Raw genomic sequence first — 63,992 nt, forward strand, 5'->3', positions numbered from 1 at the left:
ACATTAGGAAAGGGGTAACCTTAATCAAGACATACTGAATTCATAAACTGCTTTATTAAATGGCATAATGAAAGAAAAACAAAACTGGCAAGAAAATGGCATTGTCATCAAACTTTTGCCACAAATTATATTCTAAAAATGTTACTACATGTTATGTGAAGTAGAAAGCTAAATCCCTTGCTTTGAAAAGATTCATCCTTTTAAATATGCATTAAAATGTTCCCCTGTCCCCATGAATATTGACAATCTATATCAACTGTGCAACAGAATGGACAAGGATTTTTTTTTCACACAGTGGAATTTTTTTCTTCCTAACTTTAAACCTAGAGGAAACCCTGCAGAATGGTGCAGAGTTCCACCTTCTCTGTGCAGATCAGTGCAGGCCGCTGAGGAAACTGTATCTCCGTGATCTATTGTTGCATGTATTGAGATTATTGGCCCACAATTAAGATAATAGCCTATAATAAAACCCATCGCCAGTAAAGCTAGAATAAGTTAACCAATGTATTACCTTTATTTTTATTTATTGTGCTTGTCAGTCGTAATACTTGAACTCAAGGCCCGGGCTCTCTCCCTGAACTTTTTTCTTCTTGCTCAGGGCTAGTGCTGAACCACTTTGAGCCACAGCACACTTCTGGTGTCCTGGTAATTATTTGGAGATAAGAGTCTCATGCACTTTCCTGCCTGGGCTGGCTTTGAACCATGATCAATTGTGATCCTCAGATCTTAGCCTCTTAAGTAGCTAAGATTACAGGTGTGAGCCGCTGGTGGCCAGATAATTTTTTTTATTGTGAAAATACTGTACAGAGGGGATACAATTACATGGGAAAGATAATGAGTTCATTTTTAATCAAGCATTGTAGCCTCCTCCTTTGTTTCCCCTTCCCATCCCTTCCCATCCTCCCCCGCCCTGCCTCTCCCACCCAATCCCCCCCCAACCCCCACCCCCGCACCAAAGTTGTAAAGTTCTTTTTTCGATATAACGACTTGTACTTCTCATTGTTGCAATGGGTCCACTTGTATCCCTATTTAAACGACTTGTCTTTCCCCTTCCCCTCCACAAATTATACCGACATCAAATACAGTGAAAGCAGGGGTTATACCGTGGGGAAGGGACATACAAAGCAACAAAGAAATAATCTTATAGATGTGTTAGAAACAATTGCATGAAAGAAAAAAAACATTTGAATACATATCTTAGGGTTCATTTCCCTAACATCAACTTACCTGACCTTTTCTGCTTGACTCAGACATATACTAGATATTGCAAATAAGGGAAACCATGGGACCTATGCTTCTTTGGGCCTGGCTTACTTCACTTAATATAATTTTTCCAAGTCTTTCCATTTCCTAACAAATGGGGCAATGTCATTCTTTCTGATGGAGGCATAGAATTCCATTGTGTTTTAAATTTAAATCAAATCTTAAACACCCAAGGGCCCTGTAATCAAACACTTAGCTGTGACATTGGGTGGCACTGCTATGTAAAAACTCCTAGATGTACTCAATTGTGGTTCAATAGATTCAACCTGTAGTTGTCCTGGCAGGGGCAGATCACATGGTTTCATGGGTTTTACACAGACTACAAGCTGTACATCCCCACTCCTGGTCCTCTCCATGGTCTCTTAGTCTATATCATTTTCCATGATATCCCTTATCTACATGTGACCATATATCTAAAAAGTTATGGCTTGAGGATGCTTTTCTATTATAAGGATGTCTAGATGGTTCCTGTGATCCTAACTACAGAGAAGGCTGAGATCTGAGAATCGAGGTTCAAAGCCAGCCAGGGCAAGAAAGTCTACATGACTCTTATTTCCAATTAACTAGCAAAAAGCCAGAAGTGGAGCCATGGTTCAAGTCATAGAGCACTTGCCTTAAGAAAAAAAGAGCTCAAGGACAGTCCCCAGGCCCTGATTTCAAGCACACACACACACACACACACACACACACACACACACACACACACACACACACACACACACACATACGACCTTGCACTGAAGACATTAGGAATTGTGCAGCACTGGACATCTGTAGATTTACAGGTGACATTAGGAAGGAACCAACAAACAAATACTATGTCACCTGGCACTCTAGCCACACTTCATCTTCCAGAGTCGCCCAACTCTTCCTACTTCTCCAACTGAATCACCAGTGGTGGTGGTGGTGGTGGTCTTTGAGAGTTCCTAATCATCCCAATATTCCAGAATACACTTTCACAGCATCTCCTCTTATATTTTGCTCTAACATAATCAAGCAAATGTGCTTAAATCTGAAATGTGCCAGCACAGCCTCCAGAGCCCAAGAGAGCAGACAGGGGCTGAAGCTAAGGCTACACAGCAGGATAGACAGGGTTGTATTGAGGGAAAGGAAAACAGAGCCATGAGCCAAGGTAGGGCACTTTCTTTACACAGCTCTAATGCTGAGAAAATAAGGAAAGGTGATTTCTCCCAGACGTTAGCAACCTAGCAGAACGTTGAAGCTTTTCTCCATAGGGGGTAAAACAGGCCTTCAGCTTAATGAGGAAAGATCATGAGCAGGGAAAGTGATTGAATCGTTCACTTCATAAAACAGTCTGGCAGCTCTTCCACTTCCTTGACCAGTATATAAGAAGCAAGCTAAGCCCCAGACACCCTATCCTCTAGGACTTTGCTTGTCTCTCCTGCCATGCGCTGTCTCCAGCTCCTGCTCAGGGCCGGCCCTGCTGCCCTGCTCCTCATCTTGTGCCTGCAGCTGGGGATCAGTGAGGCTCAGGAAAACACGTGAGTCAAGCTCTTCTCCTCTGCTGGGAAATACTCCAAGGCAGGCACCTCTCCTCACCTGGAAACCTCTGTCTCCCTTCCTGAACATTTTTAACTTCCCGGAACCCTGCTCCCACTTCTCAGGGGGCAAACAACAAGTCCCAACTCTCTTTTCTTAGAAAGTTCCACAAGCTCCTCTGACATATCCTCCAGAATCTAGAAGAATGAGGATCATTGTATACAGAAGTCTGTCCATAAGTGACTCAATGCCTCATTAAGAGTACTACTCCCTACAAGCCTGAGGGTTCCAGCGAGAGCTCTGTGTATCTTTGGTAGGACTCACTAAGGGCAAGAGGTCCTTGTGGTTGCCCCTTGGCCTGCAGCACAGCTAGCCAAACAAGCAGCTTGGATGGTCTTCCTGTCCTGAAGGTAGACTTGCGCACTAGGACCTCTTAATCACACACTGGGGCATAGGGTCACAGTCAGAAGGCACTGTGTTGAAAGAAGCATGTTTGAAAGAAGCAGGAAAACTGGAGATATTAAGTAAGAAAGAGAATTAGGGGTCTGAGTAGGAGCAGGAGTACCTAGAAGGTTTAGGGGGTTTTCTGTACAGCAGCAGCTCTTGAGGGCTGGTTTTCTGCCCTCCGGAAAGGAGGTACTCTATAAGGCAGGGTCCATGTTCTGTCCTAAGGGAGACTTCAGAGATTTGATGTGCTGGCGGTAACATAGGCAAGACTACACAGGCTCGGGTTCAGATCCAGAGGCCGCTCCCTGCTACTCCTGAAGGAAGCAAGTTGTTCAAATAATCAGAGCACAGCCTGTTCGGAGCTTTCTAGATTTTAGCAGTGAGTGCTGTCTTCCCAAATCCTCAGCAGACTTGGATGGTCAGTTATTCTAACCCCGCCCTAAACTTATTCACAAATGTAAGGGGGGGGGGATGGGGAGGAGGTGAAGACATTTAGGTCTTCATGACCTTGTCCTAGGCAGTGGGCATTCAAGCACTCTGCGTACAACATTGAATCTCCCTGAAACTTGGAGATGTTTGGCCCTAAAAAGTTGGGGCTGTGAAGCACTGTAGATGAAGAAATTGAATTCCTTTATTTTCCATCCAACACCAAAGGCCTTAACAAAGTTACTTTTAAAATGGAAAGTCACAGCCACACCCAGTAGACACTAAGTTGAAAATAAACTTTACAACTTGGGTAGGGGAGGAGTAAGGGGGGAAGGGGAAGTGGGAGAAGATGAGGGAGGGGCTAACACTGTTGGAAAAGGATGTACTCACTACTTTACTCATGTAACTGTAACCCCTCTGTACATCACTTCTACAATTTTTTTAAATGCATTTGACTGACAATAATAAAAAGGACAGTCATTCTCCTGGATGTGAATCTGACTTCATGACCACAGAGGAACACTCAACCATTCTTTTTACTTCTATTTCCTTTTCCCGGCCAATCATGCCATTTGTACAAATCTTCTACAAACCTAAATAGGATCGACCCAGTAAGCAAAGGAGGATGCTTTTCAAGGAAAGTATTTATAAACTCCTCCAGGGCACTGACATATGTAGTTGTTTAATGTGATTCTACAAACACGAGAAACTCACCTAAGGATAATTCCAATCCCATTCACCGCAAAAGCAGCTAACACTGTAGGGTGTTCTTAGAGAAAGAGGCAAAATTATACTTATTTTCCTTCTTATTTGATTTCAAAATTGATTTCTTTTGTCAATAAAAAGGGGGGAAGAAAAGATATTCAGTTTTACACAGTATCCTAGTTGCTTTTATCCAAAGCTGAATCCAAAGCACCCAACCCAACAAAATGGCCAACAAAATGATGATGAGCAGCTGGTCCAGGTGGTGCCCTCCTCTTCCCCGTGCAGTGGCTTCCTCCCGCAGCTCGTGGTGCCCGCTCCCCCCATGGGCTGCTCTCTGATCTCCCTTACCCTGCTCTCTCTTCACAGAACCAGTCGGAAAGCAATCATATTCAATTTGGAAAGGCCACAGTCAGCAAGACCAGGTGAAGAGGTGACTTTGGCACTTAGGCTCAAGACAGAACTGAGAGAATGCATGGTGGTAAGTGGGGATTTGCAGGGGGTCGGCCTCAGGACAAATCTGTCTACTTCACTCTGTATAGTATTTAGTTCATCTTGCATGCTAATACTATACAATAAGCCTAGCTTATAAAAATCAAAGCCAGGTACCAATGGCTTATGCCACTAATCTTAGTTTCTTCAGAGGCTAGGATTGGGAGGACCACAGTACCAGGCTAGCCCAGACAGAAAACTTTGAGAAAAATCTTATCATCAAAGAGCTGGACACAGTGACACACACCTGCTATCCCAGCTACATGGAAACTCTATCATAGTCAGGGTGCACCCAGGCTCAGTGGTAAGGGTGCTTGTCTACAAAGGATGAGGACCTAAGTCCAAACCCTAGTACTGCCCAAAATATAGAGGCTTTGTTATTCAAGCCTCCTCATTGCAGCTTGGGACTATTCTTATTTTACAGATTAAAAACAACAACAATAGCAACCTAGTCTAGAGAGATTTAAGAGTAAAAGGAAAGAATGGGACTCCCTAAAGTAAATCCAAGAGCTGGCAGAGCACTGGAGAAGTTTCTTCAAGGTCCTGGCACAACTGATTTGGGTTGGAGGGTTAAGATAGGTTTATCAGGAGAAACCACAGCAACTCTACCTGGCAGGTTGAGGCAGTGTGGTTGAAGAGGACATGCAGGGTGTAGCTGGTCTTTTCCAGTAGATGCTGAGCTGACTCTGTTTTCCTTTAGCTCTTCCCTGCTCTTTTGCTCAAAGTCTCATTGTAAGCCTCCTTGTTCCTCAAGGAGCTCATGTGCTGCTTCTCCTTTTCCCTATTCCGTTGTTCTCAGAGGGCAGTTCCGTGTCAGAATACAGCAGAGGTCCTTACACGATGCTGTACCAAAAATTCACTGCAATCTTGTCAGATGGCAATTCTGACTGAGAAGTCTAGGGCAGAGACAGAGGTTCTAGATTTATGATAGCTCTCCAGGTACATGAAAGGACATGATAAGGACCATACCTTGAGCAGCTTGGGGGCGGGACATTACCTCGCATTGTATTTCCCCACAGCAATGCATTTCTTAACACAAGAGAGCTTCAAAGACAGTGAATGGATAGGCAATGTGAAGATGACTACTCATTAAAATGCATTCCAGAGATAGCCCCACAGCTGTAAAAGGAAGATTCCTGGACCATTCCAGGTGCTTTGTCTGTTTACAGTCCAGCAATCTGAACTATGTATGCTGATTTGGGGTAGGAGAAAGGCTGATCCCTACTTCTTCAACTCTTTGTCTCCCCTGATGTACCCATGATGAGAACACCACACATCTGTGGTGTTGGTGGGCTGTGATGATGATAGATTCTCAGACTCCATTTCTATCTCTAAAATGGTAGGAGTGGGAGGGAGGCTGGTGCCCAGTTCTTCAATTCTGTGTCTTACCTCTTGCATCTATGATGAGATGCTGGTGGTTTGTGGTGGTTGTAAATACTGAAAGTCCCTTTTCATCCCTGAAAATGTGATAGGTAGAGTAAAGTAGTTTAAAATCAACAAAGTCACATGGTATTGTGTCATCAGTAAACTTTTTCTCTTAAGAACCATGCTAGGACAATAGAGTGATCTGCTTGAAACCTAGGCATGTGTGAATGAAAGAACCAGGAAAATTTTCAACTAAATAAACTCATTTAAACGGAAATTTTGTTGATTTTAGCTAAGATCCGTTTATACTTTTCAATTAAAATGAATATCTATGACAACACCTCTGTGTTTTTATTTTTTGAGTGTGTCAGTCCTGGGAGAAAACATTGTAACACCACATGGCAGGTTGAATCAGGTCCTGGAGGCTATCCCTGAACTCTTTTTTGCTCTTTTAGTGCTTGCTCTTCCACCTGAGCCATAGCTCCATTTCTAGCTTTTTAGTGGTTAAGTAGAAATAAGAGTCTCATGAACTTTCTTGTCCAAGTATCTTATAACAGCAATCCCCAGATCTCAGCTTCCTGAACAGCTAGGATTACAGCTGTGAATCACCAGTACCTAGCTCATTTTTAAATTTTTAAGGAATATTATTTGTTCATATAAGTTTAACGTTTGTTACACCTTACTTGACATTAATTAGAATGTTTTTACACATGAATTTTGATATTTATTTGACATTTATTTACTTCAGAATCAAAATGCAATAAGATTATACCAACAATTATGTGTTTCGAAATAAAGATTACATAACTCTTTAAGCTATAGAAAACTTTAGCTAAACCACAGGGTTGAACGTTTTTGTCTTAGACAATTTTAGAGGTCTCATAAAGTCTATGAAACAATGTTCTGAAATTGTTTGAAGTGCATATTATTAAATTAAAAACTACTCTGTTGATTAAAAATTCTGGTTCATCTAATCATCTAGTTACAAACATAATTTTTAAAGTAAACAACACAAGATTAGTCTTCTCCCAACAAGATACTCTCCAAAGTGTTCTGAGCAGCACTCCCATGGTGGATAACCTGGCTTTGATGCTTCAGGATGAGGGTTACCTGTGTAGTTACCAGGTAAGCTTCCAGGACAGGTGGGAAGCAGGCAGCCTTAACCATGCCCAAGCAATCACCCTGACAATGCCTATATGTTCAATGCTGTGTTAAGTACAGGTAGTATTTCAAAATACTTGAATTCATAAAGTGATAAAACCGTTTTGTTTCTACTTGTGATTTTAAAAAATCATATATATTCCTGATGCTACTGTGTTGCTTAATGAATTCCAGGACTAGAAAAATGTTGAATTGTAAATAAAGGTTGGTAAAATTAAGATACAATTTATTTCTATCTGAGTTCAAACTCTATCCACAGGACCCTTGGGGTTCACACTGAAATTGATATACTTTGGGTGATATACCAATGTATTTTAACTGAAATAAGATACATTCAAGGGAGAACTCAAATTTAACTTAACTAAGACAGATTCAAGGAGAACTCAAATAGTATAATTCCTTAGAAAGGTGAAGTCAAAGTTCAACAAAATAAACATGGGTATTTGAAAGGGTGGAGGTGAGACCAAGGGAAGAGGAATAAATGAATGAAGAAGAAAAGGGAGAGAATGCAGTCAAAAATTCAATGTATGTCCTACAAAACCAGGAAAGGGGAGAGAAGGGATGGGTTGAGAGAGATGGGTATGGATGTTGAAAGGGATTATATTGCTCAAAATGAATTGCATGCATAAACTGCCTTGTTAAATGGCAACAACTTTGTACAACCACTTAAATATAATTTTTTTAACTTGAAAAAAAGAAAAACCTTGAGCTCTTAAGTTGCAAAGCCCTCTGAGGTTAAAAATGAAAATAGGAACAACAAAAATTGGCCCTTGAATTTTTTTTTTGCTGACCTATTTCCCAGGCTTGGTGGGGGTTAATGGTTTCATCTCATAATGGAGGTGAGAAGGAGTGAGATTTAATCATTCAAGATCATATATCTACCTGGGTGCTGTCTCTGAGCTTTTGTGCTTAAGGCTAGCACTCTACCATTTGAGCCACAGCTCCACTTCCAGCTTTCTGGGTGGTTGATTGGAGGTAAGAGTCTCACAGACTTTTCCTGCCAGGTTGGGTGTGAACCAAGATCTTCAGCTCTGAGCCTCCTGAGTAGCTAGGATTACAGGCTTGAGCCACTGGTGTGGGAAAGTGAAGCATTTTAAACAAAGTAAATCCCTGCTCCTCCTGTGTTGACATCTAAGGCAGAAGTGAAAGTGTATGAAGATTTCAGTGGCATGGGGGGAGGGGGAGTAAAGTCACCACCAAATCTGGGTCACCGCGGTTTAACACTCAAATTAAGTTTGGCTTTATGTTCCTGGATTTCCCTCTCTTTAAAAACAAACTCTTGCTGGGCACTGGTGGCTCACACCTATAATCCTAGCTACTCAGGAGGCTGAGATCTGAGGATCATACTTTCAAGGCAGTCCGGGCAGGAAAGTCTGTGAGAACTTATCTCCAATGAACCACCAGAAAACTGGAAGTAGAGCTGTAGCTCAAAGTGGTAGAGCACTAGCCTTGAGTTAAAAGTTCAAGCCCCACAACCAATAAAAAATAAAATAAAATAAATGAAAAAATAAACTCGAGTATTTTTTTCCTCAGAAATACTGGTTTCGGCATTATTCATTTATAAGCCTACTTTAAGAAGCCTGATCTTAAAAAAGCTGTTTCAAATTCCTAAAGCCTCTTATCTCTGGTTTTATCTGCAAATTTTACTTCTAGAAAATTATTTGCTTAGTCTACAGATATGAACACTGTGAGATTCAGAATTAACTAAAATAAATTAAGAACTTTTGAAGTGTCTTTAAACATTCCCCAAATCATGGAAATGATGTCATCTTTGAATGTTTTAAGTTTTCACAATCTATCCATTTCTCTTTTTAACAAATTCCCTGCTAGTAATCTGCTAGTAGTAATTATTATTGCTAAATTAATTGGCCATTTTAGTAAGCTGATTGGTTTCTTATTCAGGAAGGTCTATTTGAGAGTGTGCTTGATTATACATGACCATCTTTATTTTCATAAAGGGAAAACAAAGACTTTCTTTGAAGGATTCTAACTAGCAGATATTTTGGACTTGCAAGCTAGAACATTGTTAATATAGTTCCAAAATCAGAAAAATAGAATCGTCTCTCATGCGGCTTAAAAATAATTCACATTCCAAAATTTTATTTCAGAATTTGTTTTCTGCCTGTACATATTTTTCTTTCTGGCTAATTTTAAACCATAGTCTTTTTGTTTGGTTGGTTGGTTTTGTTTGTTTATTGAGACAGGATCTCTCCCTGTAGCCCAAGATTGGCTTTGTATTCACAATCCTCCTGCTTCACCTTCCTGAGAGCTGAGATTACAGAGGCATGCTAGCATGCCTAACAGTCTTTAAATACAAGCCAAAGATGGTGCATGTATGACTGAAGCATTTCATTTTAAATGTATACAAGAGACTCAATGAGGAAAGCAAGATGGCAGTGCAGTTAGCTAGTCAAATACATACATTCTGGAATGCACCGGAAGGGTTATTGTTGTGGTCATAGCATTTTCTTTGTAGAATAAAAACTGTCTCTGAGTTGGGTAAGGCTTCCTAAGTCTTGATCAATATGTGAAACAGTATTTCAGGCAGCATCTCTGTAGCTGAACTGTATATCATCCATTATTCTTGAAAGCTTTGATGGACTTGCATTTCATCAAGGTCACGTAATGATTGCTTCAAAAAACAATAGTTTGCCTGGAAAGTGACCTCAGGTCAAAACAGTGTTGATCCATTTTGTTTATTTTCTTTCCGAATATCAATGTACTCTGATATGTACTGTAAGATGCCTTGTGAAATAGCTGAGCAGTAGGACTCGAGGTTTATTTTCAATATTTAGTGGACAAGCAGGCACAGGAAAGCACAATGCATCCTGGAAACTGAGTTTCTTAAGTCAGCTTTACTAAAGGTGGAACATGTCCGAAATGGACAGGTTTAAGACATATATTTGTTTTATTTTATTACCAACGTCCCTTCCACCCTTACTCTGCTATTGTCTGCAAGAGTCAATTACAGTCACTCATACTGAAGCTTGAATAAAGTGAACATGAGACAACAGCACCCAGCGTGATCCCCTCCCCTTGCTTATGACAGTCGTGCTTCCCTTGTGAAATGCACCCCCTGAGTGTGGGGAAACAGACCTCTCATTTTATGGGCCCTCCTAATTGGTACTGCAGCAAAAAGTAACTTGCTTTATAATAAAACCATGTAGAAGCGGATGCAACTAAGAAAGCCTGGCGTTGGCATGAGCTCGGAAGTGGTCGGGCAGTCACAGCACATGGCAAGGCCAATCCATGCAGACCATTTACTCAGGTAAAGGCTCCCCTGGTTGGCTGCACTAGGAAGAGTTCCATCTGACCTTTGTCCACGCTTGCATCTTCCTTTCCCCTCCTGGATCTCATACTCACACCTCCCAGGAAGAAGTTTGAGGATATGAGGCTGGCACTGACCATGCAGGAGTTTGTGCGATGACACCACAAGAGCGCATCTCTGTGTCTGTGGCTCACCTCCAGCCTATTCCTCTCTTGTCTTTCCCTTTCCCTTTTCATTTGTCAGACTAACACTGAGTCCTGTCTTTCCACCAGATTAAAGCTTACCTCCTGAGTGATATCTCCATTGAAGGCCCGTTCAACTATAAATATACCCGATGCCTCTGTGAAGAGAGTCCAATAACCTTTTATTGGGACTTTCCAGTCAACAGTAAGTGCAGTCCTTGTCCAAGCAAAGGACATTACACCAGGGAAGGGAAAACAAACAGGAACACAGCAGCAGAACCTCTTGATGAGAGGTTGGGCAGACAGGAGACCCATATGGACAGTACTGGGATTTTAAATTGGGGGAGGACAGTAATTACATGAGAAAGGCTAAGAAGTGAAAGAAATTTGTAAATGATTTAAGGAAACCAAACCCCAGTAGGCAGGCTCCTGGTTCCAGCAGAAAAGAGGAGATTCTTCAATGTCTGAGTGATAACCTCTGTCCTCAACTCTTCCAGGAACTGCAGTAATTACAGTTGTGGTTGATATTGTTAGAGAAAAAGACATCTGCACCGAAGATTTGGCAGTGGTGCCCATTTCAGCAAACCGATATTATAAAGTTTTTGCCTTGAATGTAGTAGCATAATGGAAGCCCTTTTGTGCCTCTCAAAGGCCATATGCTTTCCTCCAAGTAAGCATGGCTGATGTGCAGATGTGTACTATAAAATAAAATTCTTGCAAACTTCTCTGTGCTCTATTGTGCCTTTTCTCTGAAATCTACCCTCAAAATCTCCAGAGGATCTTAAATTTCTAGAATATAAATATTTCAAAGAAGCTTGATTTTGAGGATTTTATGGGTTCTCACTGGCCACTGGTGTAGAAGGAGAAAAGAAATGGAAGAGAAGAACTATGTTTAGAGAAAATGTGTTGACTCAAAATTTTGTGTGTGTGTGTGTGTGTGTGTGTGTGTGTGTGTGTGTGTGTGTGCATACATATGTACCAATCCTAAGGCTTGAACTCAGAGACCAGGCACTGTCCCCGAGATTTTTAGTTTAAGGATAATGCTCTATCACTTGAGCCACAACTCTATTCTGGCCAATTTCTTTGCTTTCTTTCTTTTCCTTACTTAATTTTTCCTTTCTTTCTTTCTTTCTTTCTTTCTTTCTTTCTTTCTTTCTTTCTTTCTTTCTTTCTTTCTTTCTTTAATAAAAGAAAGAAATAAAACTTTCTAAAATAAGTTTTTTTATTGTAAAAATACTGTACAGAGGAGGGGTTACAGTTACATGAGCAAGGTAATGAGTACTTTTCTTATCAAGCATTGTTGTCTCTCCCTTTGTTTTTCCCCTACCATCCCTTCCCTCCCATCTCCACAACTACACTCCCCTCGACCCTCCCACCTCCCTGCCCCCGCCTAAATTGTAAAGTTCGTTTTTCAACATATTGTCTTGTACATCTCATTGTTGCAATGGGTCCACCTGTAACCCTGTTTAAACAATTTGTTTTTCCCCTCCCTCCCCAAATTATAGCAACATCAAATACAGTGAAAATAATGGGTTTTAGCGTGGGGGAGGGACATATAAAGCAACAAAAAAATCACGTGGTACCTTATAAATACATTAGAAGCAATAGCAAGAAAGAAAAAACACTTGTGTCCTTATCTTGGGGTTCATTTCACTTAACATCATCTTATCTGACATTTTCTACTTGTCTCAGACATATACTAGTCATTGCAAATAAGGGAAACAAATCATGGGACCTATGTTTATTTGGGCCTGGCTTACTTCACTTAATATAATTTTTTCCAAGTCTTTCCATTTCCTAACAAATGGGGCAATGTCATTCTTTCTGATGGAGGCATAGAATTCCATTGTGTATATATACCATATTTTCTTGATCCATTCATCTACTGAGGGGCATCTGGATTGGTTCCATATCTTAGCTATGGTAAATAATGCTGCAATAAACATATTTGTGCTAGTAGCTTTAGTATATTCTTGTTTGTGATCATTTGGGTAAATGCCCAAAAGTGGGATTGCTGGGTCATAGGGGAGCTCTATGTGGAGTCTTTTGAGGAACCTCCATACTACTTTCCAAAGTGGTTGATTGCATGAAGCTGCAGAGCTTCTGCATGGCAAAGGACATAGCTAGCAAGATCAATAGAAAGCCCACAGATTGGGAGAAGATCTTCACTAGCCATACAATAGATAAGGGTCTCATAACTAAAATATACTTGGAACTCAAAAAATTAAATCTCCCAACAACAAATCCTCAAAGAAACAACTGCCCAATAAATAAGAGAAACTTTTCTGAAGAGGAAATAAGAATGACCAATAGACACATGGAGAAATGTTCAATCTCTCTAGCCATAAAAGAAATGCAAATAAAAACAACATTGAGATGCCGGGCGCTGGTGGCTCACGCCTGTAATCCTAGCTACTCAGGAGGCTGAGATCTGAGGATCGTGGTTCAAAGCCAGCCCGGGCAGGAAAGACCATGAGACTCCTATCTCCAATAAACCACTAGAAAACCGGAAGTGGCGCTATAGCTCAAGTGGTAGAGCGCTAGCCTTGAGCTGAAGAGCTGAGGGACAGCGCCCAGGCCCAGAGTTCAAGCCCCCACGACCGACAAAAAAAAAAAAAAAACAACATTGAGATACCACATCACCCCAGTTAGAATGGCTATAATCAAGAACTCTAATAACAACAGATGCTGGAGGGGATGTGGCCAGAAGAGAACCCTACTGCATTGTTGGTGGGAGTAAACTTTTTCCTTTCCTTCCTTCCTTCCTTTCTTTCTTTCTTTCTTTCTTTCTTTCTTTCTTTCTTTCTTTCTTTCTTTCTTTCTTTCTTTCTTTCTTTCTTTCTTTCTTTCTCTTTCTTTCTTTCTTTTCTTTCTTTCTTTCTTGGGGGGTGGGGGGTGCTTAATTGGTGATAGGAATCTCACAGACTTTCCTGCCCAGGTTGGCTTCAAATTGTGATCCTCAGATTTCAGCCTCCTGAGTAGCTAGGATTCCAACCATGAGCAACCAACACCTAGCTTTTATCCCAAATGTAAGCCAAGAAAAGTAGCACTAATACAGGTACCAAGTCTCCCCCATTGATTGGCCTTTCTCCCTTCTATTGCCATCCTAAAATTTCAGTAAGTAGGAAATTTCTGCCTACAGAGAGTTTAAGACAGATTTGTTATGGACATCTTGAACCAGAATATTTTGGGGGGAGGTGGTTGTGGGGCTTGAACTCTGGGCCTGGGCGCTGTCCCTCAGCTCTTCAGCTCAAGGCTAGCACTCTACCACTTGAGCTACAGCGCCATTTCCAGCTTTTTTTTTTTGCTTATGTGGTGCTGAGGAATCGAACCCAGGGCCTCATGCATGCAAGGCAAGCGCTCTACCACTGAGCCACCTTCCCAGCCCCTGAACCAGAATATTTTGTTCTATTCTGTTGTTTATCTTCAACCAGTGATGAACAAGAGACAATGACCTCAGGGACATTGGACTCCCAAGGAGCTCATACTCCTAAGGAGTTCATCAGAGAAAGTCCACTAGTGTTTCATGAAATACATAAAGTTGAACAACATTTTTGTAACTGGTACAATCAGAACCAAGAACCCAAAACATGAAGTGGTGGCATGTTCCAAACAGGTCAGCATTCTGGTATTGAGAAGAATTAAGTAGAAGCTGGAGAGATAGAGAAAATGATGGGAAGAGAAATGAGCAGAATGATAAGTGTAATAGGCTGTGTCTGGGCACGAAAATAGAATCATATCTTCTATGCCAGTGACCCTGAGTATCAGAATCCCAGACAGAGGCTGGGAAGGTGGCGTAGTGCTAGAGTGCTTGCCTAGCATGCATGAAGCACTGGGTTTGATTCCTCAGTACCACATAAACAGGAAAAGCTGGAAGTGGTGCTGTGGCTTGACTGGTAGAGTGCTAGCCTTGAGCAAAAGAAGCTCTGGCACAGTGCCCAGGCCCTGAGTTCATGCCCTAGGACTGGCAAAAAAAATCCAGGACAGATACATAAAAGTGTTGAAAAAGATTGATAAATTACTTAGGACAATAACGTCAATAATATTCATAATGCTTACCAACATTCCACTAATTATTATTATTTATATGCTTGACCACATGCCCTATAAAACTATTATGTCTGTTACCTTTTTGTCACTGCTAGAAAAAATACTGAAGAAAAAAAACATCAGAAAGGAGGCAAGAGTTGTTTTGGACCATGGTTTCAGATTCTTTGATCTAAAGTTGTCTAACTCCATGGCTTTGTGCCTGAGGAGAAGCAGGTCATCATGGTAGAAGGAGAACATGGGGGGGGGGAGGCTTCTCACATGGCAGCCAGGAAGCAAAGAGAAGGGGAGAGGAAGGAGCTGGGAACAAGTTATATCCTTCCAGAACAAATCCTCCAGAGACCTGCTTCCTCCAGTTAGGTCTTACCTCCTTCTTCCTACCTGCTCCATCTCCACTCCCAAATTAGGAAACGATAACTAGAATGATCCACTGATGATGTCCAAGTCCTTATAAACCAATTACCTCCAGCCCACAGCCCCACCTCTGAACATTACAAACTTGGAACTAAGGTTTAGACCGTGAGCCACCCTTTGGGAGGATACTTTAACACATATGCATCAAATAGTCAGTATGTATTTATCAAGAGCCCATGGCTTGCTACTGCCTACTCCAACACCTGGCTTTACATCATTGAGTCAGGAATTTTTTGTCCTGGTCTTACAGAGCTTACATTCTCTATGTTGGAGAGAGAAAATAAACTAATAATATCATGTTTACTTTTATTATACATAGCCGGAAAGTGTCACAGACAGGGTAAAACCATGTTGGCAGTCTGACCCAAGGATCCTGCTCCTAACTTCTACACTATGCTCTCTTTAACAGGTCCCTTGAGCTCCCTGAGTCCCCACCAGCTCAAATTCTGGAACAGGAAGCTTTAGCGAATGTCTTGCTTATGTTCGTGCACTGCCATACCTCCTGAAGCTTCTTTGTCTGCTAAAATACCTGGAATTCTTGATGGTCTAGAGTATAACCACCCAACTATATTTGAAGGTTATGTGTATAATTTTCAATGTTCTGGGGGTGTATTTTTAATGATAAATTTAAGCTTAACATATTATGTAAAAATTATAAATCGCTATTCATAGTTTTTATTCAAATAATTAATGAGGTAAGATATAAACATGTAGTATATGAACAGTCATGTAACATCATGAGTTTTTAAGATCTATCAAGCAAAGTTAACGAAGATGTCCTGAAAAGAGATAACTATAATTTAGTACTCAAACTTATGGGCTATGAAAAGGTTTTTCTCCCTTACAGTTAAGATAATAGAGCTAGCATTTAAAGAACCATTAGACACGTTCTGTGGAAGGACATGGATGGCAAAAGTGAAAACAGAAACTACCATCACATGGAACAAGTCTCTCAGAAAGAACTGGGCACTGTGTCCAAATCAGGCTGACTTGATCAGAGGAGGTACTCTAATTTTCCTTTAAATAGAAAATTACATTCTGTTTACAGCTAACATTAATTTGAAAACATCGTGAGATGGTTTCAATCAGATGCTATGCTTTCCTCACAAGTTCTATGACACTTTTATTAATCTGTAATGAAATTTGCTCTTATGACCCCCCCCAAATCATTTAACCAAATCCAGCCTACGGGTTATTTTTTGATGCAGGTAATATAGCCAGGTCTAATTCCAGCTAGATGGGATTAAGACTCACTGGTGAAATATTTTACATAAGTTTATTCATACTAAGTCTTTGAAGTCCTTGAGTAGTTTACAGGTCAGCCTAGATCACTTCAAGGGCTCAATGGCTGCAAGTGGCTGATGACTAACATATTAGAAAATGCAGATATTAAACCCTCCCATTATCTCAGGAAGTGCTAATGCCCACAGCTCTCCTTATGAAAAACACACAGATTCTACAATGACCATCACCATTATACCACTATCCAAAACCTACTGGAAAGATGAGAGAATCTCCTAAGAACAGCTTTTCTGCTGACATTCGCTGCTACCTTTCTTTTATTCCCCCAGTACACTTGATTTTCTTAAGACTGTCTGCAGCTAGATATGCCTGCATGCTTAGCAGAAGCATTTTTTGTACCAAGAAAGCAATTTAAAACCTGCTCCTTGGCAGAGGAATGACTAGAAGTCTCAATATGAAAACAAACAGCCTGAGAATTATAGTTTGAAGCCAGCCCAGGCAAGAAAATCTATGAGAGTCTCATCTCCAATTATCTACCCAAAAGCTGAAAATGGAGCTGTGGCCCAAGTGGTAGAGTGCTAGAGTTGAGAGAGAAAAAAAAAAAGCTCAAAGACAGCATCCAGGCCCTGAGTTCAAACCCCAGGACAGGAACTAGAACACACACAAAAATTAATTGGTTGAGTAACTTGGATTCCAGCCAATGCACTATAGATGTGAATAAACCCACATCCCTTGTAACCTGATCAGGCATATTTGAGTATAAAATATATGATCACAGTATAAGCTGAGAGGTTGTTCAACACCTAAAAACTTCCTAATTTATTACCAGTTCTAAAGAATGTCAGCAACTATATTGCTTAGTAGGACTCTCTACATTTTTTACTTTTTTCACTATACCTCTTTTTATTTTATGAGCTGATTGTTATCCTCTGTCTTGCTCTTTTTTGGGGGGGGGCCCTGTCGTGGGCCTGAACTCTGGGCCTGGGTGCTGTCCCTCAGCTCTTCAGCTCAAGGTTTAGGGCTCTACCACTTGAGCCACAGCGCCACTTCTGGCTTTTTTTCTGCTTATGTGGTGCTGAGGAATCGAACCCAGGGCCTCATGCATGCAAGGCAAGTGCTCCACCACTGAGCCACCTTCCCAGCCCCTTTTTTTATTTCTTGGAAGTAGTGCTGTGGTTCAAGTGGTAGAGTGCTTGCCTTGAGCTGATGAGCTGAGGGACAGCACCCATGCCCAGAATTCAAGCCCCATGACTGACAGAAAAAAAAGAGAGAAAAGTACAAGGCTTATTAATTTTATTTTTTTTTTTGTTTTTTGTCGGTCGTGGGGCTTGAACTCTGGGCCTGAGCGCTGTCCCTCAGCTCTTCAGCTCAAGGCAAGCGCTCTACCACTTGAGCTACAGCGCCACTTCCTTATTAATTTTATTTTACTTACCCTGACTTCTTTGCCTTTACCGTTTCTCTGGTCCGCTCCTTTTTATTTTTCTTTATTACTTTTACCTCTTAATTTCCAACTTAATAGTTAAGTCTATGTTATTTTAATTAATTTACTTTATTATTGTTATAGACATGACATACAGAAGAATTATAATTACATAAGTCAGTTAATGAGTACATTTTCTTCATACAGTGTCTTCTTTTTCCTCATTCTCTCTCAAGTCCTCTCTCTCCCATCTCCAAGGAAATACTCATCATCCCTGACCATAAAGGAAATGCAAGTCTATGTTATTTTGACCATGTTTTTCTCTAGCTATTGGTTGTATAGTAGCCGTCTAGTATATTTAGGTCATATTACTATATCTGGTTTGTTTTGGTGGTGCTACTGTTAAAGTAGGTTGTTGGTTTGCTTCTCTCTGAACAGTTCAGGAGATTGAGACCTCAAGAGAAGGTTGCTCACAAAAATGTCTCCATATGAAACCGGAAAGATACTGACCCTAACACATGCACAAATCACAACATAGAAATACAGAAAAATCAGAAAGCAAGGCAACCTACTCCTTCATGTATTTCTAACTCTTCAATAACTAAATCCAAAGAGAGTGAAATAGGTGAAATATCGTATAATAAATTCAAAATTCTAGCTTTAAGAGATGAGGTTATAGTTGAGGACCTGGAAACTTATAAAAAAATAGACAGATGAAGTATACAACTCACTTCAAAACTTGGACAGGAAATTGAATCGTTTGGGTGAGAAATTCAGCAAAGAGGAAAAGATTCAGAAAAAGGGTGAAAATCATGAAATGAAAAGCTCAGTGCATCAAAATTTAAAGTCTCAGTGGAAATCATCACCAATAGACTAGATTAGTTGAGAGGGAAAAATATCTGAGACTAAAGATAATTGTCAGACAGCAATACACCAAAATCAGAGAAAAAATGAATATCATGACACATCCCTGTAAAATAAACACTTAGGAGGCTGAGATAATAGGATCTTTATTCCAAGGCTAGCCTGAGCTTCATAAAATGGTCAATACATGCTAACAAAACCGATAGAAAGACTATCCAACGACCACATAACAAATTTAATACTGCAAACAAAGAAACAAAAAACACATAAAAAGGATGAAACAATTTGCCCACGCTCCTTACCCTGAATATATGCATAAATCATATTTTAACAAAATCAGAGTAAGGGGGCGCACAGAAACAGTGGGACAAAGGGTGAACAATGCAGCAGTGAAACTCACTAGACACTAGGTTGAAAATGAACTATGTAACTTGTAGGGAGGTGGGGAGGGGAAAACTGAGAGAAAATGAGGGAAGAAGTAAAACTGCTCAAAAAGAAATGTACTCACTACCTGACTTAGGTACATCACCTTCACAATACAATTTTTTTAAGAAACCAAAATCAGAAAAGAGATTACATTTCCTTCCAATTTTTGAAAGTGTAATTTACTTTGCTGGTTATTGTTTCTAAGTTAATAAATTTTTGTTCTTTTAGAATAACCTTTAAGTTACAAGTTATGCATATATGTAACTCTCATTCCATAATGTGATTATAAATAATCACACGGAGTAATATGTAGTGACATATTAATTATTATTATTATTATTATATATAATTATATCAATTATTCTCATGTGAACAAAATTATTCTCAGGTGAATTTAAACTTATTATTTTCAGAAAAGATTTGGAAATCTAAATATGTAAGATATCATGCTACTCATTAACCAAGATTAACCCTATTATGGAGATGGTCAAAAGAAAAACTCATGCTGATATACCTCAATTTCAGAGTTTCTATTAGATTTACAGGTAGTATTGGTCTGCTATTATTACTTTAACAAATTCTCATTGCTATGTTTTCTTTAAGAATGCAAATTTATTATCTTATTTTCCAAAAATCAAGTCATTTGTATTGTTATATTGTATTTTTGAGGCACTGGTCTACCTTCATTCAGACTTAACCAAATGAGTAGCATAGAAAACACTCTATTGAAAGCACAATGGGGTATTTGCACAACTGTATTAGTATCAGGTAATAGGACTAATACTTGAAGACATACCAGCTTAGAATTTCCCAAAGCTGACAAAAAAAACATAAAAATCACAAACACAAAAACTAGAACTTAAGTCAGAATAAATGTAAAGAAAAGTTATTTTGAGCACACCATAGATGTGCATACTGAAAACATAAAAGAATATGCTATTTTAGCCAGGAAAAAGAGGGGAAAAACTTCTATTTACCTTTAAATAGTCTGCAAAAAGACTCAGAACTGATCTGAAAACTCAAATAATGGAAGTCCAAGAAAATAAGATGGCATTTATAAAATTCTACATCAATCCAAACATTTATATCAATAAACCATAAGCCAGACACAGCAGGTCAAGCCTGTAATCCCAGCTCCTTGGGGAGCAGAGATCAGGGGATGTGCCGGGGCGTAAAAAAATTTGTTACAGTCCATCTTGACCAACGGCTGCGACTAAAGTATGTACCTGTTAGCTGAGCAATAGGGGAAGCATATGGCTCAGTGTGTTGGTTTGTGCCTGTCATCCCCCCAGCAAAGGGAAGCATAAATAGGAGGCTTGCAGTACAGGCTGATATAGACATAAAGCAAGAGCCTATCTTAAAGATACCCAATGTACAAAGAGAGCTGGAGGAATGGCTCAAGTGGTAGAGCACTTGTCAATAAAACAAAGACCCTGAGTTCAAACCCCAGTACTACCAAAATATATGTATGTATGTATGTATGTATGTAGATAGATAGATGTTATATATATCTATGCCATCAATAAACATATATGTATATACATGTAAATACAGTATGTATATATAAGAATATACATAAATGTATGCATAGATAGAAAAATTATGAATTATAATATATTGATAGAAATTAATATATAAATATAGATTTTTATAGACATCATATAAATTCATATTTGCTTTATTTTATATATGTGTGTGGGTAGAGAGAAATAGAGAATTCAAGTCTTCTGGAACCTTCTGTTAACTCAGCATCTACTTTACTGGCAGTGTCAGAAGATAATCATATCAAATCTACCTTGTCTGCTATAGTCTCATGTGAGTTGTGCCTATTTGAATGCATGGAATCTTCACGGACCGAACTCTATTTAATAGAGGGGCCACCTCTTCCTACTGAAGACTCATTGTACCAAAGGATGCAAATCAAGGAAACAGAGTAAACCAGGTGTTGACTCATCCATTAAAATACGTTGAATTTTATTAGTGTTAACAGGAAAGAGTTATCAGAGGACAAAGAAGTAAGAATATATTTTATGGGCTCAGCAGTGCCAACACGGGTTGAAAGTTAGAGGAGAAGATCCTATTTGCCAAAGTTAAAACAGGAGCCAGTCCAATGATTCCGGAACTCTCCAGTGTGATGTTGACAAACAAGGAAACCTCTTCTTCCTCACTGCACTCCAGTTTAAAATTTCAGCTGAATGTTGATCTTTCTCCCAGAAAAACAAATAAGGTGGCAATGGATGAGATCCCAAAATATGATGGTTTTGACAGCATGGACCTGCCTAACTGCTCACTTCCTCTGGATGCAGATAAAATGAAATCTGGCTCACAAGGTGCACAGCCCTACTGGACGTAACTTCTACAGCATGCATGCTCTCCAGCTTCTGAACAAGCCAGTGCTGCCACCCTGCTCCTGGTTCTCTGCCTGAGGCTAGGGACCAGCACAGCTCAGGAAGATGGGTAAGCCACCCTTTTCTTCTTTCTTCTTCTTTCTTTTCTTCTTCTTTCTTTTCTTCTTCTTTCTTTTCTTCTTCTTCTTCTTCTTCTTCTTCTTCTTCTTCTTCTTCTTCTTCTTCTTCTTCTTCTTCTTCTTCTTCTTCTTCTTCTTCTTCTTCTTCTTCTTCTTCTTCTTCTTCTTCTTCTTCTTCTTCTTCTTCTTCTTCTTCTTCTTCTTCTTCTTCTTCTTCTTCTTCTTCTTCTTCTTCTTCTTCTTCTTCTTCTTGCCAGTCATGGGGCTTGAACTCAGGGCTTGGGCACTGTCCCTGAGGCTTCTTTTGCTCAAGGCCAGCGCTCTACCACTCAAGCCACAGCACCACTTCCAGCTTTTTCTGTGTATGTGGTACCAAGGAATCAAAACCAGGGCTTCATGCATACTAGGCAAGCACTTTACCACTAATCTACATTCCCATTCCAACACCCTTTCCTTCTTGCTACAGAAAATGTACCCAGGAGAACCCTTCCCTCATCTGTGAGCCACACATCCTGCTCTTACAGATTATACTCCTATGCCATGAAGATACATCCAGGCATGTTCAAAATCTGTGCCTTGGGGTCTCATCTTCCCAATTCACAAGCTGTTGGAGAGGTTGTCAAGCCTATGTGCCCCTACCATTTAGGTTGTGATACATTTTTTTTCTGCCCCCAAGTTTTTTGTTCCCACCCTTTTCTCACAGAAAGAGACCAGGGGAATAGAGATTGGGTACGGTCAAGAACCATGGGCTAATCTCTGAATACACTACTTGAACTGCTCAGAGGCCATGGCTTTGGTCATCACTACTATATCCGGGTATGCTGACCTCAACGGACAGGGTGCTTTCCACACACACACAACTCATGACATAATAAAGCCGGTCTCAAGGTCCAAATAGGAGGTAAGGAAATGTCAGATTTCCAATTCTTTGTCTTCTGACAAAAGGAAAGCATTGGTTTCCAGAATGACGTCAGGAGTTTTCTAAACAACACAGACATGCAGCAGAGAGAAAGTGGAGAGAGGAGTTTCTAGCAGTGAGGAATGGAGCCATGTAGATTTTGGAGAACAAAGAATACTTCCAGCCCTGGGCCTTGTTGAAGAACAGAGCAGACAGGACAAGGCAATATATGAGTTGAGAATCACCCTTTGGGGTAAACTAATTAGGACTTTTGTGGGTTGCCCACAAAAGTTCCTCAGATCTATTCGGATCTGAGGAACAATGTGTTGAAAAGTAAGGCTAAGCTAAGTTGATCACCATATTAAACGTCAGCTAATTGGTGTGTTAAATTTCCCAGGCTCACACTGGGTGCCAGTGGCTCACACCTGTAATCCTAGCTACTCAGGAGACTGAGATCTGAGGATAATGGTTCAAAGCCAGCCCAGGCAGAAAAGTCCATGAGACTCTGATCTCCAATAAACCACTAGAAAACCAGAAGTGGTGCTGTGGCTCAAGAGGTAGAGTGCTTGCCTTGAGCTGAAGAGCACAGGAACAGCACCCAGGCCCAGAGTTCAAGCCCCATGACCAACAACAACAAAAAAAGTTTATCCACTCCTGAAAAGAAACTTTTATGAGTTTTGAGATAATTTCACATACATACATATACACATACACACACATACAGACATACAGACATACACACCTGCGTGCATTCATCTATACACACATCTATACATAATTGGAAAAGAGCATCCTGAGCTGAAGCAGACTATTGAGCTAAGCAAATACCTGCCCAAATACCACCATGGACATTTAAATGGGATTCCACAAGGAAAACAAAGCCATTATCCGGGTTCTGTTCTGTCTTCATTAATTGACCAGGACTATGCCATTTTCTTCTGGCTTTCGTTTTTCACTTGTTAGTAGATAGGTGTGTCTTAGCTAGCCTTGCAGGGCTCATTGGTATGAGCTACAGAGGGGATTCCATGCAGGTAAAAGCTTCACCCCGCTGTGTCTCTCCCAAGATTTGCCTCCTCCTCTCCCCTCTGCCCTCCCTATGAAGGTCTTCCTTGTGACTTTGACTTTGTCTCTTTTTTTCATATCTAGGGACATACTTTCAATGAGCATGATAATTTCTGAGTCAGAAGAGATAAATGTGTTCTGGCTAAAGGTCACCGTGATAAACCGTGTGAAGGAATGCATGGTGGTAAGTGAAGAACTGGGAGTTAGGGATGGCAAAGAAAGAGACCGATTACACTCAGGAATGCTGGATATAGTATTTTGGGTTGGTAGCTGTTCATGCGTAATGCTTGTTATACATCCTGCCAAGCCCTCCTTGCTTTTCGGGTTTTAGCTGAGAAATCTAGTTATTCTGATTGGTTCTCCATTATAGGTATAATCTTTTCTCTCTGACAACTTTAAGTATCCTCTCCTTGTTTTCTGCTGAACCAGTCGGAATCACAATATGGTCTACCTGTTGAGTGTTCTAAAGGCCTCTTGTACCTGAAGATATCTTTAGTTGATTAATAGTGTTTCCTTGTATATACGACTCTTGACAAAATCATTTTAAAACTTACCATTTCTTGGGTAAATTATATATTGGGAGAATTAAAGTGACAAAGGTTAACAATTTGTTTGCTGGTATTTATAAAGAAAATGGAACCTGTTTAGTTAAGGAAAAACGTCTATGAGTCTTAACTTCTAAATGTTTTTTTTTGTCTTCTGCATGCCAATGCTTTCTTTAAATATGTATTACAAATAAAAATTGAGATGTATTTGTCATTTGTTTTAAATACAGGTAAACTAATATTTCATTTTTAAAAAGAATACTGAGCCAGGTGCTGGTGGCTCCTATAATCCTAGCTGCTTAGGAGGCTGAGATCTGAAGATCGCAGTTCAAAGCCAGCCTGGGCAGGAAACTCCGTGAGACTCTTATCTCCAATACACCATCTGAAAACCCAAAGTGGTACTGTGGTTCAAGCAGTAGAGCGCTCACCTTGAGCTGAAGAGCTCAGGGACACACCCAGGCCCAGAGTTCAAGCCCCACAACTGACCAAAAAAAAAAAAAGAATATTGATAGTCACCACTGATTTTAGAGAAAACAATTTAACATCTTACTAAACAGTTCACCTACAAATGCTTTTGTATATATCAGCTTTGAACCCCAAAGTAACCCTGTTAGAAATGCAAGGGTTATTAATAACAGTCTAATGTTGAAGAAGCATTGCTATGTAAAAACATGAGAGAGGCTTTAATCACTGAGATACCAGTCTTCAATACAGAGAATTCAGAATAAGAGACTAGAAAGAAAGAAAATAGGCAGAAAGAAAAGATATAAATATGGAAATAAAACAAAGATAAATAAGTCAGCGTGAGAACAATCTAGGAACTCTCCTAGAATCATAGTCCCCTTTCCCTCGAGCCAAACTGTTTTTGTCAATTGTGGGGCTTGAACTCAGGTCTGAGCATTGTCCCTGAGCTGACCAAACTTTTGAACTTTAATCATTCAATATGCCAAATAATACATATTTTTTATGATACTAGAGGTTGAACTCAAGACTTTGAGTCTGTAAAGCCAGCATTCTAACTTGGACCACTCTCTTAACCCTTTTTGCCCTCATTCTTTTTCTTTTTTAAAAACTGTTATTATAAAACTGATATTCAAAGGAGTTGCAATCACATAAGTCAGGTAAAAAGTATATTTCTTTTTTTATTTTATTTGCGTGTAAAGATGCTGTACAGAGAGGTTAGTTACAGCAGTAGGGTAATGAGTACATTTGTTATTCCTTCCTTTGCTCTCTCCCAGTTTTATTCTCTCTCTCTTTCTTTCTCTCTCTCTCTTCCCCCCACCCCTCGTACTAGTTCTGGGGCTTAACACAGGCCTTGGCACTGTCTCTGAGTTGTTGGCTTTTGTTGTTGTTGTTTTTTGAGGTTTTTTTTTTTTTTATCTCAAAGCTAGTACTCTATCACCTAAGCCACAGTCCCACTTCCAGCTTTTCTTTCTTTTTGGCCAGTCCTGGGGCCAAACTCGAGGCCTGGGCACTGTCTCTGAGCTTCTTTTGCTCAAGGCTAGCAGTCTACCACTTCAGCCACAGCACCACTTCTGATATTTTCTGTTCATGTGGTACTGAGAAATCAAATTCAGGGTTTCATGTATGGTAGGCAAGCACTCTGCCATTAAGCCACCTTCCCAGCCCCTCATTTCCAGCATTTTGGTAGTTAATTGAAGAGAAGAATCTTACAGACTTTCCTGCCAAGGCTGGTTTTGAACTATGGTTCTCAGATCTCAGCCTCCTGAGTTCTTAGGATGACAGGTGTGAGCCACAGCCATCCACCTTCATTATTTTTGGAATAGGATATTACTTTTGAGAGATTTGGCCTGAGACTGCAATCCTTCTGAGCTGGTCTGAACTGGCCTGGACTGCCACATATTTACACTTCCCCTGCACCTAGCATGCTGTGAGCATACCACTACTCAACCCAGGTTGGACTCCACCTCTAGAAAAGCTAGGAATACAGGAGTGAGACACTGGTGCCTAGCTGTTTGCTTTCTGTTGTTGTTTTGGTCAATCATGGGGCTTGAATCCAGGACCTGGGCACTGTCCCTGTGCTTTTTCACTCAAGGCTAGCACCATAACACTTTGAGCCACAGCTCCACTTCCAGTTTTCTGGACTTTTTCCTGCCTGAGCGGGCTTTGAACCACAATCCTTAGATCTTAGCATCCTGAGTAGCAAGGGTTACAGGCATGAACCACCAGGGTCCAGCCTGTTTTGCGTTTAAATAGAAATTAGCTGGGCACTGATGCCTCACATCTATAATCCTAGCTCCACAGGAGGTTGAGATTTGAGGATCACAGTTCAAAGCCAGCCCAGGCAAGAGTCTGTGAGACTCTTATCACCACTTAACTACAAAAAGCCAGTAGGGGCACTGTGGCTCAAAGTGGTAGAGTACCAGCCTTGAGCATAAGAGTTCAGGGACAGAGCTCAGGCCCTGAGTTTAAGCCCCAGGACCAGCACCAAAATAATAATAATAGTAATAATAATAATTAAAGTTTAATATGAGGCATAAAAAATACAGAAAAGTTAAGTAAAGTGGAATGTGGAATGATAGTTGGGGATTTCGGACGGGGGAGGGGAAGGAGCTCCCTAGATGCTCCTTTCTCATAATGTCCTAAATACTGTTTATTTTGTTTAATGGTTGGTTAATCCAGCGCTGTTTCCTCACCTTCTTGTCAGGTTAAAACCAGTACTGAGGATAACCCAAACATCCAGTACCCTATAGGTCAATTCACTTACACTGCTTGTGTGTGTGACGAAAGCCGCTACTACTGGGAGATTTCTGTCCGTGGTAAGAACACTTCCTGCCAAAACATGAATGCCAGATTAGATGGAATGTTAGGAGAAGTCATGGTGAAAATAATGAACATGAAGACATGGCAGGAAGCTAAGAAGGCATTAGTGCAAGAATGAAATACAAATTAGGCAGGAAAGATGGGCAAGGTACTCAACAATGAGGGAGGGATGGTGGGCTAGTAATGGCTGTGCTTGGTAAATAAAACTATGGGTGGGAGCTGAGCAGAGACGTAGCAGAAGGAAGGATGAGAGTGGGGTCAGCCTGAGGGAGGAGCCCACTGCTGAAACCCACAGCCTAACTCTCTCACTTCTTCTTTCCAGAAAATACTGACATAGTAGCCACAGCTGAAGTTGTGTCAATGGAGAATATATGTCCTCCTGATGAGGAGCTGTATCCTCTAACTGGGTACAAATTGTTTTTGAAGAGAGCTATCACGGTAATATAGTATCTTAACTTGGGAGGACCCCTGTGGGCTGCAGGACCCCTGCAGGGTGGAGCTGCCTCAGAGAGGTCAAATAAACTTCCTACAACTTCATGAGTAAACTACTGGTCCTTTCCTCAACAGTTATTGCTGTGTCTTCCTAGGGCAAGAGCCCAAGGGCTCTTAAGCATTGTCTTTCAGGAAATATTCACAGACACAATGCAAGTAGTATTTGCTCCTTCATGAATGAGGACGGAGAGAAGGCAGGAATGATTCTCACCATTTGAGAAAGAGGAGGAAATGCTCAGAGGAAACTATGCAACTGTCCCCAGAACATCACATAAAATTAAAGGTATAACTGTTGAAAACTCCCTTACCATTTCCATTCAGCTCCATCGAGATATCTGGTCCTAAAATAATTATATTTTGTTCCTTTTCAATTAGTAGCAAGAAAAAGACTCAGAATTTCAAGTGCATTGGGATCTTAGTTGTTCTATGTACATATCCTTGTCTTTCTTCTCGGTGAGGAAAATTCAGAAAAGAAGACCCAGTGCTTCCACAAATGGAAGTGACAATCTGAAATACTATTTGCATCCCTTGGCCCCTAGCTATCAAAGACATTGCATTATTTGGCAGCCAATAATCCAAAATATATGTAACTTGAAGGACATCACTACCACCCTAGAAGATATGGTACCCAAGTAACCTCCTTAGCTACAAACATCCCAGCTTCCTACACAGTCAGAAGTTCCCTTATGATGATGTCAATAGAAAAACCTATAGATTTTTTGATTGTGTGCTCATTATTGAAACTCCGTCATGACAATGATGACGATGGTGGTGACAACACATTTCCTTGGTCCACAGAAATTTTCAATGAGACTCCATACCTAGACGCCAAACATCCTGTGAGCCCTTAGATAGTAGTGTTCTCTAAGATACTATAAACAGGAAAGAAACATATTCCATCACTGGAATATGTACCATTCAGAAAAGACAAAACGCTGCCCCTTTTAGAAGAAAAGTAATCTAATATAACTGGTCATGCTACTGAGTTGTTGGTTGGTTTATTCTTGGAGAGATTGTAACTGTTTGATCTCTTAGAGTTAATCTCTGCTGTGGAAGGGTTGGAAGCAGCAATACCCACATTACTTTGGGTGGGAGGAAATCCTTACTGATGAGTACATGCATAATATCTAGCACTGTTTCAATGGGATGCCAATTGCATCCCATAGCATGGGGTAGCTGAGGATAGAAGCTGGCTGACAGCCATTGAGCCAGACAATCTGTCCCTTATTCTTCCCTCTTTCCTCTGGGTCAGACATAAAGATTGATGCACTTTATGGTCACATCCAAAACTTCATCCAGATGGCCCTCTCCTTATGTCAAATGTTCTACCCCTTTTCCTATGAGATCACAGACCAATCAGCCAAGAAATTCTCCGTTAGCTCAAGTATCCAAGTACATCCTAGACAGAACTTATAGGTGATGATTATAAAAAAGACTTAAAATGACCATCTGTGCCCGCTTTTCCTGTCCTCTGAATTATTTCAACTTGCCATTATTTGAATCTCTGAACTGGTGGCTTTACTAGCCCACCAGTGTGAGCTGCTCATAAACATGGCAGACTGGAAGAACTAAGTGGGCAAAGGGTCATTCACACACCTGAAGAGCAACCTTCAACAAATGACAGGAAGACCCAGCATGGACGTACCCAAGTCCTCATGTCCAATTACTTGTGATGTATTGGATAGTAGTTACTAAATATCCATCCTGCCTCCAAGCTAGGATTTAGCTTCAGTCTTACCTTGTGATGACTGGCCTAATAATGTACCCTTTATTATATTTCCCTGAGCATGCCAATACATCTCCTTGTTGGTATTCCCTGAATTTAAAATATATTTTCATTTAAACTAAATTTAGTTTTAAATCTGTTCCTCAGGGAACAAACATTAAGAACAAGGTTTTATGCTGTCAAGGTGATTCAAGGGGCGGGATGAGGAGGAAGGGTACAGAAAGGAAGGAAAGAAAATGAAAGCTAGTCCATCCTATCAGACATCACAACATGATTTGTAGTAGTTGTTTCAGCTGAGGTCATATTCTCTTAAGTCCTAACAAGAAAACCAAAGTAAAAACTAACAAATTTCAGTTTTGTATTAGGATCTGAATTGTGCTAAGGGATAAGAAGAGATGGACTTCATTTTAAAGAAAAACTACATGCACCTAGGACCCAAATGATTAACAAAAATGCGTGTATATGAGTGCACAAAAATCAGAACCAAATTATCTGCAATAATAAGAGTATCAGCACCAGGCAAAAACCTTGGTTGCATGCTGGGAAAATAAAAACCAGCAAGAAGTGACTGGAATACCTTGAAATTTCTAGACAGGAAGGGTGACTCTGGAGAGAAAAGGCACTCCTGACTAACATGAAACTCCAAACACAAACTAAGGCAGAAACTGTATTCTAGCCCAATATTAAACTAACAGGACAGTATTAAAAGTGGTCGAAATTGGGGCTGGGAAGGTCACACAGTGGTAGAGCGCTTGCCTTGCATGCATGAGGCCCTAGGTTCGATTCCTCAGCACCATATAAGCAAAAAGAAAAAAGCCAGAAGTGGTGCTGTGGCTCAGGTGGGAGAGCGCTAGCCTTGAACTGAAGAGCTGAGGGACAGCGCCCAGGCCCAGAGTTCAGGCCCCACGACCAGGACCCCCCCCCCAAAAAAATGGTAGAAATCAGATAGCATCAGCAGCTCACATCTGTAATCCTAACTGCTCAGGAAACTGAGAGCTCAAGATTGAGGCATGAAGCTAGCCCTGGAAGGAAAATCCATGAGACTCTTATCTCCAAGTAAGCACCAAAAAGCCAGAAATGGAGCTAAAGCTATGGGATAGTGCCAAGGCCCTGAGTTCAAGCCCCAGTACTGGCACAAAGGAAAAAAATAAGTATTTGAAATCTTTAAAGAGGCAGGTATGAGACTAAAGAATAAATAGATAAGAAAAAGTACCCATTAGAAACCTTGCAAAGAAATAATATATTCACAAAATCCGTCATCATCGTGCTTGCTGTTCTTTTACATTATTTCAGTAATCAAGTCTAGTCAACGCATATGTCACATGTACAGACTGGGTCACAGACATTTTTAAAGATGCAAAACAAAGGAATAAACCATGAAATGGATCTAGCAAAGAAAATACCATAAAAAGGAAGAATTTATCAAGAGCTAAAGAATAAATGGCCCCCAATCTTCTCTAGTAGTATACGAGATGCCCCAATAAAAACCCAGCCAACATTCCCTTAGAGTGTTCAGAAATGGCAGGAATAATACTTCTTTGAAGAACAGCACCCAGGATGCTGTTTTTTGCAGCAAAAGCAAACTGCACTCATGGCTGAGTGGCTCTGGACAGTTAACTCTTTCAAGCCTTAAACGGTGCTGAGAAGTAAACAATGCTGCTGCTCCTGCCAGTTCCAAGTGCCAGCTGTGCCTGGATCCCACTGAAACCTGAGAATGGCTTAGAGTCTCCAGGACACCATTTGGTGGGAATAACAGAAAAAAGTAAGAAATTGAAGCTTGCATGGATATGAAACGTGTCCTGCAAATAAGAGACTGAGGCCTGCTGTCACAGAGCCTGTCATAGACGGGCCTGAGTGCTTTTGTGAAGGCACTTCGCTATTTTTTCACAAGGCATAAGTCTGAGACTACTTGTTCTTTTTATTTCATTTATTTATTTGCATTTTATTAGCTTGCACTAGTTACACAAAGGAGGATTCCACTGTTAGGTTTCCACAAATATTTACAACGTATTCCAATTAGTAGTATCACCTTATCATTTTTGTTTGTTTTATTATTTCACTTTTCACAATAAACATTTTGGCACAATGAGTTCAAGAAGACAAAGTATGCACTCATGAAAATTAAGTGCTGAATTTCCCTCTCTCGAGGGAGCCAAACTTTACTCAAACTTTACTCCAGTTAACACTATGTTTATTGCTGTTACCATGTAGCATAGTTATGTAACAGTATCATTAACCAATTGAAAAGCCTGGACCCAAATCTGTTACCAGAGCATTAGTTATTTGCATTTACAGAAAACTACAAGCAATGACGGCACTAGAGAACTGATGTGCATGTATAGAAGATGCATCTGTGTTTTACTCAGGTCCCTCCATAGAGAACATCCTTTTATCTTGGTGAAATGTTTTTAATCCAAGAATAAAAGAGAGAAGACTCAAATGAAATCAGCAATGAAAGAGGAGATTTTACAGTGATGCTACGGAAATGCAAAAGATTACAAGAAATTTATGGAACAATTAGACACCTATAAATTAGATAACTTAGAAGAAACTTAGAAAAACTCTTAGAAAGATACAAACTACCAAATTTGAATTATGAAGAAATTAAAAGTCTGAACAGGTGAATAATGACTAAGAAATCAAAAATCTTTCATCAAGGAAAATATCAGGACCAAATGATTCTTCTCTGGTATATTCTGTTAAACATTTAATAAAGAAGCTGCCAGGCATTAGTGGTGCCCACCTGTAATCCTAGCAACTCTGGAGGCTGAATTCTGAGGATCATAGTTCAAAGGCAACTTAGGCAGAAAAGTCTGTAAGATTTTTGTCTCCAATTAACCAGCAAAAAAACATCTGGACTGGAAATGTTGCTCAGGTAGTTGACCACCAGCTTTGAGAAAAAAAGTTAAAGTGTGAGCTCTTGAGTTCAAGATCCAGTACTGATTCAAAAATAAATAAATAAAATAATGAAGAAATAATATCAATCCTTCTCGAACTCTCCCAGAAAACTATAGGGAAAGAACACTTCTAAATTCATCTATGGGATCCACATCAGCTTGACATCAAAATGAGACATAGCAAGAAGATTATAGGCTGATATTCCTGTGAGGATAAATACAAAAAAAATGGCAATAATAATTTTCTCAACAAAATACTGCAAACAATTCAACAGCACATCAAAAGGCTCATAGCAACAACCAAATCTGAGCCATCATTGGGCTGCAAGGATGGTTTAACATGTATAAATCAATGTATGTGACAAATCCTACTAATGGAAAACAGAACTCCTGTCACCATCTCAATAGATGCCAAGAAAACAATTTACAAAATCCAACACCTTTTATACAATAAAAAGGCCCAACAACAAAATAAGTATGTAAAATACTACTTCAACATACTAGCACAGAGGACAAGCCCCATGTTCAACAAAGAAATTATAGGCAGCTTGGTTTTAAGTTTAGGAATAAGATTTTTAAAAATGCCTTCTTTCTCCTCTTCCATGCAATACAGTATTTCAAATCCTAGCTGGAGAAAGAAGAAAAAAAGAGAAAAAGGAGAAGGAGGAGGAGGAGAGGAGGAAGAAGAAGAAGGAGGAGGAGGAGGAAGAGGAGGAGGAGGAGGACTTAAAATTCCAACCATTTCAAATTCAAGAATGTAGGCATGTATAATAGAGGGATTTAAAGCTTTTCAGATGTTAGCTCTATTACTGGAGAAATAAATTCTCTATAATATGCTGTCAATTTTACATCAGTTTCATTATAGTCGTTCAAATAGAAAAAAATTAAATAATAGATGACTAATGTAATCATTGATTCATATAATAGAGTATGTTCATCCAATTCATGAAAAGATTTACTTTTGGAAGCTCCTTCTGTTGAAATAAATAATAGACATTGTATGCTACTGAAACAAGTTTTAAAAGGCAAATATTGGAGATGAAAAGGATTTGTTTGCAGTTAATCTTATGAATAAAAATATTTATGCAGCACAACCTAACCCTAAAAACATAGATAGACAAATGGAATTTTTGGTGAAACGAATATAACTCAAACTAGCATTAAAATAATCACTGTTATTTCACAAATCAAAAAGGAGACTATAATTTCCTAACTGCAATTTTGGTATGCAGGTAGAGTTACAGAACTAATGTCATACCAAATACCAAAAATACATTTTCCTGGCAGTACACACATTTTCCCTTTGTGGCCACTTATAATTCCTTCTTTAGATATGTTTAAGCCTTTGATCAAGAGATTTACAAATAAACCTAAATTTCCTGAATTTCCAAGGAATGTTTTGGTAAATATTGAAATTTAATTACTTTTATGGAAAATCAAAAGGAGATAGAAGATCATAAAAAAAACACTAACTGAGACAAAAAGTTTCAGCTCCAAAAGCTTTGAGAAAATTGCAGTCATTGCAATGTAACCCATAAGCAGAATGGCAACCACTATTGACATTTGTTCCTAAAACAGCTCAATAGTATTGATTATTTAATTTTAAAATTTAAAAATTACTGGAAAAAATTATATTAAGCGAAACAAGTCAGACCCAGAGAAACACAAGCTACATGGTTTCCCTCATTTGTAATAACTAGATATGTCTACAATATTCTTAGCAGAGGATCACATAGCTCAATAGCTAGGTGCAGATGACCATATAAAATGAAGCGTATCAAAATGAACTCCAAGAAATGAAAACAAGAGGTTTTTATAATGTGCGTTTGCCATTATTTTTTTCTCTTTTTCTCGTGGGTATATGCCCTGTTGTTGCTGTTTTTTATTTCTGTACCCTATATCTTGTGTGTGATTTTATCTGATTTGGGGAAGGGAAGGGAAGTCACAGAAATGGTGGGGCAAAGAGCGAACCAATTCAACAGTGATACTCACTAGACACTGTTGGAAATGAACTTTACAACTTGGAGGGAGGGGAGTCAGGGGGAAGTGGAAAAATGAGGGAAGGGGTAACACTGTAACTATGTAACTGTTACAACCCCTCTGTACATAACCTTTACAATTAAAAATTAAAATTATTGTAGAATAGCTTCTTGATTGAGAAAAACATTTTTATCAATTTATTTGGCAATACTGGGATGTGAACTCAGGACTTTGAGCTCGTTGCCCATTTGAGCCATACATAGTATCCTAACTGAAAGAAATATTTCTGATAGAATTGTTAGTTTGTTCAATACATATTCTGCTTTACAATGACAGAATTGTGGGCATTGCTGTTGTGATTATGTGAAAAATGACTTTAGGTGAATGAATTTTGAAAACAAAATATCAAGGGAAGGGCTTTTTTAGATAGCATATCTAAATCAACTATAAAATGTAACTAAAGGATTTTATTTGAAGCAAAATATTTGTTATTCCTTCATTGCTTTAAAGTGAGTAAAATATGTAGAGATTAGATAAGTGAAAATACTAACTAGAGTGGTCATAGATGGGAAATGGGATTATTGGACCTTTTATCTTTATTTGAAATAGTCAATATTTTTGTATAAAAATTATTGTTCTTATCAAATCTTTAACTGAACTCATTTCAGAAGCAAGCATCGAGTCATGTTCAAGCTAATCACAGGACTCCTTGCAGGATGATAAGAGAATTGTGCCATGAACAAAACAAAAATCTTCACAACAAAAATCAATAATGAATAAAGGTAGAAGAGATGAGGGAGTGATATCATTAGAGCACTGTTGTAATATAATAACCGCTGTAGGCAATTTCCACTGATAAATACTCAAATTAGTGGGCAAGAGTTTTAGGGGAAAAAATTATTTACTTAGCTTCAAACGGTCTTCTCCAGAATGTGATGGTTTAAAATATGCAAGTACTTTGATCTAAGAGGTGAAGCCTAAGTCACCTCCCCTCTGAGTGTGTTTGTGCTCAGAAGCACACGTCTAATGAATGCAACCAATACAGGATGAGAGGAAGAGGACGGAAGGTTACCATGAGGAAACCTGGCAGATGCCATCATAACTAAGGGACAGATAAACAACACTGGTCATAAGACAAGACATTGTGTGCTTTTCATTGACAAGCATTCATCATCTCTGTGACGACCTTCTTCCCCCAAATTCTATCCAAGTAAAATCATTTGAAAACATAAGACAAACCTAAACCAAGAAATAAGCAACAAAATACTTTACCTATACTTTTCAAAACTGTCAAGGTCAGGAAAGAAAAAGAAAAGCCCAGTGTCGTTTCAAGATCAAAACAATTAAGGAAATAAATCAAGTTTTTTAAATATGCAATATGTAGTGAGGTCTCCAAGGTTGCATCTTGGAATAGAAGGATGTTAGGGAAGTGGCACTGTGGCTCAGAGTGGTAGAGCACTAGCCTTGAGCAAAAGAGCTCAGGGACAGCACCCAGGCCCCAAGTTCAAGTCCCACAACCAACAAAAAAGAAAAAAGAAAGACAGAAAAGGAAAAGGAGATGAGTGCAGGAAAAAGGGGAGAAATCAAATAAAGCCCACTTTTAGCTGATGCTATTTTAACAGGATTCATTTCTTAGGTTTGATCATTGCATCAAAAGAAACATTAGAGGAAGTTGGTTTGTGAGAATTCTCTGTACTATTTTTACAACACAGCTCCATGTCAAAGGTATTTCAAAATAACGATGTAAAAATATAACCAAATAAACTGGAACCTCTCTGTTCATGCTCTTATGTTTTATTTAGAGTTAGGGCTTGCCAAACTTCAAGTTAGGGGAGTCAGGATTTCCATACCACTTTTCCTTATGCCTCTCATTAGATAGAGCTTCTCTGAGCAGAAGATCATTAGTAGGACATTCATTAACTCCCAGCACGTATCTATGTTTTGTGTACTATGCATCACTGACAGGGCTCGGAGCACCTACCAATAAGATACAATGGTAAGCAAAACAAATTAGGAGAGGGCAGAGCATGGAAGTCCACTGCTGTAATTCCAGTGCTCAGGGTGCTGAGGGAAGAGGACTGCAATATTGAGGCAAACCTGGGTTACATAACAAGCCTTTGTCTGAAAAATACTTTGAAAAAAAGATTGAAAATTGGTATTGATATTCCTCCAGCACTGTTCTTTCTGTTAAGAATTGTTTTTGCTATTCAGGGTCTTTTATTGTTCCATATGTATTTTTGGATTGCCTCTTCCATTTCCTTGAAGAATGAGGTTGAAATATTGATAGATACTGCATTGAATTTGTAGATAGCCTTGGGAAGTATTGCCATTTTCACGATGTCGATCCTTCCAATCCAGGAGCATGGGAGGTTTTGCCAATTTCTAAGTTCTGTCTTGATTTCCTTTTTCAGGTTTTTAAAGTTTTCATCATAGAGGCCCTTCACTTCTTTGGTTAAGTTAATTCCTAGGTATTTTATTTTTTGTGGGGCTATTATGAATGGAGTTGCTTTCCTGATTTCAGCCACGCTTTTCTCACTGTTGGCATACAGAAAAGCCATTGATTTTTGAGGGTTAATTTTATACCCTGCTACTTTGCCAAAGTTTTGAATCAGCCTGAGTAATTTGGGAGTGGAGTCCCTGGGAGTCTTTAAATACATAATCATGTCATCTGCAAAGAGAGAGATTTTTAATTCATCTTTCCCTATTTCCCTTTTATGTTTGCATCTTGTCTTATTGCTGTAGCTAGGCATTCTAATACTAGATTGAAGAGAAGTGGAGAGAGTATAACCCCTGCTTTTTCTGTATTTGATGTTGGTATAATTTGTAGAGGGGAAGGGCAAAAACAAATCGTTTAAATAGGGATACAGGTGGACCCATTGCAACAATGATATGTACAAGTTGTTATGTCGAAAAACCAACTTTACGACTTTGGTGGGGGGTGGGGGATGAGGGAGTGGGAGATGGGAAGGATGGGAAGGGGAAACAAAGGAGGAGGCAACCATGCTTGATAAGAAATGTACTCATTATCTTGCCCATGTAATTGTAACCCTCTGTATGGTATTTTCACAATTAAAAAAAAAGTTTACACCAAAAAAATAATAATAATAAAATGAGGAGAATGGCATTGGACCACGAGACTGTGCCCATTTCCCACGGTTCTCTTGGAAACCTGGATTAGCAGACTTGAGAGAAAGAAAGTGGAAAATAACAGGCCCAGAGATTCCAGACCTATGTGTATAAGTAGGTAGAACCAGAGAATTGTTATTATACTATATATAGGAGAAATATTTGGAGCTTGGTAACTGAGACTTTAATATGAGATGCTAAGGTGGGTATAATGGTAGCACTTGTAATCTCAGCATGCTGGGGGCAAAGGCAGGAGAATCCTGAGTTCAAGGCCAACCTGGTCTACGGAGGGGGACTCTGCTTCAAATCAAAACAAACAAAACCAGCAAAGGATGAGAGGAGATGGTTAAGATTTATGACGGCTTGATTAAAATTAAGCTGAAAGCTTTCATAAATTTTTGCCTACTTTAAAAGAAGCCTAAAGGAAAACATACATATTATAAAGATTGTCAGAGAACTGTCACCTTCCAACTTCCCCTCCTTAGACTTACTTCACTATCATTATTTTAGAGTGTGTATATATATGTATATACATATATTCATAAAGTTAACTCACTTCCATAGGAAGTCCCTGCCGCCCATGTGTATCCCAGGCTTGCACTTTCAAATCAGATAAAGGTGACTCATTTCCCATCTCTTCTGGTTTTAACATTCCAAAGTTGAATGGATGGGGTGTTATCTTACCCAAAGGTTGGCTAGCCTACCTTATAGAAAATCTCAGGAACTTTTCTTTCAACCCTTACTTTCCTGGTGTCTTCTTTAAAGTGATAACATATGAGCATATTATAATAATATGCATATGGATTACCATGGTGGATCCTCGTTGTACAGTAAACATATGTGGAATCACAGGCAAGAGTAGACCAGGTGAACTGAGAAGACAGGTAACTGTGGGAAGGGGGCGGACCAATGAGAGGGTGAATAGGTCTGAATACAGTCCAAGTACTTTATATGCATGGATGAAAATCAAACCATGGAACTTGTTGAAACTCTTTTGAGAAAGAAGGATGAAAGAGAGATGGAAAAGGTGAGTTTGACCAGGGTGCAGTTTGACTGGGGTGCATTGTATGTATGTAGGTAGGTATGTATGTATGTATGTATGTATGTATGTATGTATATATGTATGTATGTATGTCAAAGTCACTGAAACCTCCTTGTGAAACTACATGTGGTAATTGGAAAGCATAAAAGAAATTGTTGCCTCAAGTAATTTGTCTTGTAGATAAAGTCATTTTTTTGGTCGGTCAGGAGGCTTAAACTCTGGGCCTGACAATCCAAAAATTCATATGGAACAATAAAAGACCCCGAATAGCAAAAACGCTCCTCAACAGAAAGAACACTGCTGGTGGAATATCAATACCAAATATCAAACTCTACTATAAAGCCATAGTAATCAAAACAGCTTGGTACTGGCATAAGAACAGACCTCAGGACCAATGGAATAGAATTGAAAACCCAGAAATGAACCTACAGACCTATAGCCAACTAATCTTCGATAAGACAGCCTCTTCAGTAAATGGTGCTGGCAAAATTGGTTAACTACTTGTAGAAAACTAAAGCTAGATCCTTAGATATCACCTTGCACCAGAATCAACTCCAAATGGATCAAAGACCTCAGAGTCAAAGCAGACACTCTGAAAACATGACAGAATGGAATAGGAGAAACCCTAGGTCTCCTTGGCACAGGCCGAAATTTTCTTAATAGAGACCCGGAAACACAACAAATCAAAGAAAGGTTGGACAAATGGGATTGCATGAAGTTGCAGAGCTTCTGCAGGGCAAAGGACATAGCTAGCAAGATCAATAGCAAGCCCACAGATTGGGAGAAGATCTTCACTGACCATACAACGGACAAGGGTCACATATCTAAAATATACTTGGAACTCAAAAAATTAAATCCCCCAACAACAAATTCTCAAGGAAACAACTGCCCAATAAATAAGTGGGCTAAAGACTTAAAGAGAAACTTCTCTGAAGAAGAAAGAAGGATGGCCAATAGACACATGAAGAAATGCTCAACCTCCCTAGCCATAAAAGAAATGCAAATCAAAACAACATTGAGATAACACCTCACCCCAGTTAGAATGGCTATAATCAAGAACTCTAACAACAACAGATGATGGAAGGGATGTGGACAGAAGGGAACCTTACTTCATTGTTGGTGGGAGTGTAAACTTGTTCAACCACTTTGGAAAGCAGTATGGAGGTTCCTCAAAAGACTTCACATAGAGCTCCCCTATGACCCAGCAATCCCACTTTTGGGCATTTACCCAAATATTTACAAACAAGACCACACTAAAGCTACCAGCACAACTATGTTTATTGCAGCATTATTTACCATAGCTAAGATACGGAACCAACCCAGATGCCCCTCAGTAGATGAATGGATCAAGAAAATGTGGTATATATACACAATGGAATTCTATGCCTCCATCAGAAAGAATGACATTGCCCCATTTGTTAGGAAATGGAAAGGCTTGGAAAAAATTATAGTAAGTGAAGTAAGCCAGGCCCAAAGAAACATAGGTCCCATGGTTTCCTTTATTTACAATATCTAGTAAATGTATGAGTCAAGCAGAAAAGGTCAGATAATGTGATGCTAGGAAAATGAACCCTTAGATATGTATTTAAATGTTTTTTTTCTTTCATGCATTTGTTTCTAACTGATTTATAAGATAATTTCTTTGTTGCTTTGTATGTCCCTCCCCCACAGTATAACCCCCGCTTTCACTAAATTTGATGTCGGTATAATTTGTGGAGGAGATAGGGAAAAACAAGCCATTTAAGGATACAGGTGGACCCATTGCAACTATGAGAAGTACAAGTTGTCATGTCGAAAACGAACTTTACAACTTTGGTGGGCGGTGGGGGGGGGGATTGGGGGAAGGGGGGAAGCTGGGAAGGGATGTGAAGGGTAAACAAAGGAGGAGGCTGCAATGCTTGATAAGAAATGTACTCATTATCTTGCCCATGTAATTGTAACCCCTCTGTACAGTATGTTCACAAAAAAATTAAAATTAAAATTAAAAATTTAAAAAAAACTCTGGGCCTGAGTATTGTGCCTCAGCTCTTCAGCTCAGGTCTAGCCCTCTACCACTTGAGCCACAGTGCCACTTCTAGGTTTTTTGTTTTCTGGTGGCTTATTGGAGATAAAAGTTTCAAGGACTTTCCTGCCTGGGCCGGCTTTGAACAGCGATCCTCAGATCTCAGCCTCCTGAGTAGCTAGAATTACAGGTATGAGCCACCAGCACCCAGCAAAGTCCTGTCTTTTACATATGTAGTGCCTCCTTGCCCCTGCAGTACTAAAGACATTATAGAGGCCACCATGAAAAATGTCAGTCAATATTTCTTTTTTTTAGTTGTGAGAATACCGTACAGAGGAGTTACAATTACATGGGTAAGATAACTAGTACATTTCTTATGTCAGTCAATATTTCATGTAGTCTTGGTCATACACAAAAGAATCCACACAAGTCTGGACAGAATGACCCAATGAGCAAGAATAAGCTCCAAGGCCAGGTGATGGGTTTGAATATAGTTGAATGCTTTGAATATGTTATTTAAAAACAAACAAATTTCTGTATGCCTCAGTTTCTCCATCTGCAAAATGGAAATAGCAAAAATACACACCTCATAAGGTTTCAAGATATGTAAATGTGATGATATATACAGGTTGTTTGAGTACTTCCTGCCATGAAATAAGAAATACATAAAGATATATATATATATATATACATATATGGACACACATACACCTTTGCAATATTGATTTCAATCAGTTCCCGCAGTGAGCAAAGTTCATATTAACTAGTTACCAGACAGCATGGCTCTTAGTGCGAGGTGTGTGGGGTAATTATTGCAATGTTCCTGGAGCCCCTTGACTGAATACATACCAACATATTCAAAACCAAGGAAAGGACTGGAAACCAGATCCTCCCATCGTTTGTATCTCCAGATTTAGAGCTAAGAATTGTGATATAAACAAATGGAGTGAATTTGTAAATGGCCCCTCAGCTACTTCCTCCTGTGCATGCCTTGTGGGAGCTCTTATCCACCTGTCTAATGCTAGGGAGATATTTTCTTCCAGACATCAAAGAAGAACACCAACCTCAGCATGGCTATGTTCAGCAAGTCTGCAGACAAGGAATTACCATCATTTATCTTCATCTCAATTTTTGTAATTATAATCATTGAATGCATGGTGGGAGTCATTGCCAATGGATTCATCTTGGCTATCCATGTTGCTATATGGATTCAGAAAAAGGCAGTTTCAACCAGTGGCAGGATTCTGGTTTTCCTGAGTGTATCTAGAATAGGGCTCCACAGCTTTATGATACTAGAAATTAGTTTCGTCCTTACGGTCTCGTTATCTTTTTATAAAGATAGATTATCTAAGCTATTCCAAGTAAGTTTCGTATTTTTACATTATTGTGGCCTCTGGTTTCCCGCCTGTCTCAGTTTCTTCTACTTCATGAAGATTGCCAGTTTCTCCTCCCCACTTTTCCTCAAGCTGAAATGGAGAATTTCTGGATGGATTCCCCGGCTCCTGTGGCTCTCCGTGCTTATCTCCTTCAGCTGCAGCATGGTTTTCTTCAAGGACACCTACACTGTGTTGATTAATTATTCTCATGTTATCAATATCTACAACTACACGAAGGAACTAAACTATGTTAAGACCAATGTGGTCAGCGTGGCTTTTTTCCTTAGCCTGGGTGTCCTCATTCCTCTGATCATCTTCGTCGTGGCAGCCACCATGCTGATCATCTCTCTCAAGAGACACACCCTGCACATGAAAAGCAGTACAACAGGCTCAAGAGACCTTAGCATGGAAGCCCACATGGGGGCCATTAAAGCAACTAGCTACTTTCTCATTCTCTACTTTTTCAATGCACTTACTCTATTTCTTATTATATCTAATATCCTTAACGCTAGTTTTTTCTGGTATATTTTGCTCAGAATTGTCTTGGCTGCCTTCCCAGCTGCTCACTCAGTTCTACTGATTCAGGGCAACCCTGGGTTAAGAAGAGCTTGGAAGAAGCTTCAGTCCCAAATTCATCTTCAACTAAGAGCAGATTCTGAGATAAGCAACTAAAGGGAACAAAGTGACCTAGCCCCGTCAGTTTCACCTTCCCTTGCTAGACCTCTCCTTTTCTCCTCCTTTCTTCCTCACATCTGATCTGACCCTTTCACCTGATGTGGGTTTTCTTAATAGAAAATTTATTTTTACTTTTCTCTTTTGTTTCATGGGTGCTTGCCTTGATGATACTTGACACACTCTTCGCCTGAGCCGTCTTAGTCTACCTTTTCTTAGTCTCTCTTTTTTTTTTGGGTGGGGGGGCCGGTCGTGGGACCTGAACTCTGGGCTTGGGCGTTGTTCCTCAGCTCTTCAGCTCAAGGCTAGCGCTCTACCACTTGAGCCACAGCGCCACTTCCAGTTTTTTTCTTTTTGCTTATGTGGTGCTGAGGAATCGAACCCAGGGTCTCAGGCATGCAAGGCAAGCGCTCTACCACTGAGCCACCTTCCCAGCCCCTCTTAGTCTCTCTTCTAGCAGTGGTTCTTGACACTGATTAAATATTGGAATCTCTCTGGTTGATTTTTGAAAGCACCAATGACCAAAACCAACCTGTAATATTATGCTCAATTAAGTCAGAATTTCTGCTGTTGGAAATTAAGACAAATATCTGAGTCCTCTGGGTGTTCATCATATACAGCCAGGGTTGATACAGCCACCAAAACAGATTGTAAAATCTGAATTGTCCACATGTCCTCTCTTTCTCCCTTCCCATGAATTTTAAACACATTGAGATTCCTTGGAAAGTTTTCTAAGCTACCGCTGGAACTATATTCTGTCTCTCTCCTCCAAAGAAACAACTAAACAATCTGAAGATATCTCTCATTATTAACATAATGAAATATGTTTCGGCTTAAAATTACTGTCTAGAGTATTTTCCTAAACATATGAATTCATAAATCTTTACAAATGCAAAAAATGTGCAAGAGGATTATTGCAATGCTGCTTATTAATGAGAAAATTTGTAAATCCAAATGGTATGTTATATAGACATTTCTAACGGGAGATTAACTCTTGTACAGACATTAAAAGATTTCCAATATAATGTTAATTATAGAAAATCAGAGATATTTTATTATTCTATGTATATTTCTGTTTTTACAGAATCTATATTTTGTGTGACCTTATATGTATACTTAAAATTTCTTAGTGTACCAAAAATTATTAACAGGGGATTTGTAAGTAGTAGTACCAAGTATAAAAAATAAAATCTATATACATACATGTTGATGGATGCCTTTCAGAAATGCTTGAACTATAAACACTATGCATGTACTAATATAAAAATTCAGTATGTTTTATTGATGCTCATTAGGAAGAGAACTAGGTACACAGAAAAGATATGAGTGAAGTTACTGTGCTGTTTAGTTTGGTAATTGTGTCTCTCTGTTGCTGTTGGATTTTACAAAAGTTGACAACTAGCTGAGCGATGGTGGCTCACACCTATAATACTAGCTACTCAGGAAGCTGATGTATGAGGAATGTGGTTCGAAGCCAGCTGGGTCAAGAAATTCTCTGAGACACTTATTTCCAATTAAGTCATAGAAAAATCTGGAAGTGGTGTTGTGACTGGGAGAGCATTAGCCTTGAGCAAAAAAGCTTAGGGAAGGTATTCAGGCCCTGAGTTCAAAGCCTTACAACTGATCAAACCAAAAAATAAAAAGTTGCAAACCTCTAAAGTCATGAATTAAACATCTCTCTTTTATTATCTCTCATTTTTTCCATTTTATTTGGAAAAGTCATCAACAACTTTTTTATTCTCCGTCTCCTTATCAAGTTCCTTCATTCTTGGCTTTCTTTTATACTCAGCTTGAGTGAATGATTAGTCATTATGCCAATTCCCTTAAAAATGCTTTCTGTATTTACAAACCACATAAACTAAGTCTGAAACAAGCCAACAGAGGATAAAGAAATAGGGTGGAAGTTTAGGCTAGTAATATATTGCTGATTCTTTTCACAAAAGGTTTTGGGTATATGAAGTGTTTATAGTATTTTCTGTACCACAGGATGCTTTCCCTCAATATAATGTTTATATAAACAAATCACATTATATATTAATTTTCTGGCTCTTTTCCTCCTCAATCCCATAATGTGGAATGATTTCATATTGAAAATCTGCATGAACCCAACCAAAACTATTTGTTTTTAAGCAGTTGAATGTTATTTAAAAATATATTTCATAACTGAAGAGACTTGTGTTCCTACAATTTATACCGATAGGCAACGTGAGCAACATCATTGAACAATTCTAGTCTTTGGTTCACATGAGAAGTCAATCAATAGCTTTTCTGCATAGCAACAAGATACAGAAAGAAAGTAAGAAAAAAAAGTACTTCATTTGCAATAACCCCAAAGGAAAAAAATACCAAGGAAAAAAACCTAACCAAGGAAGTGAAGGACTTCTACAGCAAAAACTACAAGACTTTAAAGAAAGGAATTGAAGAGGACACCAAGAGGCAGGAAGAACTCCCATGTTCATGGACTGGCAGAATTAATATCATGAAAATTGCTATACTTCCAAAAGTGAGCTACAAATTCAGTGCAATACCCATGAAATTCCCAATGTGTCCACTTGGATTGTGGATTAAGTACATGTTACTTCAATAAATTTTAGAAGTGTTCTGTCAAACCTAAATGTCTGACTCTATTATGTGTTCCTATAATGGAATTCCACAGACTGGGTAATTTATAATGAACAGAAAACTATCTCACTGGGAATGATTCTGGGCTGGTAAGTGTAAGATGGAAAGGTTTCCTCTGGTGGGGTCTTTTTACTGTATCATCCCATCCCAAAAGAGAAGAGAAGGAAAGATAGAAAAGGAAATACTGATCCTTACATTAGGATCCCACTCCCTCTAACAACAGTAATGGTCACTTCTGAAAGCTCTTACCTCTCCATCCTGTTGCATTTAGGGCGATATTTACAACACAAGGAATACTGAGGACACAGTCATGAAGCATTACCTAGTAAACAAATCTATCCTCAGAGATTTAAGTTGCCAATACATATTGTGAACATCCACTTGGATGTTCACAAGTTTAATGCACTAATTTACTGCATTCAAATAATGCAATAGAATACCTCCTTTCTGTTCTCTCTCTTTCACAGGTGCTGCCTTCTGCTTTAGAAGTTATAGAGCATCCATGAAAGACGTTTCTTACTGTCGCATCCCCTTAATCTTGGACTTGCCAGCTACCAGAACAGTGAGTCAAAAAAGTCTCTGTTCATTATGAATTATCTAGTTTGTGTCATTCCATTGTAGCAGCACACGATTAACTATCATACTAGGGTTTAACAGAGCATTTCTAAAACTTAAGAGAAATGTGTGCCCTATAATCAAATGCAAGATACATCTTAAACAAGATATGTACACAGATAGTTCTCATTTATAATGGTTCTACTCACAACTCTTCAGCTTTAGGGTAAGCTTCTAAACATGAATGCGTTTTCAGTTGCTCACAACATATTAAACTTCTGTCACACAGGCAGAGCCTTCAGCTGACATCAATCTCTCTCTCTTTGAACTCACTAATCTCATGCTTTCTTCTGTATATTACTTTTCTAAAATGGCCTGAGTTTTGTCAACTTTTTTCCCTTCCTTTTTAAAGTTGAAATAAGAGCTTTTCAAATCAAAGAATGTCCACTGGAGTTTCTAGCAAAGTAAAGTCTGTTTATTTGCAAGTGCTTGCTTATAAATCTAAAAAGTTGAAGGGTATCTCTCTGGTTGAGACCTTTATCTTCTATGTATTAAATACAATATTCCTAATTCACTGTCATCGTTTTGATGAGTCCTAACATTGGTATGAGTCATTTCTATCATAAAAGTGACTAAATACACACATACATATGCATCATCATCATCATCATCATCATTATCATCATTAGCTTGGCCACTTAGGTGAAATAATTTCTTTAGTGACCTCTAGAGTAAAGGTACATGTAAAATATGAAAAGCAAAAGATCAGCTTGAATAAAACGTTGAGGAAACAGTAATAGAGTTGGTTGTATCTCAAAGATATTCAATTAACAACAAACAAAAACAGCAACAAAAAATGAGAGTGAAGAAAGCATAGTTCATAAGCAAGGAATGGTAAGGACCTCAAAGAAAAGCTAAATTTAAGTCTTAAGTTAACTGCTATCTATCTACCCCTTTGAACAAATGACTTGTCTTACCAAGAAAGAGATGTTACTAATGAAGCTGATACTTAGGGAAGGTCCTGGATATCAGGCTCATGATCTGATGTGGGAAATGCCTAAGAGCTACATTATACTAGCAGGACAAAGGCAAACTGCCCTCCTTCCATTTCCTAAACCAGCCAATAGGACAGTTGGAATCTTCTCAGAGCCAGTCCCACCACGACCACCACAACCATGTGCTTTCCTTAAAAGCTACCGAGTGTTGACGCTGTGGCATGAATCTCCAGAGAAACAATGACCTAGCTGTGAGTTTTAGACAAACACCATTATCTGTCATTTGATTCTCACTGAGGACTCAGTTGCATGAAAAAAAGTAAAGTATTTGGCATTCAAATGATGGCATGTTTCCTGGTGTCTTCACAAAATGCGTTTTGAATAATATACCGGAGGCTGAGAAAACTGTCAGATGTTCTTTGCAAATGTCTGTTCCTATCTCATCATGCTCAGAGGCTAAAAGTCAGTCACTACCAAAACACAGACATGGATGAGCTACAAACAGAACATCAAAGCCATCAGGAAAAACCACCTGGGAGAAAATATTTATGAGAAATCGTGAGATTCCTCACCAAGCTGCTTCCAACCATCTTAGGAGTGGGTAATTAGGGGAGGGTGTCAGATGTCAAAACTCTAGATCAAGATAAAAAGAAAATGTTTCAGGCATAAAATCAAATTCATTTCTATCATTTTTAAATGTAAAAAGAATTTTCAGCCCTTAAGTTTATTCCTCAGCATTTTATTCTTTTGATGTTATTATAAATGAGACTGTTTTCTTGAATTCCCTTTCAGATAGTTTACTGGGGGAAAAAAGCATCACTTATTTTATGTGATGATTTTAGGTCCTACAACATTCCTGAATTTGCTTATTAGTTCTAGCAGACTTGTTATGATGACTTTAAGGTTTTCTACTTATGGGATCATGTCATCTGCTGTTAAATGCTAACAGATAAATTTTCTTCCTTTCTTGCTTAGCTATCTTTTTTGACTATGTTCATCAGATACTTACCTGTTAGTATAGATATTTAAGTTCTCCATTACATCTTCGCTTGAATTTAGTAATGCTGGTAATACTGGCCTAGACTAGTATTAAGTCTGCTTCAGAAGTTTTGTAGAATTCTCTGATAAACCATCTAGTCCTGGACTTTATTTGTTGAGAGGGTTGGGTTTTTTGGTTTGGGGGTTGTTTTTTTCTGTTTTTATTGTGTGTGTTTTTTTTCCTCCTGCTCTCTGCTTTTAATTCAAAGAAGGAGATGGGACAGGGTGGGTGGGGAGGGGGTAAGGGAGAAGGCAGGCACAGGCCTGCAGTGCTGGAGCCTCTAAGGAAGGGGGGGGGGGGAGGACTGGGCAGGGCCCCTCCATGGAGGATCGGGGAAAAAATATCTGAGGTTTTTATCTTATTGATTTGGTCTCTGCAATTGTTATTAGACTATTCCACCTTTTAATTGGTGGATTGTATGTTTCTAACAATCTAGGCTGTCAAATTCATGATCTTTTTTTTTTATTTCCGATATGTCCATTACAATGTCTCCTCTTTCAATTTTATTTACTTGTGTGCCCCCCCTTTGGATAATGTAGCTAAGGATTTATAATTTTATCTTATTCCCAAAGAGATCTGTTTAATCAATTATTTCTATTATTCTTTCCATTTGCTATTACACTTATTTCATCTTTATCTTTACTGTATTTTTTCATTCTGTAACACTTAGTCTATTTTTCTTTTCCTAAAGAAAACTAGTAAAGAGTAAATTGGTTGTTTGAGATTTTTTTATTGTTTTACTGTCAAGGTGATGTACAGAGGAGTTACAGTTACATACATAAGGTAATGAGTACATTTGTTTTTGAAGTGTTATCCCCTCCTTCATTTTCTCCCACTTTTTCACCTTCCAACCTTCTGGCCCCTCAAGTTGTAAAGTTTATTTCCAACATAGTATCTAGTGAGTATCACTGTTGAACTGATTCACCTTTGTCTCACTGTTTCTGTGATTCCTCTTTGCTTCCCCAAATCAGTAAAGTTGTATATAAAATAAAGGATACAGAAATCAAAAACAGTGACTATAGGAAATAAACTAAAGAAGGGGGAAAAAAGAAAGAAAAAATAAATAACTGCAAACAGTACAATAAAAAATTCTTGTTTCCATTTCTTGGAGTTCATTTTGAAAACCATCAATTTATATGGTTTTATATGTATATCTATTGAGCCATTGTGATCCTCTCCTAAAAATATCCTCCTTTGTTTTCACTGTACAATGCTTAGAGTACTGGGTTTTTTAATCTTTTCATTTTAACCATTTTATTAAGTTTATAATAGCTGTTTAATCATGTCCAAGTGTAATTATTTGTCTTTTACTATCTATTGGATTAACTTGTAGACTTATAGACATATTCTAGTTATTACAAATGAGGGAAACTGTGTGGCCTGTGTTTCTTTGAGTCTGGATTACTTAATATAAATTACTTAATATAAATTTTTCCTAATCTTTCCATTCCCTTACAAATGGAATGATGTCATTCTTTCTGATGGAAGCATCATCTACTGAAGAGCAACTGGTTGATTTCTTATCCTAACTATGGTAAATAATGCCACAAGGAACATGGTTGTGCTGGTGACATTAACACAGGCTGGTTGATAGTCATTTGGGTAAATACTTGCCTGGGATTGCTGGATCATAGGGAAGCTCTATGTTGAATCTTCTGAGGAACCTCCATAGTTCTTTCTAGAGTGGTTGAACAAGTTTACATATACCATCAGTGTAGTAACATTCCCTTTTGGCCACATCCCCACCAGCATCTGTTTTTATTCATTTTCTTGAAAATGGCCATTCTAACTGGGGTGAGGGGGAATCTCAAGGTTGTTTGGGTTGGCATTTCTTTTCTGAGCCCAGATGAGCATTTCTTCATGTGTCCATTGATCATTCTTATTTCTTCAAAGTTTCTAAGTCTTTAGCCCATTTATTAATGGAGTTATTGTTTCTTTAGGGATTTGTTTAATTTTCTGAGCTCTAAGTATATTTTAGATATGAGCCCCTTGTCTGCTGTATAGCTAGTAAAGATCTTCTCTCATTCTATGGGCTTTCTATTTATCTTGCTAGCTAAGGATATCTCAGTTTAATCAATTATTTCTATTATTTTTTCCATTTACTATTACACTTACTTCATCTTTATCTTTACTGTTCTTTTTTTGTTTTTTTTTGGGGGGGGGGGTCCAGTCATGGGGCCTGAACTCTGGGCCTGGCGCTGTCCCTCAGCTCTTCAGCTCAAGGCTAGCACTCTACCACTTGAGCCACAGCACCACTTCCGGCTTTTTTCTTTTTGCTTATGTGGTGCTGAGGAATCGAACCCAGGGCCTCATGCATGCAAGGCAAGCACTCTACCACTGAGCCACCTTCCCAACCTATCTTTACTGTTCTTTTTTCCATTCTATCATGCTTAGTTTATTCTTTTTCTACAGGGTAAAACTGATTATTTTAAATCCTTTTTAAAAATATAAATGATTCTTGTATTATTACTTCTTTTGCATCCTGTATATTTTAGTATGTTGTAGTTTTATTCATGTTTATATTAAGATATTCTCTATTTTTTAATTTCTTCTTGAAACGTTGGGGAAAAACACAAATAAATGGAAAAAAATCTTATATTTATGGATACAAAGAAATACTTTGCTCAAAACATCCATACTATCAGAAATAATCTACAGGTTCGATATAATCTGTATCAAAATGCCGGAAGCATTTTTATTCCTATAAAAAAGCCAGTTGTGGAGGTGCATGCCTGAAATCCTAGCACTTAGAAGACTCAAGCAGGTGAAACTCACATTTGAAGCTAGCCTCAGCTGCAGAGAAAAATCCTGTCTCAAATAAAACAAAGTAAAAAGAGATAGGAAAAAAGGAGTCCACATTGTGCTTTTATTAGAAAAACTAGATATTCACAGGAAAAGAAAGAAATTGGAGCCTTATCTTACACCATATATAAAATCAACTCAAAATTGTTTAAGCACTTCAATGTATCACCTGAAACTATGAAACTCCTAGAAGAACAACCTGAAAGATTCTTGGCCTTGGCTTTCAAAGACATACAAAAATCACACACACAAAAATACAAAAATGTCACTACATCTATCTCATCCATAGCAAAGGCAACAATCACCAAATGAAAAGGCAAACTACTTAATGGGAAATAATATTTGAAAGCCATATGTCCAATAGAGAACTAATATTTAAAATATATAAGGAATTTTCCCAACCCAATAAAAGAGAGAGAAAGAAAAAAGAAAGATGAAAAAGAAACAGAAAATCAGCAAAAGACTCAACTATACATTTCTCCAAGAAGATACAAAAATATCCAACATACATAGGAAAACATGCTCAATATTGTTAACCATCAGAGAAGTGTGAATCCAAATTACAATAAGACATCCTCAACAAAAGAAAACAAACATTGGCAGGTTGTGGAGCCGGCCTTGAGGGTGCTGGTAAGAATGCAAATTGGAGGAGCCACTATGGAAAACAGCATGGAGGTTCCTCAAAAATTAAAAATAGAACTACTGTCTGATTCTGCAGACCATTTTCTGGGTAAATATGAAGAACAAATGATCGGATCTTGATAAATGTGGTGGTGCACATGGGAAATCCCATCCTGGGAGAGGCTGAGGCAGAAGGATTGAGAATTTGATGTCAATCTTGACTTGATCTTGAGTTTGAGGCAAGCCTATGCTATGGAGTGAAGTCATCTCAAAAGGAAGCAAAAGAAAGAAAAAAGTGAGAAGAAGAGATGAGATGAGAAGAGGAGAAAAGAGGAGAGGAGAAGAGGGGAGAGGAGGGGAGGGGAGAGGAGGGGAGAGGAGAGGAGAGGAGGGGAGGGGAAAAGAAAAGGAGGAGAGAGGAGGGGAGGGGAGGAGGGGGAGAGGAGAGGAGGGGAAAAGAGAAGGAGGGGAGGGGAGGAGAGGAGAGGGAGAGGAGGGGGAGAGGAGAGGAGGAAAAGAGGAGAGGAGAGAAAGAAAGAGGAGAGAAGGGGAGGAGGAGGAGAGGAAAGGAGAGAAGGGAAGAGGAGGAGGAGAGGAGAGAAGGGAAGGGAGGGAAGGGGAGGGAAGGGGAGGAGGAGGAGAGGAGAGGAGAGAAGGGAAGAGGAGGGGAGTGGAGAGGAGAGGAGAAGAGAGAAGCATTATACAAAATAGCCAAGCTATGGAAACAATCTAAGTGTCCACTGATAAATGAACAGATAAAGAAAATGTGGTTCAATGCATACACACACTCAGTAGGGCACATGCATACACACAGATATGGACAAATATACCTTTAAGGGGGATGGTTAAGTTTAAAGGATTGCTTCTAGTAGTGGTTTCATAAATACATGCTCATCTTCAAACTCATCAAGGTATATTCATATACATATATATATATTAAACATGTATACTTTTTGCATGTCAATCACACTTCATTTTTTAAATAAAACGTATTTTATTTTCTGACTGCCATTTACTCACTTGCATGTGAGAGTTTTGAGTTTGTAATCAGTGTGCTCAATTGTCTTCCTTTATGTTATTTAGACAAATGCTTCGAAACAAAGTATATCCTTGTCCATCTTCTCAAAGTAACTCAGCTTTTTGTCTTATACTAGTAACTATCAATTGGATGCAATTCATCTTTGCCCTCCTCTCCCAAGCAACTTTCTCAAAACTCTTCATCTCCTTAATCCAATCAGTTGAGTCTTGAACCTGATTCACATTCATCTTGTTGTCATTGTTGGAAATTCCTACCCTGAATGTCCAGATTATATTCATCAACTACTTCCTAGATCTCAGGTGCTCCAGAAAGCCCTAGGTCTAGGGTTCCTCTGGAGTCCTGTCCTAGCTCCCTCCCTCCTCACATTCTGGTCTGTCTGTCTGTCTGTCCATCCATATGTCTCTCTCTCCTCTCTCTTTCTCTCTCTCCTCCCTCTCTCTCTTTCTCTCTCTCTCTTCTCTCTCTCCTCTCTATCCTTATCTCTCTTTTTCTCTCTCCATTATCAAAAGGCTTGTCCACATGGAAACATTAACTGGCATTCCAGGTAGAACCAAGTTCTACACACAGTTCAAGAAATCTTCAAAGAAAAATTATTCTCAATTTTTAACTACACACTCTTCTACTCTAAACATCAGGGTTTTTTCAATGAAGAAGGGAGAGTACTCAACTAGCAGGGATGCACCTAGTACCCAGCCAGTTCAGAGGTTATCAATCAAAACACCATGTTTTTCCTTGGTAAGGAAGTTTTTCTTCTATTCAAAATATTAACCTATTCTTTGCCATTTTTTTCTAATCTCAGCACCTAAAACATCTTTCAGATCTTTAACTTTCTAGATTAAATGATTCTGTTTCTCCTCTTTCCTCTTTACCTTTTCCATTGATGATTTTTGCTCTGAACAATGAGAAATTACGTAAACTTCAACTGATTCTTTTTTTTCATTGTATTTTATTTTGTGAACATACTGTACAGAGGGGTTACAATTACATGGACAGGATAATGCGTACATTTCTTATCAAGTATTGCAGCCTCCTCCTTTGTTTACCCTTCACATCCCTTCCCACCCCACTCCCACCCCCCCACCCAATCCTCACCCCCCCACCAACGTTGTAAAGCTCATTTTCGACATGACAACTTGTACTTCTCATTGTTGCAACAGGTCCACCTGTATCCTTAAACGACTTGTTTTTCCCCATCTCCTCCACAAGTTATACTGACATCAAATATAGTGAAAGCAGGGGTTATACTGTGGGGGAGGGACATACAAAGCAACAAATAAATAATCTTATAAATCAGTTAGAAACAAATGCATGAAAGAGAAAAACATTAAAATACATATCTAAGGGTTCATTTTCCTAGCATCACATTATCTGACCTTTTCCGCTTGACTCATACATATACTAGATATTGCAAATAAGGGAAACCATGGGACCTATGTTTCTTTGGGCCTGGCTTACTTCACTTAATATAATTTTTTCCAAGTTTTTCCATTTCCTAACAAATGGGGCAATGTCATTCTTTCTGATGGAGGCACAGAATTCCATTGTGTATATATACCACATTTTCTTGATCCATTCATCTACTGAGGGGCATCTGGGTTGGTTCCATATCTTAGCTATGGTAAATAATGCTGCAATAAACATAATTGTGCTGGTAGCTTTAGTTTGGTCTTGTTTGTAAATATTTGGGTAAATGCCCAAAAGTGGGATTGCTGGGTCACAGGGGAGCTCTATGTGAAGTCTTTTGAGGAACCTCCATACTGCTTTCCAAAGTGGTTGAACAAGTTTACATTCCCACCAACAATGAAGTAAGGTTCCCTTCTGTCCACATCCCCTCCAGCATCTGTTGTTGTTAGAGTTCTTGATTTTTGCCATTCTAACTGGAGTGAGGTGGTATCTCAATGTTGTTTTGATTTGCATTTCTTTTATGGCTAGGGAGGTTGAGCATTTCTTCATGTGTCTATTGGCCATCCTTCTTTCTTCTTCAGAGAAGTTTCTCTTTAAGTCTTTAGCCCACTTATTTATTGGGCAGTTGTTTCTTTGAGGATTTGTTGTTGGGGGGTTTAATTTTTTGAGTTCCAAGTATATTTTAGATATGAGACCCTTGTCTGTTGTATGGCTAGTGAAGATCTTCTCCCAATCCGTGGGCTTTCTATTGATCTTGCTAGTTATGTCCTTTGCCATGCAGAAGCTCTGCAACTTCATGCAATCCCATTTGTCCAACCTTTCTTTGATTTGTTGTGTTTCCGGGTCTCTATTCAGAAAATTTCGACCTGAGCCAAGGAGACCTAGGGTTTCTCCTATTCCATCCTGTAATGTTTTCAGAGTGTCTGCTTTGACTTCGAGGTCTTTGATCCATTAACTTCAACTGATTCTTATCACCACATATTAACTGAATGCAATATTAAGTCGTGCTTTAATTCCTCTGCTTTTCTTAATTGTTCATTTTAATATCATTTTTTCTTATTTTTTGAGTGCAGTATCTTCTCTACCTTTCCTGAGGATATAATTTTGAATGTCTTCATCGTTCCTCTTTGATCTTTATTTCTTCAGTGCTTATCTTGGTTTTTCTATTTCGGGCTATGAGTTTTATTCCATTTCTGATTACCTGTGATTATTAACTCATGAAGGAAAATGAAAGGCCTTGCTGGGTAAGTAGACATTCTTCCCCAGTAGGACACTCTCCTGCCTAGGAAGGCTAATGGAGCGCTCCATTCAGGGCCAGGGTCGTCCTGATGGGTTGGTTGGTTCCTCTATGGATGTAGAATCTGACATTCACCTAAGAATCTAAAACATCCTAAGGAAAAATTATTTAATCTACAATGAACATCTGTTCTAGAAGCCCTGGTTCTTTATCATAAAGTATGTTCAATTGCTCTAAAAAAGAAATGTCAATATGGGTATCACCAATGTTTTTTTACGCAGTGAAAGGAAGGGGTTTTAAGAGAACAATGATGTCACCATATGGCAGATAGAATTCCAGCGATGTCCTTGGTTTTATGTCATTCCCACTCTCCAAAGCTATCAACCCTACATCCAGGGCCATCTGTGTGTCCAGAAGGCTGATCAGCCCCCACACCCCAGAAGTGCCCCAAGCATGTTCCTCCCACCCACTACTTCACTCTGCCCACACGCAGCTTTCATTCTTTGGCACCGCCAAGACGCAGGATGAAATTTCTAGTCTGTCCTTGGCCATCCCCATCTAATTTCCTTATTAGTATGGGGATATTTTTTTTCACTGTTGTCTCAGAAGATGTGTAGATAAATGCATTGCAGACAAACATAAGATCAGAAACCAATACATATTTTTATTGTGCAAGAATATCACATTTTAGGAGCTTAGTCTTCTGTAGCCAAAATGTTCCATCACGAGCAATCCTGTATTGCTCAAATCTTAAGTTGAAGTCATAAAACTCCTCACATTGGCTTTCTTAAGGAAAATTTTGTTGTTATTTGATTAATCAGTTGATTGGTTGGTGCTGGTATTGGGGCTTGAACTCAGGCCTAGTCACTCACACCTGGTTTTTCAATCAAGGCTTTCATTCTAGCACCTCAGCTATAGCTCCACTTCCAGCTTCTGGATGGTTGATTGGAGATAAAATCTCACAGACTTTCCTGCCCTGGCTAGCTCCAAAACATAATCCTCAGATCTCAGCCTCTTGATTATCTAGGGTTACAGGTGTGAGCCATCAGCACCCAACTCTCTTGAGGAAAAATTTTATCTCCAGTTCTAGGTCATATTTTGTGTTCATTTTATATTGATGTGTGTTTTTCTTCACTTGTCCAGAAATCTACTAATTTCATTGTGTGATCCACTGGGAAAGTTCATCAATCTTCACATTAATTACACAATGACAATTCTCAATTGCCTTTCATTACCAGCTAAAATCAGTTTCATAGAAAATTTCCAGAAAGCTCAAGGTGGGTAAGCTGGAAATGAGAGGTTCTTGTCAATATAGCAAGTGATGTGAATAATTAAGATAAAAGAAAAATATCTAAGTAGGGTCTCTCAACACATATTCTACACAGATACGTGAATATGTACAAATGCAGAAATGAGGAAAGCCACCTTAGCTAACCTGAGCTCCCCAGCTAGGTGGGTAAGAATACATAGTGTCCGATTCTCCAGGAACACTGGCACCTCTGTCACCCTGGAGACCTTCCTTTTCCCATCAAGCCAATCATTCTCATGCTGGAGCCTGTGCTACAGACCTAAACACAGGCTGAACACAGAGGGAGCTGCCAGCAACAGAGAAAGGACAGAGCAAGGAAATGGAAATGGTGTCATACTGAACATAGGTGTCACTGTAAGAGGGAATTGGGTTGCAGGCACTGACTGCCCAGCGGACAGCTCAAATCACCTTCTACCTTGCTGCTTTAGAACCGAGGCACAAAGCAGGAGGAGGAGTCTTGAGTGGGAAGAATGTGACAGGAAGTGAGTCAGCTTACCCAGGATTTTATGTTCAGCCATCAGGTGGCTTAAAAGACTTTATATAGAAATTAAATTAACTACTTCTCCAATATATGTTGCTTTTTTACATCTCTGACTTGCAGTTTTTTTCTCAAAACATGAATCCCTAACTTTATGTGTGAGCTCATTTGGGATTTCAAAATATCTTCCTGGTGTATTCATCTCTACACGGACCAAGTCTAAACCCTGGACTAGAGTTTAGAGTGAAGTCATCTCTCGACAAGGGCCCAAGAATAAGTGTGAGAAGGTGAAATGAACCCTCACAGTTGATGTTAAAATCAGGAATCACTCATAATGAGCATTTGGAAAAGAAAGGCAGAATGCTTAAAACACCTAAGGTAGGTCAGTGATGCATATGCTCGCGTGTGCTCTCTCTCTCTCCTCTCTCTCTCTCTCTCTCTCTCTCTCCCTCCTTCCTTCCCTCCCGGTCTCTCTTCTCTCTCTTTCTCTCTCTCCCTCCCTCCCTCCGTCTCTCTCTCTCTCTCTCTCTCTCTCTCTCTCTCTCTCTCTCTCTCTCTCTCTCTCTCTCTCTCTCTCTCTCTGTCTGAGTAATCTCTTCCATTCTACATGCTCCTCTGTCCTTCAAACCAGTTGCTTCCAAATTTGTGTCCCTCCCATATTATAACCCTGCTCTCCAGGGCTCTGTTCATTCCCATAGAGTCTCTGCTCCTGAACATTGTTTCATTTAGACCCAGATTTCGACTAAACTAATAACTCTGTCTCTTAACTATCCCTCTGCCTTGCAAATGAAAGCTCTTTCTGTTCTAAAGACAATTATAGGATGGTATTTGTAAACTGAGATGAAAAATAACCCCCACTAAACAGTCTGTAAAATGTGTTTTCCTGAGAATCTGCAGGCCTCGGGAATGCAAATCAGAAAATGATCCAATTGCCTCCAACACTTACCAGGGAAAAGTGCCATTTGCATCTGCACTCCAGATCCCCAGTGGCTGCAAATAAATCAAATGGCTCATTCAAACCAGAAGCCAGGCACAGACAGGGCTTGAGTGGAGGTGGACTTGGAAAGAGGAAATGGAAAAGATACAGTTCTAGAAATTGAGAACGAGTCCATGTCGCCATCCAAGCGGAAGGGTGGGCAATGCATTCACATGCATCTAGCCCAACACTGATTTCTAATTTTATCAACACTGACCCCTTTCCAAGGGTGGTAAATACAAAGAATTCCAAGCCAGGTTTTCAGAGCATTCTAGACCCTTCCTATCATCTCCTAAAGTTTCCAATGTCACATGATACGTGGAGAAGGAAAAGAAAGGCACAAGCTTTCTTCACAGCCTCCTTCCTCTTCTAATCATCTCACCAACTCTCCCACTTGGATTGTCTTCCTAACCCTGTCAAATATAGTAGATAGCATCCTTCAGCCTTCTTTAGGGATCATCTGACTTACATCATAGCCCTTGCCCAAAACTTAGCTGTTTACACTTATTTTAAAAAAAAAATAAGCCAGCACCAGTGGCTAACACCTATAATCCTAGCTACTCGGGAGGCTGGGATCCAAGGATCATGGATAAAAGCAATCCTGGGCAGGAAAACCACTGTGTCTCTTATCCCCAATTAACCACAGAAAAAGACAGAAGTAGCACTGTGGCTCATGTGGTAGAGTGCTTGAGCACTTGAGCAAAAGAGACATCGCCCAGGCCCAGCATTTAAGCCCAAGATTGACAAGAAGAAAGGAAGAAAGAAAGAGGAAAGAAGGAAGGAAGGAAGGAAGGAAGGAAGGAAGGACCCACACTCTTGATCATTATAGACTTGTGGTCTTGGTAGAAAAGTAAACATAGTGTTAATAACAACAGTGTCAACCTAAATTTATTCTTTTAATTAAAGAAATTCTCTGAAAATTAATTATGTTTATGTGGGCCTTGTGCTGGAAATAATATGTGTGTCATAGTAACTCACAAGCATATTCAAATGGTTGAGGCAAAGGAGAGTCAAAAATGAAGAGGATTTCATCAGATCTTTTAAAATAGCAATATTTGGCTGCTCTAATTAATTAGGAATGATTAATATATATTAATTTAAAAGTGATGATTGAAAAGACTGAGGTCAGACAGAAGTTGAAAAAAATCAATGTTGTCCTTGCAAATTACCTTTTTGTGAAGTTGCAGTGGCTCTGTTCTTTTGGGATAGTTGCTGTCACCCAATGGGAAGATCCCTTCTTTCACATATACAACTTTTAGTTAGGCTTAACTCCAATGAATCCATTAGATGCTAACAACTTTCCCATTTCTTTCACAAAAGAAATTTGAGTTGTTAGGAATAAATATCAAATATTTTAAATTTCATAAGTATTGATCAACACCTACTCTATACCTAGATTCTTTGTATTTAATATTCCCTACAATCATCCAAGGTCCAAACACCTTATAATGGATATATGTGCAAGACATAGCACCTTACAAAAGCAACTCCAGTACCTCCTGAGGATCGCCTAACATAGAAAATCACACCAATCAAATACATTGAGCAAGATGGAATTCAGCTTCTGTTGAATAATACTTCTGCCCACACAAACAAAACTCTTTTACCAGGGATCTTTTTGTGCCCAAATAACACTAAGAATTTGGAAATGAAAACAGCATGCATCTACGGAGGTAAATATGTAGCAATGTCCTGATTTCAACAGCTCCAATACACCTGAAGAAGTTGGCAAACTCCATTCTTTTTTAGGACTAGAGACAGGTCAAGTCTAGTTAACTCTCCTTGTTTTCCTTTACTTGATTCTTTTCTTTGAACCTGAAACCTATTGTGGTCTGAGCCCTACTGCTCTACATTTTCCTCAAGCACTCCCCTGTTATTTTATTGCACTGTTTGTTATTGCATTATTACTTACTTCACTTGACCTTGACTTCTCTACTCCATTCAAATCCCAGAAGAACAGACAAACATTTTCCATGATCCATAACCATACCCCCAAAATTAAGATCACTGTCTCTCTTGGAAGAACTATTTGTAGAATACATTTGTTATTCTTTTTTTGGTGGGGGGGTCCAGTCGTGGGGCCTGAACTCTGGGCCTGGGCGTTGTCCTTCAACTCTTCAGCTCAAGGCTAGCGCTCTACCACTTGAGTCACAGTGCTGCTTCCGGCTTTTTTCTTTTTGTTTATGTGGTGCTGAGGAATCAAACCCAGGGCCTCATGCATGCAAGGCAAGCGCTCTACCACTGAGCCACCACATTTGTTATTCTTAAATACAGTTTGTGTGTACGTGTGCATATGCACTGTCCCTGCTCAATGTTAGTGCTCTACTACTTGAGCCACAGCTCTATTTTTGACGTTTTTGGTGCCTAACTGGAAATTAGAGTCTCATGGGACTTTCCTTCACAGGGCTGGCTTCAAACGGTCATCCTCAGATTGCAGCATTCTAAGTACCTAGGATTATAGGTATGACCAGTTTAATTCTTTAAATGGTCTTTATAACTGTATGTAAATATATATCATATATACATAATTTGTAATCAGATATATCATATATAAATTCCACATAACAAACACTATAAGTAATTTTGTTTTTATAGTCTAGAAGCCATCTTGACTCTGACTTTTCTGTGTGTCCTAGAGTAATGTCCTGCCCCTCTCTGGGGGGATTATTTCTCCTTTTTTTTTGTCGGTCGTGGGGCTTGAACTCTGGGCCTGGGCGCTGTCCCTCAGCTCTTCAGCTCAAGGCGAGCGCTCTACCACTTGAGCTACAGCACCACTTCCTGTTTTTATAGTCTAATGATTACCTCACACAGTTTTTAGCCTGTGTGAGTAACCTTTCCTAGGGTTCTCAAATCTTAAGGTGTAGACTTAAAGGGTAGGGTATGAAGCAAGTCCATCCACTTATGAAGGGAGACATTTGAGTTTAGATCTCTGCCTGGTGTCCTCAGGAAACCCCTAAAAGTTTTCTGCTTACCATTTTAGAGTTCCGGCAAGCCATCCATTTACACGCCAGGAAGGAGTTGGAAGCTTGATTCTGAGCTGCAGAGATGCAGGCTGTACCCCTCGCCTTGAGTGGCCATATGCCCCAGCGTTTCCTGCCAACACATATTTAAATACTGTCTCCTTGTTCCGCCTTCCTGAGCACGCTGGCAGTCGTCAGACCAGGCTTCTCCACTCTTCTCCATTTCCTCTACCTCTTTCCTCAAATTTCTAGGTAACAGAAATACATCCGGGAAAAAAAATAAGGGGAAACACAGGCCTTCAAAGGGTCTCAGCAACCCCTCCTCTCTCTTTGGGAAAAGATCTTTTCAGTTCATCATGTTGTTCTATAGAATTTTGAGGTCCTTTTCTCCAAAGTAATGTTTCTTGACATGAGCATGTGGTGAGTAGAGGCAGAGACCCTACTCTACGCATCCACAATGTACAGGAAATCCCAGAAAAAATTATCTGTTAAAACGTCAGTAGGGTTAAGGTTGCAAAAATGAATTGAAATGAATTGACTTCTTATAAGTGTCTTTCCTATCCAGCAGGAAGCTTCCTTCAAAGGGATCCTTTCAAAATAATCTGAGCCTGGTTAACATAGCCATCTATCTATCACAGATGCCTATAGAGAAAGGGGGAAAGCTTCAACCTTCCTCATTCCACCAAATGCTAGAAGTTCAGGAAAACTCCACTACCTGTATTTTCATCCTCTCTCTCTTAAGATCAATGTTATTCACTATTTCAAAATTCTGTGGATTTTTCTAAATATCATGCTATTAAATTTTAGAGTAAATTTTAGTACATGCTCTTCTTTGCATTTATGCAACATTGCTCATGATAAAGAAATGATAAATGTTTAAGGGGATGGATAGACCAACTACCCTGATTGGATCATAGCGGGATACATATAACGTATTTGATCATAGCAGGATACAGATAACATATCTGAACATCCCACTGTTCTGCCATTACTGGCAGCACAGTAAGCCTCTTCCCTTCATAATTCACCAGGTGTCAGGCATCAGTCTCCACATGTATACGGCTCTCCAATTTTAAGACAAGCTTCCCTATCCTCCTATGATCATTTGGCAATGTGCAGAAAAACATGGTAGGCCTAAGAGAAGGACAGTTGCTATATCATCTTATGAGTAGACTATCAGGCTATTAGACACCATAGAATGCACAGGACAGCCACCTGTTAGGAAGATTTATCCAGCCCCAAATGCTGATGGTGTCAAAGGTCAGCAAGAACTTCCCTCCCCTCCACTTGGAAAGCTACCTAGAACAAGCCTTGTAAATGTACTACGTGCTGGTTCTACCAAGGGTCTCAACTCTACCACCGGTGATAGCCCTGAAGCTGCAAACCTCACTTTGTACAGAAAGGCTAAACAAAGCTGCCGTTCTCCTCCTGGGCAAATTCCCTTTGAAGAGACATCTCTTAGTGGTTTACAAGTAAAAGACGACTACAGGATCTTTTAGGTCAGATGGCTACTGACCTTGTTGATTGCCATTTAGAGGACGTAGCAAAAACGTCAAGACCCCCAATTGATGCCCTGTTCCAGGCCTTCCCTACAACATGGAGGGCACCATCAAGGCTTAGAAATTCCCCTCTTAGCTAACTTTCCAGGAAAGCACTGAAGTCCAGCATTTTTTATTCAGTAAAAACAATTCTTTCAATACACACATTTATGTGAAAGGACACACACTGATGCATGCATCCGTGAAAGAGCATATGCAAACAAAAGAAGACCGAGGGCAGAACAGGATTTGCTTGCTTATCCAGTCCTTAGTCCAACACATTCAAATTCAAACTCAAATGTTACCCTCTTACCAAAACCTCTTGACCACAAGTCTGTGTCCGCTTTCCCTCTCTATTCCTTCACCCTATTTTTTTCTTCCTTTTGATGAATTGCTGAGGTGTTTTCCAGTATCTGAACCATTTTCACATTGCCCCAAGCAATGTATCAGGGTTATGACTTTTCTATGTTTTGGCCAATACTTGTCATTTTTTATTGCTGCCATCCTGTACCTTTTTAATATACATTACTCTAATGGCTGAGACTATATTTTCCCATGTACTGTCATATGCTACATGTTCGTGTGTATCTTCTTTGGCAAAATCTCTATTCAAATCTTAAATTGGGTTGTCTTCTCTTGACTTAATTTTTGCATATTGTGTGAGACAAAGGTCTGATTTCTTTCTTTGGATTTGGTCCTCCCTTTTTTGTTGAATGGTCAAGGCATCTTTGTTTAAAATCAGTAGTTTATTTCCTTTGAAACATTGATCGATAGCTGAAATTTTATTATTTGTTTACTTACTTATTTCCCCTTTGCAAACTCTTCTTTTCTCCCTTCTACTTACTCCTACCCACTTACAAGTTAAACTGTAAATCTTATGAAAACAAAAACATGTCTCAGTCACTATTTGTCTCCAGAGACATAGTAGGCACCTACTAAATATTCATTGAACGGATGAATGGTCCAGTTTGTTGGGAAACAATGACCATTGTACGTATCTACAGCTAACTGTAGATGATTCTAACAAAAGAATTGCTGAACACTGTCCCTAAATGAGATTTCATAAGCATTTCCTGGATTGGACAAGTAATTGATGCACTGGTAAAGGAAAACACCAACGGGGAATATCAAAGAAAGCCAAATGCACTGTACAAAGACCTTCCAAGATTCCTCCCATGCCCATGTAATTGTAAACCCTCTGTATGGTATTTTCACAATTAAAAAAAAAAAAGATTTCTCCCATCCCTTGATATTCCATTAAAAACCTCAACAGATGAATGACCTTCGGATTCTTTTTTCAGTTCACTCGCCTTCAGACAGAGAGTTCCAGTGCTACAAGTCCCAGTCCTCTTGCTGTACTATTCTTCTGTTATTCTTGCTGTACTTTTCTTCTGTACTATTCTGTTATTCTTTAGAAACAAGCTCTGTCGTTACTTAAAGTCAGTCTATAGTTTATTATTTGCATCATATATTAAATGTAAATACAACCAAACTGTTCTTTAAAAGAATACTCAGATCAGGAGGACAAATACAACCTCCCATTAAAAAGTGAGTTGATAAAAACTCTTAGCCAATTGCCTCAAACAGAAAAGCTGTTTTCCCACAAGAGGCTCCTGCTTAGAGAAGAAGAGCATGACTGCTCACTAGCGGTAAACCAAGGAACTGTTCCATTTTCCAAATGGAATTCATCAGCCCCATCTTGTGGTAACAGGTGTTAGCTAAGATTTAAAACTATCACACTCACTGATGGCTGAGAAAATACATAGCTTTAAGATTTAAAGCTATGATATTCACTGATGGCACAGAACATGTGTTGAAGACTCCAACCTCTACAGAAACCAAGCACATAAAGGGCCATAGGTGAATAAGATAAAAACAAACAAACAAACAAATAAACTTCCTGGGAAATAACTATTTGATTTTGTCACAAAATTTATAAGTGTATACATGTAAAGATTGAATCCCACTCCTTTGTTTCCCCTTCCCATCCCTCCCTGCCCCCTCATCCTCCACCCACCCTCCCCCCTCTAACTGTAACCCCTCTGTACGGTTTTTTCACAATAAAGAAAACTTCTCATAAAAAAAGATTGAATCCCAAACTCAAACTTCTAAAAAGAAAGTTAAAATAT

General features: G+C 39.2%; 2 protein-coding genes across 2 annotated transcripts; both read left to right on the forward strand.

Annotated features, from left to right (window-relative positions):
- Positions 1-2,653: 2,653 nt before the first annotated feature.
- Positions 2,654-11,531, forward strand: Pip (prolactin induced protein). Its single transcript, XM_069997344.1, has 4 exons — positions 2,654-2,765; positions 4,708-4,819; positions 10,897-11,011; positions 11,304-11,531. The coding sequence occupies exons 1-4, from the start codon at positions 2,671-2,673 to the stop codon at positions 11,429-11,431; spliced, it is 450 nt and encodes a 149-aa protein (XP_069853445.1). The 5' UTR covers positions 2,654-2,670; the 3' UTR covers positions 11,432-11,531.
- A 29,779-nt stretch (positions 11,532-41,310) lies between these two features.
- Tas2r39 (taste 2 receptor member 39) lies at positions 41,311-42,288 on the forward strand. Its single transcript, XM_069997379.1, has one exon. The coding sequence runs from the start codon at positions 41,311-41,313 to the stop codon at positions 42,286-42,288; it is 978 nt and encodes a 325-aa protein (XP_069853480.1).
- The last annotated feature ends 21,704 nt before the right edge of the window (positions 42,289-63,992 follow it).

This window comes from Dipodomys merriami, unplaced genomic scaffold (genome assembly GCF_024711535.1).
Source record: "Dipodomys merriami isolate MVZ:Mamm:240054 unplaced genomic scaffold, mDipMer1.0.p SCAF_5, whole genome shotgun sequence".
Taxonomy (NCBI): Eukaryota; Metazoa; Chordata; class Mammalia; order Rodentia; family Heteromyidae; genus Dipodomys; species Dipodomys merriami.

Excerpts from the sequence above, each read along its gene's own strand:
- Pip (XM_069997344.1), top strand. The coding sequence starts at position 2,671 with ATGCGCTGTCTCCAGCTCCTGCTCAGGGCCGGCCCTGCTGCCCTGCTC. Across the intron at positions 2,766-4,707 it reads AGTGAGGCTCAGGAAAACAC|AACCAGTCGGAAAGCAATCA; the intron begins GTGAGTCAAGCT and ends CTCTCTTCACAG. Across the intron at positions 11,012-11,303 it reads TTGGGACTTTCCAGTCAACA|GAACTGCAGTAATTACAGTT; the intron begins GTAAGTGCAGTC and ends CAACTCTTCCAG.
- Tas2r39 (XM_069997379.1), top strand. The coding sequence starts at position 41,311 with ATGGCTATGTTCAGCAAGTCTGCAGACAAGGAATTACCATCATTTATC.